Below are 72,089 nucleotides of genomic sequence, written 5' to 3' on the forward strand. Positions count from 1 at the left end.
CTCCTTGAATCGAACGCTACAGGTCTTGTAGCTACGGACGAAAACCGTCACTAAAGGCTTTACCTACAGTTGCAGAGCCTATAGCAACGGAGAGAGGAAGAAGATGAAGGCGTGGCAGGCTCTGGTTGGCCAGAATGCGCGCGCCAGCTTTTATTCAAATTCTTGGATCCTGTGTTGTGCTGTCTATGCTTTTGTCATGCTCCTCAAAATCTGAGCCCTCTGATTCACTTCCAATCAGATCCAACGTGCCAGATCTCTCACCACACCATGCTCCCTCACAAATTACCACACAGGATCAGTATCCCTTTTAATTTCTATTTTATTTTCTATTTTGTTTTAATTTTCTTTGCAAAATAATTTAAAAATAGTTTTAAAAATCCAAAAAATACACAAAAAATATTTTTAGACTTCTAAAATAATATATTATTTTCTGAAATAAAAATATTTTATTTTTCTTCAAAATTTCAATATTTTACATAATTAATTAGTATATATTTATATATTTGCTTTTTAATTATTCTAACCAATCAAAAAAAATCATAAAAAAAATTGTTCTTCATGTTAAATATTGTTTATATATTATAAACTAATTTTCTACATATTTTGAATAATTTTATCTTTAAGTTTTAATTATTTGTATAATTATTTGCATAATTATGTTTTAATTAACTTAAATCAATTTCAAATCAATTCCAAAAATTCCAAAAAAATTAGTTTTGTTTTAAAATTAATTGACAAATATTTTGTACATATTTTAAACTTAATTTCTAGGTTTAAATATATTTTCATCTTTTTTTCTCCATTTAAATTTAATTAATCATACATTAATTATAATTAAAAGAAACCATAAAAAACCAAAAAACATGCCTTTTATTTTTCTTGCAATTTAAAATTCCTAGATAAATGTATAGGATGTCAAATTCATGTAAATAGGCTAGTTTACATTTCCCGCACAATCGATGTAATAGCGTATATTTACTTTCCGCACTTTACATTTCCGCACTTTAATTTCCAGCACATATAAACTGCGTGTATGTCAAAGATAAAATTGAACCGTTAGATCACTAACTTCAAAGATAAATATCTGAATCCAATCACAATCACACTTGCACCTCTTCAGGTAATCCTTTTTCACAATCTTCCAAAATCAAAGTCAAAATTCTACTGTTTCGAGTACAAAATCGAACCTTGCTTTTATATCCGATGAAAGGATAGATTTTTAAAGGAAATAGGATAAAGACCTTACAACTCAGGGTAGACCTCCTAGTTTGCTTGCTCAAATCAAAACAAATAAAATTCTCATACACTGTTGATTTTTCAAAACTTTCAAAAAAGACAATACTTTGTATACATCCAAACACGGATCATTACAAAGTTAACGTTCTTTTCAAAACATCTTTCGAAAGATAAACAAGCATTTTGTATACATCCACACACGGATCATTACAAAATTCAATTTACGAAAGTATTTGAAACCACATATGAGCAATTTCAGAGCAATTGAAAAGTGATCGAAAAACAAGTGAGCTAAGCAAACTTAAGAGCCCATGGATAACCATGGATACAAAGGGTGCTAACACCTTCCCTTTGTATAACCTACCCCCTTACCCAGAATTTCTTAAAGGTCTTTTTTCTGTTTCTTTTATAAACCTTTCCTTAATTGGATAAAATAAAAGGTCGGTGGCGACTCTGTGATTTTCAAAAAATGCGAAAGCATTAAGCGACAAAAAAGAGTCAGTTCACGTATCTCTACAGATCAGAGGTATGGCCCGGTATTAAAAAAAATCGGAGGTCCACAGAACTGGCGACTCTGCTGGGGAGATACTTTCAAAAAACAAAATGTTTTCAAAAGGGGTTACCTTAAGAGAATAGATCACTTCGATGTTTTCAATTGATTGACTTGATTGCTTTATTTTTCAAAGGCTTGCTTGGGTATTTTGCTTGTGTGAAAGATTCTAACCCGAATCTCGAGATACCTTAAGTATATGACATTAGACCAAGGAAACTGTACGGCATGTACCGATACGGTTAATCTGGTAGTCATCGTTAGTGCGACACTTTGGTTTATACTGATGTCCCTTGAAAACGATCAAGGAGTATATTAGGCTTCCGAAATGTCATTAAACACTAATTTGTCTTAGAACCTTTTTAGTTGAACTTGACTTGTGGCCTATTAAGTGGCTAGCTTTGAAATTGATCGAAGTTAGTTATCCTCGAGGAATATTTTGATCGGCCGCTCGAGCGCCGTATTGAGATGTTACTTCCAAGGATCATAGAACCCGAATCCAATTCTAGGACAGGTTTTAACCAACTCAACTTCAGTGGGGAGGGTATCACCTATCAGCTTCATACAGGCCTTTAAACCTAAGGCTATTGTTTGATTTGTTTTTGTGTGCCACATGTTTGCATCATAAGCATATCATTTTTGCACTATACACTTCAAGGATCAAAGAGTTTACCTTTGTTTTTGCAGGTAATGGCTCCCGCCACCAAAGATTACATCCGAATCAACATCTCAACGGTACCGTCTGAACTAAAAGACTTAGTGTCAGAATTCCCCAGGAATGTTCAATTCACTGAAAGGCATGGTCACCTACTCCATTTGGTTACCTCAAAATTTGAAGAAGACATGATACGGGTCCTGTTCCAGTTCTTTGACCCTGAACATCATTGCTTTACCTTTCCTGATTACCAGTTGGTACCCACTTTGGAAGAATTCTCTGAACTAATGGGATTGCCTGTTCAAAATCAATTACCTTTCACTGGTTTAGAAAGGATTCCAAAACCTGAAGTCATTGCTGCTGCTTTACATCTGCGGAAATCAGAAATCAAGTCCAATTGGGAAACAAAGAGTGGAGTTAAGGGTTTACTTGCCAAATTCTTATTGGAAAAGGCTCGACTACTGCTAGAAAACAAAAGTTATCCAGCTTTTGAGGAAGTTATGGCACTTTTGATCTATGGGTTGGTTTTATTCCCTAATCCCGACCAGTTCATAAGTGTACACATCATCAACCTTTTCCTAATCCGTAACCCGGTACCAACATTGCTGGGAGACATTCTACATTCTCTACACACTCGTACCATGAAGAAACGAGGAACTCTCATGTGCTGTATACCACTACTGGCTAGGTGGTTTACATTTCATCTTCCCCGATCAGTGTTGAGAAATGAACAAAGAATGCATTGGTCTCGCAGGATTATGTCTTTGTCTCATTCAGATATCCGGTGGAACAACTTCTTTCAAAGAGACATTACTATCATTGATCATTGTGGAGAGTACCCTAATGTGCCACTCCTTGGCATCAAAGGAGGCATCACTTACAATCCCTCTTTAGCTCTACGCCAATTCGGATATGCAAGGAGCAACGGTCCTCATGACATGATTATCCATGGCATTGTGTTTGATTACGAGAATGATTCTCATAAATACCGACGAAGGTTCATACATGCATGGGGCAGTGTCTATAGAATAGAAAGCAAAACTCTGGGGCAATGAAACTCTATTCCTATGGAACCCTACCTCAGATGGGTCCTCACTCATGCTCAGAAACTCCTTATGCCATATCCTGCTGTTCTACCTGTGACTATTGAACCAGAGGTCGAAGGATATGAACCTCAAGTTATTCTACACCCGGACATGCCAACTGACCTAGAAGAGTTGCAAAAATCTTGGGTTCAACTCAAAGAGGAAAGAGACACCTTCAAATCATACTGTCAGGACTATGAGAGAAGGATATTGGAGCTCACCGGACAGCTTCAAGAAGAACAGCAGATCAACACATTCCTGGGGGCAAAGAGAAAGCGTCCACGAGAGACCTGAAGGATCATTTATTTTATTTCTGTCTTGTAAGCCCAAATGAGGCAAAGAAAAGAGAAAAAAGAAAAAGCAAAAAAAAAAGAAATAAATTGATTAACTAACGTTTGTTTCTTCTTTAACAAATCTAAACTCTAAGATCCTTGAAACATTGCACACACATTTCACTTCATGCATTGCATATACATTTCATACATTGCATTCATATACATTTGCATTTCATACATTGCATACACATGGCATCCAGTCATACACATTGCATAACAGGTTCACATGACGGATTTCTCATCTTCTCGCTGTTTATTTCAGTCAGAAGAGATGGAATCTGAAATGAGTATCAAGAATCTCGAAGCACAGAATGCCCAAGTTCAAGTGGCAATTCTGGAACTGGCAAAGGGGCAGCAAGAACTGAAAGCCCTGATAATCAAGAAGAAAAAGAAGCCCAAAGGATCTGTAGGTGTGAGTCACCTGAGAAGAAAGATCAAAATTCCAGTCAAAAAGTTCACAAAGCCACCGATCCCTGAAACAGTCGGTGATGATGAACAAGAAGACAATCAAAGCAACCAGGGTTCTGCTAAACCCTCTCTCTCTTCAAATGAAGAAAATGATCATTCTAGGGACGAACCGGATGATGAAAAATACCAACAGCTGGAAGACCGTATGAAAGCTATGGAGATACAAAAAATACCTGGCTTAGATTTCAATGATCTGGGGCTCATCTCGGATGTTGTTATCCCTCCAAAATTCAAAGTTCCTGTCTTTGCAAAATATGATGGAGTTTCTTGCCCGAAACTACATCTGAGATCCTATGTGAGGAAGATACAACCTCATACAACGGATAACAAATTGTGGATTCACTTCTTCCAAGAAAGTTTGTCGGGTACACAACTCGAGTGGTACTACCAGCTGGAAAATACCAAGGTTCATACTTGGGAAGAATTAGCTGCTGCTTTTTACAAACAGTACCAATACAATGCTGATCTTGCGCCAACCCGTACTCAACTAAGGGGCATGTCTATGGGACCAAAAGAAAGTTTTAAAGGATATGCACAAAAGTGGAGAGATATGGCTGGAAGGGTTCAACCACCCTTATCTGATCGCGAACTAGTTGACATGTTCATGGGCACTTTAACTGGCCCTTTCTATAGCCATTTGCTGGGAGGCTCATCATCAGGTTTCACTGACCTGATACTGACCGGAGAACGTGTCGAAAGTGGCATTCAAAATGGAAAAATTCAAATAGGTTCCACCTCTGGTACTACAAAAAGGCCCATCAGTGGGAGAAATGAGGTCAATGCAACTCAAATTCAAAAAAGTCGCAAAAGTGAGCAGCATCAATCTGTAGGGGCAGTTCTGATCTCCGCATCTGCACCTCCAAAAGATCAACAGCCAAAATACACGCATCGACCAGATGCACCAAGAAGAAATTTCACCAAAATCAACATGCCAATTTCTCAGGCATTGCAGCACTTGCTAAAAGCAGATCTGATCACCTTAAGAGGTCCTCCAAAGAATGTCAACACTTCCTCTCTGAATTATCGCCCTGATGCGACATGTGCCTATCACTCAAACTGTCCAGGACATGACGCAGATCACTGCTGGGCCCTGAAAAATAAAATACAAGATATGATAGATGCTGGTGAAATTGAGTTCGATCCTCCAGAAATTCCAAATGTCATCACAGCACCTATGCCAAAGCATGACAAAACTGTCAACGCTATCCTGGACACTGTTTACATCTATGATGTGAACGAATTATCAACTCCACTCTGCAAAGTCAAAGGAAAGCTAATCCGAGCTGGTTACTTCCCAGGATGTGACCCCGACTGCTTTTACTGCTCTTGCCTGCCCAATGGTTGTGAAAATCTGAGGATGGGAATTCAAAAATGGATGGATCGCCGTGTCATTATGTTTGAGAGGCTCCCTTCTATGGACGTGCTGTGCGAAGTCTTTACAAACGGGATGAGAATAGAGGATGTCTCAGTGATCTCCAGCTTACCATTCAAAATCTCTGCTAAGGTTCCATTCAAAATTTCTGCTACACTCAAAGTGGCATCAGTAGTTATTGCTAGTCCAACTCCATTTCCATACTCCTCAGACAAAGCTGTCCCATGGGGATACAACACTAATGTTTACATTCATGGAGTTAAGCAGAGTACCTCGACTGAAGAGACCGCAAAGTTAACTACTCCAACTGTGGGTAATATTGTGGGTACCAGCAAAATCACGAGAAGTGGAAGAATCTTTTCACCAGAAATTTCTCCAAATGTTGCTGCTGGTCCAGTCCGAGTCCCAGTTCCTAATCAAAATGTCAACGCTCGAGGCAAAGAGCCACAAGTTGAACAAATTCAAACCCCGGTGGAGATCACTACTGAGGATCCATCAAAGCAAGAAATGGAGGAAATATTAAAAATCATCTGCAAGAGTGATTACAATATTATTGAGCAACTGGGGCACACCGCTTCAAAAATCTCAATGCTATCTCTGCTAAAATATTCAGAAGCTCATGCCAAAGCCCTGATGAAGTTCCTTAAAGCTGCGCATGTGCCTCAAGAGATCTCAGTCGACCAATTTGAGAATTGTGTTGCCAATCTAACCGTGAGCAATGGTCTCGGTTTCTCTGATATGGATCTAACCCCTGCTGGAAAAAATCACAACAAAGCCTTACATATCTCCATTGAATGTAATGGCACCACTATATCTCATGTGCTAGTAGATAACGGTTCTTCTCTGAACGTGTTACCAAAAACAGTACTAGAAAAGCTTGACTTCGAAGGAATTGTGTTACAACCAAGCGATGTTGTGGTAAGAGCCTTTGACGGGTCAACCAGAACAGTATACGGAAAAGTGAATCTCCCAATCAGAGTGGGTTCTCAAATCTTCGATTCCATCTTTTACGTAATGGAAATTCACCCAGCCTACTCCTGTTTACTTGGACGCCCTTGGATACATGGGGCAAACGCTGTAACTTCTACCCTGCATCAGAAGTTAAAATATCCAGTAAAAGGAAAGATTGTCACAGTCTATGGCGAAGAGGAATATGTGGTTAGTCACCTAAGCAATTCCAAATATGTTGAGTTGGAGGACGAATTCATCGAAACTCCATGCCAATCATTTGAGGTGGTCTCTCCAGATGTCTCTACCACCAAGCATATTCCTGCTACTCCAACTACAACTATGGCTTCTCTCAAAGATGCCAAAGCCATGATTGAACAGGGTGATTGCACAGTATGGGGACAGCTTCCCGATATACCCTACAAGTCTGACAAACTAGGTCTGGGCTATAATAGTGAAGATCAAAAGAATGATCAAAGTCCTCGTTCTGGAGGATTAATGTCACACTTCGTCAGCCAAGAAGTAAACGCTATTGAAGATGAAGGAGTGTTCTTGAACCATATCATTCAGCCATATCCAGATGAAATTCCACCCATTTCCATGGGAATGTGGGATGCTGTGGGAGAACCAAACGGCGGGTATAATTATCAGTATGCCGAACCTCAGAATTCTTATATTGCTATGGAGGACCTTACCCCGACTGGATGGGGTGATGAAGTTGGAAATGATCAAATTTTCACAAATCCCGTCACTGAGCAATATCAAAATCCACCCAAAGAAGTATGGGACACGCTAGGAGAACCCAGCGGCAAATATGACTATATGGTGAAATATTCCGCTCCTCCAAGCTCACAAATTGCCATGGAGGACATTGTCCCAACTGGATGGGATGAACATTACGATGACAATTTCGCTCTTGAAAAAGCCAGGGAAATACCAAATAACGAGGGTTGCTTTCTGTCAGCATACACTCCTCACCAAGATGCACAAGTCTCTATTCAAGACATCATCCCGACTTCATGGGACGGCCTTATCGAGCATCTCGCTCAGCCAACAGAGATATCTCAGCCTGGGCTCTCGTATCCAGCAGAGTATATCCCTTATCCCGAAGGATCACCGGCTCATTTTCCCACTAATGAAATCAATGCTGTGGAAGATGAAAAAGACAATTGCAACTGGAACAGCTGGGTCCCCCCTGCTCACAACATTGGATTGAACAACTGGAAAGCTGAGGATGTGATCTCCTTTGACCAGGAGTAAATGCCATTTCCTGTTTTCTTTGTGTATAATGTGCAAAGATAAAAGTGGTTCCTGAACAATCGAACCATGAGCTTGAAAGCCGTGTGCCTTAGCACACTGGTCCTTCTATAAGGGCTTATCATATCATGATCATGTGCATTCAATAAAATCATGGGACGCTTGCATATTTAAATTTTGTGATCCTTTTTCCTTCTTTCTTCGCCTTCTAATAGCTATGTTTTTTCTTCACACATACTCACATAATTAACATGCAGATTCACATACACTCTGGATCCAGTCAACAACGATTCTGCTATTGCCCGTCATGACTTTGAAAATCCGATCTACCAAACTGAGGACGAAAGTGAGGAAGATTGTGAAGTGCCAAGAGAACTTGCAAGGCTGCTAGAACAAGAAGACAAGGCCATACAGCCTCACGAGGAGCCAATTGAGGTCATCAACTTGGGCAGCAACGAAGAAAAGAAAGAAGTCAAAATAGGGGCTAATTTAGAACACAGCGTCAAGCAAAGACTGATTCAAATACTGCGAGACTACGTCGAGATATTCGCCTGGTCCTATGAGGATATGCCAGGCCTTGACACGGACATCGTAGTTCATCGCCTACCAATCAAAGAAGGTAGCACTCCAGTCAAACAGAAACTACGAAGGAGTAGGCCTGATATGTCAAAAAAGATCAAAGACGAGGTTGAAAAACAATTCAATGCCGGATTCCTAAAAGTTGTAAGTTATCCTCCATGGATAGCTAACATCGTCCCTGTACCCAAAAAAGACGGGAAAGTCAGGATGTGCGTGGACTACAGAGATCTGAACCGGGCAAGTCCCAAAGATGATTTCCCTTTACCACACATCGATGTACTGGTTGACAATACCGCACAATGCAAGGTATTCTCCTTTATGGACGGATTCTCAGGGTACAATCAAATCAAGATGGCACCCGAAGACATGGAAAAAACAACCTTCACAACACCCTGGGGAACCTTTTGTTACAAAGTAATGCCCTTTGGTCTGAAAAACGCAGGAGCAACCTACCAACGTGCAATGGTAGCGCTATTTCATGATATGATTCATCAAGAAATAGAGGTGTATGTCGATGACATGATTGCAAAATCCAACACCGAGGAAGAACATTTGGGTCATTTACACAAGTTGTTTGACAGACTCAAGAAATACAAGTTGCGACTGAACCCAAATAAGTGTACCTTTGGAGTAAGATCCGGCAAACTCTTAGGTTTCATCGTCAGCAGCAAGGGTATTGAGGTTGATCCCGCCAAGGTTAAAGCCATTCAAGAAATGCCTATACCTCATACCGAGAAACAAGTCAGAGGATTCTTGGGACGTCTAAATTACATCGCCCGATTCATTGCCCACATGACTACTACTTGTGTGCCGATCTTCAAACTGTTGAAGAAAGATCAAGTGGAAAGGTGGAATGACAAATGCCAGTTAGCCTTTGACAAAATCAAAGAATATCTCCAAAAACCTCCAATCTTGTTGCCACCTGTGGAAGGCAGACCTCTGATAATGTACCTAACTGTGTTAGAAGACTCAATGGGGTGTGTGCTAGGACAACATGACGAATCCGGCCGAAAGGAGCACGCAATCTACTATCTTAGCAAAAAGTTTACCGATTGTGAAACAAGATACTCACTACTCGAAAAAACTTGTTGTGCCTTAGCTTGGGCAGCTCGCCGGCTAAGACAGTACATGCTAAATCACACCACTTTCCTAATCTCCAAGATGGATCCCATCAAATACGTGTTCGAAAAACCTGCTCTCTCCGGAAGAATAGCGAGATGGCAAATGATCTTAACAGAATATGACATTCAATACACTTCACAAAAAGCAATCAAAGGAAGTGTGGTAGCTGATCATCTGGCTCATCAAGCAGTGGATGATTATCAAGCATTGAACTTTGACTTCCCAGACGAAGACATTATGCTAGTCAATGACTACAAACAACCAGGACCAGAAGAAGGACCCGAGCCAGGATCCCGGTGGACTATGGTTTTTGACGGAGCTTCTAATGCACTTGGCAATGGCATCGGAGCTGTGATCATTTCCCCCGCAGGAAGTTACACACCGTTCACTGCCAGATTATGCTTCAATTGCACTAACAATATAGCCGAATACGAAGCATGTATTCTGGGTCTCAAAGCTGCAATTGATCTAAGAATCAAATTCCTAGAAGTCTACGGAGACTCGGCCTTGGTAATCTACCAAGTCAAAGGGGAATGGGACACAAAGCACCCAAATCTAATTCCTTACAAAGAATATGTGCTGAGTTTGATTCTTTACTTCGAAGAAATCACTTTCGAACACATCCCACGCGAGGAAAATCAACTAGCTGATGCTTTAGCTACCATGTCATCCATGTTCAAAGTCAGGTGGGACAACGAGGCGCCTATGATCACCATCTACAGGCAAGATGAACCATCCTATTGCAATGAGATCAATACCGAAGGAACCGAGGAAAAACCATGGTTCCATGAGGTAAAAAGATATCTCGAAGCTCAGGAGTACCCTGAAGGGGCATCCATTAACGACAGAAAGTTTCTAAGGAGATTTGCTGCCAAATTCTTTCTAAGCAATGGAACCCTATACAAACGCAACCATGACTCGACTTTACTTCGCTGTGTAAACAAGAAGGAAGCAGAACAGATCATGGAAGAAATACACAATGGTGCCTTCGGTACTCATTCCAGTGGACATACAATGGCTAAAAAGATCCTTAGAGCAGGTTATTACTGGTCTACCATGGAAACAGACTGCCATCATCACTCCCGAACATGTCACAAATGCCAGATATACGCTGACAAAGTACATGTACCTCCAGTTCCATTAAGCGTCCTGACGGCTCCTTGGCCTTTTGCAATGTGGGGTATTGATATGATTGGAGAAATCAAACCTACTGCCTCCAACGGACATCGCTTTATCTTGGTCGCTATTGACTACTTCACAAAGTGGGTAGAAGCAGCTTCATTTGCTTCTGTCACCAAAAATGTGGTAGCCCGGTTCATCAAATACAATCTCATTTGTCGATATGGCATCCCTGAACGGATTATCACGGACAATGGCACAAATCTGAACAACAGAATGATTACTGAACTTTGCACACAGTTCAAAATCAAGCATCATAATTCCTCTCCATATCGACCAAAGATGAACGGCGCGGTGGAAGCTGCCAACAAGAACATCAAGAAAATCATACAAAAAATGACAGTAACCTACAAAGACTGGCATGAGATGTTACCTTTTGCTCTTCATGGTTATCGCACATCTGCGCGTACTTCAACAGGGGCAACTCCATTTTCCTTAGTCTATGGTATGGAGGCAGTTCTTCCAATTGAAATTCAGATTCCTTCCCTAAGGATTATGAAAGAAGCCAATCTAGACGAAGACGATTGGATTCAAACACGGTTGGACCAAATAAACTTGATTGATGAGAAAAGGCTCGCAGCTATTTGTCATGGTCAGCTATACCAAAAGCGCATGATCAAAGCCTTCAACAAAAAAGTCAAAAGTCAAGCATACCAAACTGGTGGCTTGGTTGTCAAACGCATCATCTTACCACAAGGTGATCCCAGAGGCAAATGGACTCCCACCTACGAGGGACCATTCATAATCAAGAAAATATTCTCCGGCGGCGCCATGTTGCTTACCACCATGGATGGCGAGGACTTCCCACACCCTGTGAATGCTGACATAGTCAAAAAATACTTCTCTTAAAAAGAAAAAAAACAGCTCGCTAAGTTGAAAACCTGAAAGGGCAACTTAGGCAAAAATGAGCGTCTCGGTGGATTGAAAACCCGAAAGGGCGGTCCAGGCAAAAGTTAGAGACTAAACAAATACTATCCCGGTAGGCTGAAAACCTGAAAGGGCGGCCTAGGCAAAAGTTAGGGAATGAAGCATACAACTGTGTTCCGTTCAGCTGCCTACTCACCATCAAGATTCAACACCTCAAAGACACCGATCAGTCTAATCACTTTCTTCCAACAAGTGAGGGATGAGATGCTCGAAGACAGATTGGCAATAGCAGAGTTGAAACTTGACTGGATCATTTTCACATAGCTATTTATCTTCATAAATATTTTTCAAAACTTTCTGACAGTTTCCTACTTCTAGGTGTCATACCCCAAAATTTGCCCGGTCAATTCATGTCTTTTAATTCATCAAGGATCAAAATTAAGAATCATGGGATTTGACATCCCTATTGTCAAACCTGCGTTCTTATAAGATATCCTGAGTCAAAATGGGGGTTAAAATCAGAAAATGCTTGAGCTCAGTCATCTAGCTCATCTATTCCGTCTTCTTGAGGTTTTTTAGTCCTTTCTCACGAATTATCCATATGGTTTATTATTTATAATTGGCTTAATCATTTTGTTATTATAACTAACTATTATTATTTAGTAGTAGGTGTAATAATATTATTATTAAGATTATTATAATTGTTTTCAACTATTATTGTTATTATAATTACAATATACAATTAATCAATGGATTAGTAATTTGTTTGGGTTAAAATAATAAATAAAATTATAGGCCCATTAGGTGTAGGAGAAAAAAAACCTAAATTGATGGATATATAAAGAAAAAAGAGTTTTGTAGAAAGGGGATTTTTTTGGCCGAAAAAAGGACCTTTTGCTGAAGAGAAAAAAAAAACGGGGAAGGAATAAAATTGCAAAACGATTCAGGTCACTCCAAGCCTCCAAATCGAATCCTCGCGGGCTCCTGGATGTAAACCAATCCTTACCGTCTACCAAACCAATCCGTAGCGCGTTATCGTGTTCATGTTTCGTGTCAAATTCTTTTTAATCTGAATTCGTTCATAAAAACATTATTAATCGTGTTTAAATGCATAATTGTGTTTATAACATTGTTTGCAAGCTATATATGCCATTTAATTTGAGTTTGAGTGCAGGTATAATGTTCTGCCATTGTTAGGTTGTGGAAGCTTTGAATTGGGGGCGCTGAGGTTTAGAAGAAATTAGCCAAAATTAACGGTCCTATTGAATTCGGGGGATGATTTGCAGTTGAACCATGCCTTTCAATTTGATTTTACTGTTGTTTTGGTTGGATTTCGAAATCTGCAGGTTCAGGACCACACACCAAAAAACGTTACTATAAGTTTGTTTTTTCCAGAAAAGTTAAAACGAGGAAGAAGCTGTAATAGGTGCGTGTGTTGTTTTTAAAATACTTGTTTTCTTTCCATATATTATCGTTTTCGTCGATGCTACTAACACAATGATTGAAGCGACGTAGTGGCAAAGGGCGTCTTGAATTGTTCTTGTGCAAGGGCAGTGGTTCGATCCCTGCCTCTTGCATTATTATTTTGAGATATTTTCTTGTTCAACCATGCATGAAGATCCAACGCACATGACTGAAGGAGGACTACCATGCACCCTTGTATGACAATCTTTGGATCATGTTAAGATCTAATCTAACGCACAGATGGCGACACCATACCATGCGCCCTCAATAGCTCACCAACACAGGATCACAACCCAGGTTTTATTATATTTTCTATTTTGTTGTTTATTTATTTGAATTAAGTATTAGTTAATTAGGTTTAATTAAATTAACTTGCTGTAATTAGGGTTAGAATATAAATATAATTAGATTATAATTAAGACTTAAAATTATTTCCCCGATTATTCAACTATTTGCCCGATTAATCAATTTAATTAATTTTAATTACAACAAACTTATAGTTACCCACATATTAGGGTTCGCCCAATCCCATTGGCCACGTGGCCGAAGATATTAGGATTTAATTTATTATTCGTTCCGACTAAATCTATTGGTCGCAATGGTTAATAATCGATTAATTTAATTAATCAAATCCTATAAATTAAAATAAACTTATTTTGCTAAATGGTTTTAACCATCTTATTGGTTATGATGATTAGCATATTTCCCCTTATCAATTCGTTATTATTTGTAATCGAAACTATCGGTTATGAGGGGTAACGATAAATTAATAAATTAATAATTAAAATACTTCAATTTGCTAAAAGTGATAATCGAATCAATCGATTAGAATTGCCAGCAATCCTTTACCAATCTGTTAACTATGGTGATTGAATCTATTGATCATTGCGGTTAATGGTAACAAATTAAAATCAGGGTTGTACGCCCAAGCACTTAAAACACATCAAACCACAAACTACAGATTTTCATCTTTTCAAATACTGCGATGTTCATAACTACGATAAGGTAATTCAAAATACCTTCGAACTTCGCATTTCAAAACAACTTCAAACCATTCAAATCAAATTCTAAGGCGTACAACCCTGTGCCCGAACTACGTAGACTCTGATCCTCCCTAAGGAGGTACGTAGGCACTTGGCAACAAGGCGAGTCCCCCTCCCTAAAATCTCAATTTTTCCCCTATTCACTTCCTTAGCTATAAACCTCAATTTTAGCCATAAACCTTTATCTTTAAATGTTAGCCTTTAGGAAAGGGTTGAGGGTGCCTAACACCTTCCCTCGACCTGAATATAGTATCTTACCCTGATCTCTATACTGCGTAGGGTTTCCTATTCGCCCTTCAGAATAGGTGGCGACTCTAAAAAGTTAAATTTTTGGGCAGGTTGCTACAGCTGGCGACTCTGCTGGGGATAACCATAACGGTGAATACTATGCTCCTATAGGTTTTAGGTTTTGCAGGGTTTAGGTTTGGCGCATTTTAGGGTTTGGCAAATCTACCATTTTTTAGGGTTTGGAGGGAGGTTTATCTTTTTTTAAAAAAAATATAAATAAATAAAATTTAATTTTTTATTTATTTATTTATCTGTAATTTCAACTATTTATATCATTTAAAATATTTATCTGTTTATTTAAATATTTGCTGTGTATTGCATTCTTTTGTATCATAAGCAGCCGGATTTCGAGGTTAGTAAATATTTAAATTTTATTTATTTATTTTCCCTCTGCAATTTCACTACTGCAATTTAATTAAATATTTATTTAAATGAATATTTTTATTTCTATTGCATCTTTTGGGATATATAAAATTGTTGTTAAACCTAAGTGTGGGAGTTAACTTTGAGACCAAAAGGGGACATGAATCGCCTTACGAGTCTCACTGATAACTCCACTCGGAGTGGGTTGGGTATTTGGAAAGGTCCGAAACGAAGCTTGACTTTGTGGAGGGCTGGACTGGATACTTAGCTGATCTCTCCGAGAACCTACCCCTAAAACTCGAACCTCATGGATAAAATGAGTTGTTCTAAAATCCAAAGAGACAAAAAGTCTCGGCGGCTACGAACGACCCCATGAGACCTTCTAGAACACTCCCAAAAAAGGGTAGGCTCCCTAGAGCCGCTACGTCGAACCTATGAACCTAGGACTTTTGTGCTGCTGTTCTCTTCATATGTTTGCAATTTATATACTTCGAATATCCATGTGTTTCGATTTTGCAGGTATCCCCACGTGGTCCCTAGCCTGTAGGGACTCTAATTTCTAAAGATCATGTCTTTCCCACGAAGGACATCACCATCTATGCATCCCTTAGCCTGTAGGGATTTTATTTTATATCCTCGTATTCTTGCAAATACGTGTCCGTCCCACGAAGGACGTCTTCGCTTACGCACGTCGATTGGCTTCTCGATAGCCATGAGACTAAGTGACTGTCATGAACAGTCACTCCGCGCCCGCATCTACGCACTCCCTAACCTGTAGGGGTTTTACTTTTATATCCTTGTATCAACAACCGCGTGTCCTTCCCCGAAGGACATTTCCATTAACACACGTCAATTGGCCTTTCGATGGCCATGCGATTCAGTGACTGTCTTGAACGGTCACCCCATGCTTACTCCTACGTACTCCCTAGCCTATAGGGATTTTCTTTCACACTCGTGCGTTTTCACAACGACGCGTCCTTCCCCGAAGGACAACTTCATTAGCATGCGTTCGATTGGCCTCTCGATGGCTATGAAATCTAGTGACTGTCCTGAACGGTCACTCCATGCTTATTCCCGCGCACCCTCTAACTTGTAGGGTTTGGATCCCCATTTACACATCACATCCCTAGCCTGTAGGGATTTCTCTTCGTCCATATCGTCCTTAGATAGGTTGTGTTCCGCATAGAGAACCTTCCCACGAGGGACAAATTCATTGGTACACGTCAATTGGCTTCTCGATGGCCATGAGATTTAGTGATTGTCTTGAACGGTCACTAGCCGCTATCTTCTGCATACTCTCGAATCCAAAGGATTTCCATTGGCGTGTCATAACATTTACCCTGTAAAGATTCCAAGAGGGTCTAATGTCGCCTCTAAGGCTATCCCTAGGATCATATGTTACACGTCTGCATTGCATACACGGAGTTATAATATAAGGAGTCTCTCGCTTACGCGTGCATTTGCATTTTCATGCATTCATACATTCACATTTGCATTTCTACCTTCGCCCGCATCCATACCAACCATGTTAGCCGGGTTCCCGAAACTCCCAAAAAATCAAAGGATCGTAAACTATGGAGAAAGGAGAATAAAAGATCTTGGTCTTACTAAAAAAAAAAGAGGATGTCTTCCGCTATGCCAACCACGTGTCCATGCCTTGTCATAACAGAATTATAAATACAATAAAGGTTGTCATCGAGCAAGGATTAGTTCAACAAAGAGTTCCCTCATAGACACACTCAAGATGTATCTAATCATAAGGGGTTCATCTACGAACATAACAAACTTACACGGACGCTCTACGATAACCTGGGGTCAAGGATTAGTCCAACTGGGGCAATATCCTGAACAAAGAGGCATAACTACGATGGAGGGAATTCGACATATGTCAGCCCGACACCAAGAAAAAAGGGTCATAGGTGATACTATCCTTAGGAAAAGCAAAAGAGTTTCAGTCAAAGGAAACTCATGAAGTTCCGATACGACAAAAACCCACCGCTAACGATTTATTCCCGCCAGTATGACATGTCCGAAGAAAGTTCGAGGTTGCCCTCACTTCTGCAAGTTTAAGAATCTAAGGAGTGAAACAAGGTCAGTGGATCTACAAAGGAGATTATCCCTAGGATCAATAGGTGTTTACCGTGCTCACAATTTCAACTCTACAATCGCTAAGTGTCACTCAGGATAAAGGCTGTACCTTCGGATTAACAATTCTAATGGGATGACCATGCAGGTTTTGGAATCAACTCATTCACTTCATTCACTCACCACCACGACTTTCTAGTCACACACTCCTATCGTTAGGGTTATTAACAAACTTGAGGGAGAATGACGAATACAAAAACTAAGTCCAGCTAAACATATGCTTTCAAAGTAAGACCGAGCCGAGGATGTACAGGCATTGTTTCATTTCCCAAACAGTGGAGATATAAGGATGTTAATCCCTCGTTACCCCCTCGAGCCAGGAGTTGGAGTTTTGTTTCTACTTTTCAAAAAAAAAACCCTTGATTTTAACCAGGGGCAGGGTAGATGTCAACTAATTCAATGATGTATTTTGGTTGCCAAGAGAATCAGTCAATCCAAGCATAAGGTTCAAGCATATCTTCTTCCTCGCATTCATCCAAGATTGAGGAAGCAATGGAGGTAACATTTACAACACCTTCTTCCTCATTACATTATTCAAGATCGAGGAAGTATCAAAGGCGAAGCTTACAAATCAACATAGCAGTCACAATATTCATTATCCAAGGATCAATCTCAAAAGGAGTATTCAAAAGAAAAAGGAGAAAAGCGCCTGCTAAGTCAAAAAAATTCCATGAATAAAAAAAAACGACTTAGGCAAAATTTAAGGCATCCCGATGGATCAAATTCAAAAGAATTGGTTCATGCAAAAATAAGGGTAAAAACAAAGGCTAAATACAATGGATAATCTGGTGACTGCTAAATCATCAAAGCTTCGCATCCATGCTTGGATCTTCACAATATTTTCATCAATGCTTGGATCTCTACTAAGGCTTCTGCTCAACATCGAAACTGAAACGATTCTCTTACAAACAAAGCACATCCGTTGGATTAGTAGAATTTTTAGGATCTGGAGAACATCAAGGAGAAAGGGGTGGGATAAATAAAATTTTGAGCCTTATATCCATTGTTTCTTAAAACATGAACCAGGCCAAGTTACAACATTTAAAAGTCCTAATTGAGGCAAGGTTAACCATGAAAGCATATTAAGCAGGATTTGTTATACTGACTCCTATGTTTGTTAAAACTATCTCTAACCAATGTGCTTCTTCAAGCATTCTTTCCAAAACCATCCAGTCCTAATTCATAACAGACTTCGATTTCAAAACTTGCATACGCATTCCATTGGAGCTACTTCTCAAAGGGTACAACACCATCTACGAGTATACACTTAGCATCGAGGAAATCTCGAAATTGGTTTAATCAAAGGTGATCATTTCTAATAAAGACCCTGGAGTCGGGGGAACCACATCCAGAGGGTTCTCCTAAACAGGGGCAAAAATTTCAAGGAGCACAGGGGCATACAATCGAACATCCTATTAACTAGGGGCAGTCTTCCTAAGGTTCAATCGACTTGGGGCACATCTCAAAGCAATCTCAAACAGGGGCATGTCATACATGGGAAGAATTCAAAAGGATAGCATACTAAGGATAGTCCTCCGTATCATGGAGATCAAGGGCGTACCCTTCAACTCAAACGTCGAAGCATATGACAAGGTTATTTCTTGGGGCACTTCCCCCATAACTTGGAGATCATAGGCATATTTTCCACTAAACATTGGGGCACTGGATATCAAATCCATAAGGCAAACAATTCAAAGGTTAAAGGTGTGGAGAACCTCCAAAGGCTAAAGGTGTGGAGAACCTCCAAAGGTTAAAGGCGTGGGGTACTTCTAAAAAAAAATCAAACTGGGGCAAGGCGCACAACAAAAAAGAAAATGCGTTCTCGCACCATTGAACAAATCTTTTTCTCCTAACTACGATTTTCAAAGTTCGAACAAAACAGGTACCGGGGAATCGCGCTAGCATCACACCTCATCTTATCAAAGCAAACCTACAACTCAAGCAAGCTATATACATTTTGGTTATTAATAACCTACCATTGGAGCATCATGCAAATACATACAAATCACGCATTACATACATTGGTTGATACATTACACCGTAACTCTTTATGTGGTCTTCTTTAAGACGAATCTCATGATCCTTTCTAGGAGTTTCCTCAAGCTATCTTATGCAAGACAATTATCACCATTTCCAAGAACCTCTTTAGGTAGTCTTTTTTCAAGACATTTCTTTTGTAAGTTCCTTTTCAGGCAGTTTTCTTCAAGACATTCTTGTCCTAAGTACCTTTTCAGGTAGTCTCTTTCAAAAAAAAAAAAAAAAAAAAAAATTTGTCATCCCTCTCAGGAACCTCTCCAGGTAGTCTTCTTCAAGACATCTTTCAACCTTTTCAGGTAGTCGTCTTTAAAGACATTCTTCATTCCTTGCTAAGAACTTTTTCAGGCGATCTTCTTTAAGACAAATTTCTATCTACGCTAAGAGCCTTTACAGGTGGTATTCTCTAAGACAAATTGCTACCATGTCGAAAAATCATTTCAGAGAGTCTTCTTTAAGACAAACATTCACATCCATTCAAAAGACCTTTTCAGGTAATCTTACATAAGACATTACTTCGTTCCACTCATTACGTCAACCAAGCATACGCATAAGCATAAGCATACATAAACATTACAAAGCCAGCATAAGCATAGTCAGAGTATAGGTGCAAGCATGGAGTAAACAAGCTCAATGGGTTTAAGGAGATAAAGTCTCGGGATTGTATCATCATTAACATGCATACATACGCATGAGCATTAGCATATACATAAAAAGCCCAATTTTTATTGGCAATCCAAACCATTTCAAAGTTCAGTCCTCGTCCTGGCAAATCCTTGCAAAGTCCATTTCTCGCGTGGTAGACAGTCCCCGTCTGACTATTACATCAAAATTCAGATCACACTACAAAAAGCCTAGTCTCCAACCTTCGTGTTGTGAAAGGTGTATTTTCTCCGACCCTCGAGTTGTGAGTCTCCAAACAGGTGAATCTTTTTCATGCAGGTAAGTTTGCTAGAACTATAGCAAATGATTACTCTTATGCAGGTACGCTTGTCAGAACCATGGCAGGTAATTCCTTCGGTGCAGGTGAAATTTGTCCGAACCAGGGCAAATGATCCAAATTCTACATAGGTAAATTTCACGACGACACTCGTGAATAACCCTATTGGTGGTACAGGTAAATTCTGCGATAGCATTCGTAGATAACCCTGATAATATAGGTAAATTTCGCGACGACACTCGTGAATAACCCTATTGGTGGTACAGGTAAATTCTGCGATAGCATTCGTGGATAACCCTGATAATATAGGTAAATTTCGCGACGACGCTCGTGAATAACCCTATTGGTGGTACAGGTAAATTCTGCGATAGCATTCGTGGATAACCCTGATAATATAGGTAAATTTCGCGACGACACTCGTGAATAACCCTATTGGTAGTACAGGTAAATTCTGCGATAGCATTCGCAGATAACCCTGATAATATAGGTAAATTTCACGATAACACTCGTGAATAACCCTATTGGTGGTACAGGTAAATTCTGCGATGATATTCGTAGATAACCCTGATAATATAGGTAAATTTCACGATAACACTCGTGAATAACCCTATTGGTGGTACAGGTAAATTCTGCGATAGCATTCGTGGATAACCCTGATAATATAGGTAAATTTCGCGACGACACTCGTGAATAACCCTATTGGTAGTACAGGTAAATTCTGCGATAGCATTCGCAGATAACCCTGTCAATGCAGGTGAAATTGCTAGAATTATAGCAAACAATCCTATTGGGGGTCCACAAACTACAGAAACTTACTAGAACTATAGTAAGTGGGGGTTCACAAACTACGGAAACTTACTAGAACTATAGTAAGTGGGGGTTCACAAACTACGGAAACTTACTAGAACTATAGTAAATGGGGGTTCACAAACTACGGAAACTTACTATAACTATAGTAAGTGGGGGTTCACAAACTGCGGAAGCTTGCTGACCATAGCAAGCCAATTACACAACCAACAGAAGGTCCTCGCTATTCCTTTTCAGGAACCTTTCCAGGAAGTCTTCTTTAAAGCGTATTCCATCCTTTCTGGGAGCTCTTTCAGGCACACAAGATTTTTTAAACCGTTCTTCAATTGGGTTTATCACGTTAGTCCCTCGGCGGTGATATCTTCCAAAACATCATCAACAAACAATCAAAGGTGCTACCTTTTCTTTTCAGAATTACTAACATACTTCATTCATACATAATGCATATACATACATCGCTCTCATTTATTTTGAGAAGCTCACTGCATCATACATCGCATGCATCATAACATTGCATAAAATTCAGATTGCCTTTTCAGGCCGTGCTATAACCAAAACACAGTGGTCCATTTCAAAAGCGTTTGCTCCACACTCTGAAAAATGGTATTCACCTTAGGTGGCATCTATAAGCCCATCTCCCACAGAACTTTTCCCGACAAATGCAAATTTTAGGGCACTTCAGTGTTCAATCATCTTCTACCTTTAGATCACGATAGGCAGACGTGCCTATCCATCTCTTCAGGTTTAAGAAGATTGAACAGGGGCAGCTGTCATACCCCAAAATTTGCCCGGTCAATTCATGTCTTTTAATTCATCAAGGATCAAAATTAAGAATCATGGGATTTGACATCCCTATTGTCAAACCTGCGTTCTTATAAGATATCCTGAGTCAAAATGGGGGTTAAAATCAGAAAATGCTTGAGCTCAGTCATCTAGCTCATCTATTCCGTCTTCTTGAGGTTTTTTAGTCCTTTCTCACGAATTATCCATATGGTTTATTATTTATAATTGGCTTAATCATTTTGTTATTATAACTAACTATTATTATTTAGTAGTAGGTGTAATAATATTATTATTAAGATTATTATAATTGTTTTCAACTATTATTGTTATTATAATTACAATATACAATTAATCAATGGATTAGTAATTTGTTTGGGTTAAAATAATAAATAAAATTATAGGCCCATTAGGTGTAGGAGAAAAAAAACCTAAATTGATGGATATATAAAGAAAAAAGAGTTTTGTAGAAAGGGGATTTTTTTGGCCGAAAAAAGGACCTTTTGCTGAAGAGAAAAAAAAAACGGGGAAGGAATAAAATTGCAAAACGATTCAGGTCACTCCAAGCCTCCAAATCGAATCCTCGCGGGCTCCTGGATGTAAACCAATCCTTACCGTCTACCAAACCAATCCGTAGCGCGTTATCGTGTTCATGTTTCGTGTCAAATTCTTTTTAATCTGAATTCGTTCATAAAAACATTATTAATCGTGTTTAAATGCATAATTGTGTTTATAACATTGTTTGCAAGCTATATATGCCATTTAATTTGAGTTTGAGTGCAGGTATAATGTTCTGCCATTGTTAGGTTGTGGAAGCTTTGAATTGGGGGCGCTGAGGTTTAGAAGAAATTAGCCAAAATTAACGGTCCTATTGAATTCGGGGGATGATTTGCAGTTGAACCATGCCTTTCAATTTGATTTTACTGTTGTTTTGGTTGGATTTCGAAATCTGCAGGTTCAGGACCACACACCAAAAAACGTTACTATAAGTTTGTTTTTTCCAGAAAAGTTAAAACGAGGAAGAAGCTGTAATAGGTGCGTGTGTTGTTTTTAAAATACTTGTTTTCTTTCCATATATTATCGTTTTCGTCGATGCTACTAACACAATGATTGAAGCGACGTAGTGGCAAAGGGCGTCTTGAATTGTTCTTGTGCAAGGGCAGTGGTTCGATCCCTGCCTCTTGCATTATTATTTTGAGATATTTTCTTGTTCAACCATGCATGAAGATCCAACGCACATGACTGAAGGAGGACTACCATGCACCCTTGTATGACAATCTTTGGATCATGTTAAGATCTAATCTAACGCACAGATGGCGACACCATACCATGCGCCCTCAATAGCTCACCAACACAGGATCACAACCCAGGTTTTATTATATTTTCTATTTTGTTGTTTATTTATTTGAATTAAGTATTAGTTAATTAGGTTTAATTAAATTAACTTGCTGTAATTAGGGTTAGAATATAAATATAATTAGATTATAATTAAGACTTAAAATTATTTCCCCGATTATTCAACTATTTGCCCGATTAATCAATTTAATTAATTTTAATTACAACAAACTTATAGTTACCCACATATTAGGGTTCGCCCAATCCCATTGGCCACGTGGCCGAAGATATTAGGATTTAATTTATTATTCGTTCCGACTAAATCTATTGGTCGCAATGGTTAATAATCGATTAATTTAATTAATCAAATCCTATAAATTAAAATAAACTTATTTTGCTAAATGGTTTTAACCATCTTATTGGTTATGATGATTAGCATATTTCCCCTTATCAATTCGTTATTATTTGTAATCGAAACTATCGGTTATGAGGGGTAACGATAAATTAATAAATTAATAATTAAAATACTTCAATTTGCTAAAAGTGATAATCGAATCAATCGATTAGAATTGCCAGCAATCCTTTACCAATCTGTTAACTATGGTGATTGAATCTATTGATCATTGCGGTTAATGGTAACAAATTAAAATCAGGGTTGTACGCCCAAGCACTTAAAACACATCAAACCACAAACTACAGATTTTCATCTTTTCAAATACTGCGATGTTCATAACTACGATAAGGTAATTCAAAATACCTTCGAACTTCGCATTTCAAAACAACTTCAAACCATTCAAATCAAATTCTAAGGCGTACAACCCTGTGCCCGAACTACGTAGACTCTGATCCTCCCTAAGGAGGTACGTAGGCACTTGGCAACAAGGCGAGTCCCCCTCCCTAAAATCTCAATTTTTCCCCTATTCACTTCCTTAGCTATAAACCTCAATTTTAGCCATAAACCTTTATCTTTAAATGTTAGCCTTTAGGAAAGGGTTGAGGGTGCCTAACACCTTCCCTCGACCTGAATATAGTATCTTACCCTGATCTCTATACTGCGTAGGGTTTCCTATTCGCCCTTCAGAATAGGTGGCGACTCTAAAAAGTTAAATTTTTGGGCAGGTTGCTACACTAGGATTGTTGTCTCCCTGTGCTAACCCGCCTATCATGGCTCTTTTCAATGCAGCTCTTTCAAAAATCACTATGTTCTTTTTTTCTGTTTAAATACGTAAGCATCCCAATGATAACTTTGAATGAGCATGTGCATTTGAATATGATTGATGTTTACCAGGAAAAACAGGAATAGCATTCAGGAAATGTCCCGATCATCTGGACATCATTCCATCAAAAGGAAATCACCAAGAGAAACGCATTTCTCAGCAAATTCCTCAAAAAGATTTTCTCTTCAAAAGAAGTCTTATTCCCCAGCAGGTTTGTTCCAGATTACTATCTTCAGAAGGTGTGATCCCCGCACCCGGACTTGGTCAGATAGTGCATCGGAGGATTATGCATCTTCCTCATTCCCATTTGAAAGGGCATCAGAACTTCCAGTTACCTTTGGTTCCCCAAGCAGTAGTCAAAGATCCTTCAACGGGATACCCGGGTTCTCAAAGAATTTCCCCAGACGAGGGTACTCAAACAAGACAAAAGATCATCAACGATCACAATACATTCATGTCCAGCTGACTAGTGGGAATTTATTTTTCCAACTAGAAGCTTGACACGCATTACATTCACATTCACATACACATTCACATACATTCATGCATTCATACATTCATACATCATATTCATGCGCATATTCATACACAACATAACATGCATATTTCTCCGGGAATATCTCACATTTACATGCATCATAAACATTGCATATCACTAACTTGATTTTTCAGGTAGGCAGATATCTTCAACAAAGATGTTCTCAATCACATGCCGTGTTCACCTGAATTCCATGAACGGTTCTCTCAGATATAATCAAGTCGAAGATTCATTCTGATCACTTACCAATTCAAAAACAGACATCACAGATCAAAGTTGATACCTCAGACGGTTCCAGAACGATCTAGCATCACAGATCTAAAGTTGATACCTCAGACGGTTCCAGAACGATCTAGCATCACAGATCTAAAGTGATACCTCAGACGGTTCCAGAACGATCTAGCATCACAGATCTAAAGTTGATACCTCAGACGGTTCCAGAACGATCTAGCATCACAGATCTAAAGTGATACCTCAGACGGTTCCAGAACGATCTAGCATCACAGATCTAAAGTGATACCTCAGACGGTTCCAGAACGATCTAGCATCACAGATCTAAAGCGATACCTCAGACGGTTCCAGAACGATCTAGCATCAAAGATCTAAAGCGATACCTCAGACGGTTCCAGAACGATCTAACGTTGCAGATCTAAAGCGATACCTCAGACGGTTCCAGAACGATCTAACGTTGCAGGTCTAAAGCGATACCTCAGACGGTTCCAAAACGATCTAATATTGTAGATTTAAAGCGATACCTCAGACGGTTCAAGAACGATCTAAAATTGCAGATCTAAAGCGATACCTCAGACGGTTCCACAATGATCAACTTCCAAAATCTAAAGCGGAAAAACTTTGGACAAATTCCGTAGCAATCATCCTCCAAGACTTAAAGCGGTAACCTTGGACGGTTCCGAAACAGTCAACACAAAGACTTTCAAATCCTTCATCAAGATATAATCAATGGATTCATTCTGATGAACAAACCCTCAACCCATTCACCAGGTGGCATATGAAAGCCCATCTCAGGTAATGTTTCAATCTGCCAACAACATTTCGCAGACGACATTCAAATGCAACTTCCAACATCTCTTCTGATCAAGGTAAGTGCAAATTTTCAGGGCATCTAAATATTCAATCATCTTCTACCTTCAGATTTCATACAATCTCTTCAGGTTTAAGAAGATTGAATAGGGGCAACTGTTATACCCCAAAATTTGCCCACATATTTTTCAAGAAAACTCCAATCTGAAAATTAAAAGTCTCATATAATTATGGATTATTTCAACAAATATCCTAACATATGAAACACTTAGTTTTTAGAATTTTTCTTATACAGTAATTTGGCTTGCAGTTGAATTTATTCTTACGCAAACGCCAAATACTGTTTATTACTTCACACATGCTATTTATTTATTTACAGATAAATAGTACTGACACAATTGGTACAGAGTTAAAATCTTTTTGCAGGCGCAGAATCAGGAAACTCAGACTGTACCGCATACAGTAAATATTAGTTATTTATTATGTCTGTGTTTTTCTAACAAGTCATGTAAATAAACTTTCATTTTTTACATAAAACATAAAACAAAAACAACAGAAGAAAGAAAATTAACTTTGACTGTTGATTTTTCACTCTAACTGCTACATCAATACCTGAACAGTCAGTTGACAGCCAAACTGCTGGCAGTACAATTCTCAGTGTTTTGTACCATCAATCAAATCAATCTTTCACAATTCAAAATTCCAAGATCTTTTGTGCTGGAAGTCTTCTGAATATCACGCGATTAGCAGAGACTCAACACTGCACAAAAATCAGGTACGCTTAACTGTCTCCTACACAAACAGTCCCTAATCAGGGTTTTTCTTGTTTTTACAGGAGCAACAAGTTTTTGAGAGCTCAAATGGATTTCATACACATCCATATATCTCAAAGTACCATCATACAAATTTTCAAACTTCAATTCACTCAGACGCACCGTCAGCAGCTCAAACAGTCAACAGACGACCCGTTTGACCAAAAAAGTCAACAGACAGTCAAAAATGAAATTTTTTGTCAAAGTCCATATTTTGTCAAAGGATTCATCATTTGATCATTGGATGATCATAATTCATCAAGGAAAGATCAAAAATCAACAAAACCCTAAGATTCAAAATTAGGGTTTTTGCCTGAAAAGTCAACTCAACTTTGACTGATCATAACTCTCTCATCCTTCATCCAAAAAATTCAAACCAAAGCTTGTTTTGAAGGAAATTCAATTATCTTTCAAATGCCATTGATCCCATGGTCATTGGATTCACCATTTGAAAAATATGATCAAAGACATTACAGGTCATTTTCAAAGTCAACAAAAAGACACTTTTTTCAAAAGGACACACAAGGAGCTTCAAAAATCATTTTGACATGAGACCAAAGACATTGGTTAGAGGACTCTTTGAGGTTTCTAAAAAGTGCAAGATCTCCTTCATATGACAAAAATTGAAGGATTTACACCTTGTTGAAGTTGGCTAAATTTTGGGAAAATGCATGAAATCAACATTGCTCAAAAATGTATTTTTTCCAAATGGGGCCAAGTTTTCAGCATTCAAACATCTTTGCCATGTTATTATGGGCCTCCCACGACCAAGACTAAGCCCACACCATTTTTTATCCATTTTTGGCATAATTTTATCTTATTTTAAGATTAAAATTAAAAAAGAAAATGAAATGGATAAAGAATAGCTTGTAGTCCAAGCAAGACTCATTCAACTCTGTCCCAAAGCAAAGTACAGCAGAGGAGAAGAAGAAAATCAAGCCATGGTGGCTTAAAGACAAAGCTACCAATGTTGAAAAAGTCAAGATTCCAAAAAAACTCATCAATGCTTTTGGCTTAGTTTCTAAGCACTCTAATGCTTATAAATAGGCTATAGCACTTCAGTAACAAATAGAGACAGAAATAGAGAGCAAAACTCTTGCTTGTAACACACTTGTAATCTCTCAAAATATTCAAAGAATTTTGAAATTCGAATTCCAAATTTAAGTCACTTTCCATTCAAACTAAACACTCAAACACGTTCCTTGAGCTTCACTGAACATATCCAGATCATTTGCAAGCTCTGAAACTCCTTGAATCGAACGCTACAGGTCTTGTAGCTACGGACGAAAACCGTCACTAAAGGCTTTACCTACAGTTGCAGAGCCTATAGCAACGGAGAGAGGAAGAAGATGAAGGCGTGGCAGGCTCTGGTTGGCCAGAATGCGCGCGCCAGCTTTTATTCAAATTCTTGGATCCTGTGTTGCGCTGTCTATGCTTTTGTCATGCTCCTCAAAATCTGAGCCCTCTGATTCACTTCCAATCAGATCCAACGTGCCAGATCTCTCACCACACCATGCTCCCTCACAAATTACCACACAGGATCAGTATCCCTTTTAATTTCTATTTTATTTTCTATTTTGTTTTAATTTTCTTTGCAAAATAATTTAAAAATAGTTTTAAAAATCCAAAAAATACACAAAAAATATTTTTAGACTTCTAAAATAATATATTATTTTCTGAAATAAAAATATTTTATTTTTCTTCAAAATTTCAATATTTTACATAATTAATTAGTATATATTTATATATTTGCTTTTTAATTATTCTAACCAATCAAAAAAAATCATAAAAAAAATTGTTCTTCATGTTAAATATTGTTTATATATTATAAACTAATTTTCTACATATTTTGAATAATTTTATCTTTAAGTTTTAATTATTTGTATAATTATTTGCATAATTATGTTTTAATTAACTTAAATCAATTTCAAATCAATTCCAAAAATTCCAAAAAAATTAGTTTTGTTTTAAAATTAATTGACAAATATTTTGTACATATTTTAAACTTAATTTCTAGGTTTAAATATATTTTCATCTTTTTTTCTCCATTTTAATTTAATTAATCATACATTAATTATAATTAAAAGAAACCATAAAAAACCAAAAAACATGCCTTTTATTTTTCTTGCAATTTAAAATTCCTAGATAAATGTATAGGATGTCAAATTCATGTAAATAGGCTAGTTTACATTTCCCGCACAATCGATGTAATAGCGTAGATTTACTTTCCGCACTTTACATTTCCGCACTTTAATTTCCAGCACATATAAACTGCGTGTATGTCAAAGATAAAATTGAACCGTTAGATCACTAACTTCAAAGATAAATATCTGAATCCAATCACAATCACACTTGCACCTCTTCAGGTAATCCTTTTTCACAATCTTCCAAAATCAAAGTCAAAATTCTACTGTTTCGAGTACAAAATCGAACCTTGCTTTTATATCCGATGAAAGGATAGATTTTTAAAGGAAATAGGATAAAGACCTTACAACTCAGGGTAGACCTCCTAGTTTGCTTGCTCAAATCAAAACAAATAAAATTCTCATACACTGTTGATTTTTCAAAACTTTCAAAAAAGACAATACTTTGTATACATCCAAACACGGATCATTACAAAGTTAACGTTCTTTTCAAAACATCTTTCGAAAGATAAACAAGCATTTTGTATACATCCACACACGGATCATTACAAAATTCAATTTACGAAAGTATTTGAAACCACATATGAGCAATTTCAGAGCAATTGAAAAGTGATCGAAAAACAAGTGAGCTAAGCAAACTTAAGAGCCCATGGATAACCATGGATACAAAGGGTGCTAACACCTTCCCTTTGTATAACCTACCCCCTTACCCAGAATTTCTTAAAGGTCTTTTTTCTGTTTCTTTTATAAACCTTTCCTTAATTGGATAAAATAAAAGGTCGGTGGCGACTCTGTGATTTTCAAAAAATGCGAAAGCATTAAGCGACAAAAAAGAGTCAGTTCACGTATCTCTACAGATCAGAGGTATGGCCCGGTATTAAAAAAAATCGGAGGTCCACATAACCCACACGTGGTGTGTTGCACACTAAATAACCAAACACGACATATAATAAGCACTTTTGGCCTTAGGAAAAGAACATTTTATCATCAATGTTGGAACATGCGGTCTTATTGACGAGAAGCAATTGATCAAGTGTTTGATGGAAGGAGAAATCGAGGGTGATGGTTTGGATGTGTTTAAGAATGAGCCTTATGTTGATAAAAATCTTTTTGCAATGGATACTGTTGTTTTATCTCCATATTCAGCTTCTTAAGCTGGCAAAGCTACATTGAAATTGTGTCAACTTGTGGTAGATGATTTAGAAGCTTTCTTCTTAATTAAGCCTTTAATTGCTCCAATGATGTTGGGTTAGTAACTTATACTCTCATAGGATTAGGATAGTATGGTCCTTCTATCATTATTCATGTGCCTATTCCATTCACATCAGAGGTACTTTTATCGACATCATCTAGGCAGGGGGAGCCTCATCGCCTACTAGAAAACTGAATTCTACCATAAAATCCACCAGTACCCGTGATTTGTAGTTTTCTTTGGATATATATTTGACGAAGTACTTATAAAACTCGACAACCCAAGACACCATTCTTCCTACCAGATTTGGTTTCTTGAGGACTTGACAAATGAGATATTTTATCTTTACTGTTAGACAAAGGCAACTTATCTAGAGGGGGTAAATAGATCTCAAGTTAAAAATAAACTTGTAAATGTTTTGTTTTAAAAATTTGTGAGTTATGACAAGCGGAAAACACCCATATCAACTATTGTCTAATCCAAACCGTTATAAAAAATTTGTGCACTTACATTTACCATTATCCGATGTCCTTTAAAATAAGGCCTGAGCTTTCTTAAGGTTACTAACACTATCAATGAGAGCCTTTCAATATTCTAATATCGCACCTCAGTGCGCTTGATCACCTTGCTTATGAATAGACAATTTGCTCCACTCTATTTTTTCCTGGATGAGTACAGAGCTCATCGCCTGGTCAGTAACAAACAAATAAAGATACAAAGGAAAAGCTGCTATCACGTGTATCAATATAGGCAGCGACACTATGAATGCTTTTAATTTTAAGAACTCCTCTTCACACTCTCCCGTCCATTTAAATCTCTCCTTTTTCTTCAGTGTGACAAAGAAGTGGAAAGCCCTGTCACCTACAAAGGAAAGAAAATGAGATAGGATAGCTAGGCCCCATGTTAGTTCTTGAACCTCCTTAACGTTTGAGGGGCTCCTCATATCAATGATGGCTTTACACTTGTATTAGTTCACCTTTATGCTTCTCTTGGTCAACATGAACCCAAATAGTTTTCCCACTTACACGCCAAATGAGCACTTGGTAGAATTCAAACGCATGTTCCAATTCCTAATTGACCCTAGAATATCTTCCAAGTCTGTATCATGAGTTTCCCCTTATGAAGTATTAAATATCATATTGTCATGTAAACCTTTAGGTTATGCCCTATCTATTTTGAGAACACCACATCCATGAGTCTTTGATATGTGGCACATGATTTGGTTGTATCCATAGTAGGAATCCATTTAATGCTATTCAACGGTCACTTTTCTCACTGCCTATAAAAGAGAAGTTCTAGGTGCTGAAGAAATATAACACATGCCAAGAGACCTTACGCTACCAAATTGTTTTACAAGCTTTCACACAAACAACAAAGAAACTTCATCTTCAACCTCAAAAATCTTGTAATATCTTAGTGAGTGTTAGAACTTAATCTTGAGAGAAAAATCACTTGGTGATTATAGCTTATTAAGAAGCACATTAAACTCTTGTAATATTGTTTACTATTTTGTAAAAGGAATTCCTAGAGTGATCAAGTTGTGATCTGTATACTCTAGAAGACTTAGAAGTTGTCTAAGTGGAAAACCATTGTAATCAAGGTTGATTAGTGGATTAAATCCTCAGTGGAGGTAAATCACTCTATAAGGGGTGGACTGGAGTAGTTTGGTTAACAACGAACCAGGATAAAAATAACTGTGTGATTATTTTTTATCTACCATTTTTAGAAACAACCCTTATTCAATCCCCCCTTTCTAAGTATTTTTCACTCTTTCAGACAGCAGTATGCGTAGATGGAAAACTCCAAGTGAATATTTATGTGGGTAATTTGATTACACACATGAAAATTACTGGATGCCGGTTTAATTAAAAAAAATGCCAAGTCTTTGTCCACGTATGCGTCCGTTAATTGGAATTCACGGCAGAGATACATAATAGGGACGAAAAACTTTATAGGGACGATTATTTGAACACAAATATTAGAGGGGCTAAAACCAGATTTTGATATATTTACAAGGACCTATAACATATTTAACCTATAAATATATATATATATATATATATATATATATATATATATATGACTCAATATTTTTTTGTAAAAAGCTGAATCAGTCGAGCCAACCCAAACTGCATAAGTTTGTTTTGGTTTTGTTCAATTTTATTTTTGAGAGCGAATCGAGCCAAACCGAACCACACATTTTTTCTCTTGCGGTTCAGATGATTTTTAGTGTCCAAATCGCCCAAACCGCACCGCGAACACCCCTAGTCGTGACATGTTGCTACGACATTACAGACTGTGTTGTTTCTATTTCTGAAAGATATGTTTCTATTGTTCTAGAAGATTTGTGTTGTCATCTGTGGATCAAGCAGCGCATTGAAGATTGGATTCTCTGAAGATTTAATTCAAAGTTGTAGAGATAAGATAATATCTGATTTTGTTGATAGGATATCAAAATGTTTTGCCTTTTCATTTGAAGATTTGATTAGATATGATTGGATCTTATTTGATTTGCATAAGGTTATAGCCAGATTTAATATCCAAGCCCAAGCGTTGCGCTGGCATAAATTTTTGAGTGATTGTTTATTGTCTATTGTCAATCACTCATGAGCTTTTAAGCATAAAGTGTATTGTGTTTAACTGAAAGTGTATTCTCCTATTTTGGTCTGTTGTTATTATCACTGAGGTGATTGTGGAAGTGAGAGGAGGTTCTCATGTCTAGGAGCTTCCTCGGTAGAAATTGCATAAGGTTGTGATTAGGCGATAAGTTATAAGCTAAGGTTGTTTAGCTTTGAACTAATACTAGCATAGTGGATTTCCTTCTTGACTTGGATGCCCCCATAGTAGGTGAGTTTCACCAACCTGGGTTTGTTGAAGCAGTAAAGCGGTAGCAAAAAAACAAGTATTTATTTAGTTTTATCATATTGTCTCCATAGGTATTAGTGCTATTGAATTGTCGTTCGATAATTTCTCGTGTTAATGAGTTTGGGTTAAAATGGTAAATGCGGGGATTAAACTTATGAACATAAAAAAATTCATTCTTCAGAGAGTAGAGAACTCTCGGGTTTTCATTTCATCTACCCTATCAAATACTTAAACTTACTACCCAGTTGTAATCAACCTGAATCACTCGTCAATATTATCACGTGTCACTCACAGAGAGGTTATCTCTAACGCAAAGCGAGATTTCAACCGTATCACTCGTGGAGATCACAATGTCCACCCGCATGTTACAACATCATAGCATCCACCTTGAAACTCCAACTAAAGCCAAACCCTCAACTTGGAGATATCATTATTGGGGTGAGTATGGTCATATAAATCCTTTTTGTTACAAATTATATTGAGTCCAAAAACCTTCGACTCAGTTTAAGGCTAATCTAGTGAGTAAAAAGAGAAGTTCTAAAGATATGGATGTTAAGCGTATAGCTCATACTTCTTTGAGAGCTTCAACCAGAGAATATTGGTACTCTGAAATTGGATGCTCTAGACATATGACAGGGACTCAGAAGTTGGTGGTGGATAGAAAATCTAAGCCCACATGTTCTATCAGATTTGGTGATGGATCTAAAGGTGAAATTAAAAGAGTTGGAAAATTGGTGTGTGCTAGCTCTCCTAGCCTAGAAGATGTTCTTCTTGTGAAAGGACTAAATGCTAATCTCATCATCATTAGTATGTTATGTGACCAAGGACTGTTAGTTAATTTCTCAAAGTCATAATGTTTAGTCAAAGATGATAAATGAACTATTTTGATTAAGGGTATAAGGTCTAAAGACAACCGTTATCTATGGGAACCTCAAATAACTGCTTATTCTTCCACATGTTAAATAATCAAGGAGGACGAAGTGAAGCTATGACACCAGAAGCTTGGACATCTTCATATCAGAAGAATAAAGGAAATCATATCTGGAGGAGCCATTAAAGGAATGCCAAAATTTAAGATTGAGGAAAGGAAAGGCTACAGTGAGTGTGAGATTAGGAAGCAACCTAATATGTCACACCCAATGTTGCAACATCGGGCCACTTCCAAAGTGCTGGAATTTCTTCATATGGATTTAATGGGACAAATGCAGATAGAGAGATTGGGTGGAAAGAGGTATGTCAATGTGTCTATAAATGATTTTTCTAGGTTTACATGGGTGAACTTTCTTAGAGAAAAATCAGACACCTTTGAGGTCTTCAAAGATTTGTGTCAAAGTATTCAAAAGGAGCAAAATAGTGTGATTGTCAAGATTAGAAGTGACCATGAAAAGGAGTTTGAGAATTCAAAATTCTCTAAATTTTGTGCTTCTGAAGATATCAGTCTTGAATTTTGAGACTATCACCTTCAAATATAATTTTTTTATCATATTTGAACCATGTTAAATCACTTTTAAATATAATTTTTTTTATCATGTTTGAACCATGTTAAATCACTTTCAAATATAATCTATTGACTTGGATAAATTAATAGATGTTGCATTAGGTTGATTCAAATAATTAGACAAATTTTAAATATTTTCAAACATGTAGTTTTTGGTAAATTGTGGCATTTTGACCTGCCGTAACAGCACAAAAACCGCCACAATTTACAACGTTCTAAAACAGTATTTTTAAATTTGAAATTTGAAAAATGCTGCGAACTTTTTAAGTCAAGTCACCGTTTTAACTGACTTAAGAAGTACTGTACAAAATTTTAAATTATATTTTTTTCATGAACCATTGTTATTTTAAACTATTACAACCCTTCATGAAAATATATCAAACTTTACCATGTTTCGTAGAGGTGTTGTGCACTTATAAATACATGAAATTTTAAATTAAAGATTACCTCTTCCATTGCAATTTAACATTATATTTTTCACTCAAATTTTCAAACAAGTGTTCTTAATATTTCATAAAGGCTTTTTCTGCACGTATGTTCATAACATTCTAGAAAATTCATATCATTCTCATAAACACTTGAGCAATATATTATCATTATAAATTGCTTGTTTGGAAGAGAAGATCAATCCTAGTGATTGATATATATTCATCAATTTTATTTACTCAAACAATTTCCAGATTTGGTTGTAATTCCTTGTTGTCCAGGATTGTTGGTGTCATACCACAAAATTTACCCAATATAATTTCCCGTTTTAATTTACTAAGGGCGTTAAAAATTAGGAGCCATAGGGTTTAATATACCTATTATTAAACTCGCTCTCCTATAAAATTCCCTTATAGGTTGATTCAAAATAGGTAGAAGTGTAAATAACACATATTTGTGATCCAACTTGCTTTGGGCCCAATTATCTTTCATCATTTATTAATATTTGATTAGCAAGGTTTTTATATATGTATAATTATTTATTATTTATGGAGTTATTATTCTATTAGTATTGCTTAAGTAATTTAAATTATTATTAATAATTTAGATGTCATTAGTATTATCCTAGGTATTATTATCAATTAACATTATTATTAAGTTAACATAGTTGGTGATTCATTATTAGGTTTTAATTAAGAAAAATAGGTTAATTGGGTCATTATTGGTGTATTGCTGTTTTTGAAAAAAAAACGAGATAATGGTATTTAGGCCTAAAACGAATTTGGATAGGGGAACCGGGTCAAGCCCAATGGACCAGGGGTAGTGGACCGGGTCAAACCGACCCGACCACTATTCATCATCTTCCCCCAAGCGAAACCCTATGCGCAGCCGGCGGCCACCTTCAACACATAAACCCTAGATTTGAGTTCATGCCCAGGCCCACACGTGAGTCAAACAATCAAATCTTCAATCAGATACGAATAACAATCAAAACTCAAATCAAATAACTGAAACTAAATCAAATTTGAACAAACGAAGAATCGAATCTGAATCAATTAAATGAAAATAATATTACAACGCTAAGATGGGAATCAATCAACATTGAATCAAAGAACTTAAATCTAACAATCTAATCTTGCCTAAACTAAAACAAAACCCTAAGTCTATAAATCAACAAAAAGAAAACAGAAGAGGGGTCAGAAAGAAATTGGGAGAAACCCTAAATGCCGCTTGATCCTCAACCTTCGATTACCTGCAAACACGAAAGAAAGAGGTTAGAAGAGGGAGACCGGAATCTGGAGCTTACACGTTCCAGAAATTGAAGGTTTAAGGTAACGATCGCGAACACTTAGCTTAGGATCTTTGCGTTGGCATGTCTGTATGTTGTTTTTTGATCTGAATCGTTAACTGCATGCGAGAATTGACGAATATGGGTTGCGATTAGGGTAGGATTCATAGGTTTCTGGGTTAGGGCTCTTAGTTCTAAGGGTTTCTGGGCTAGGAACGATGAAGATCATGATGATCTTCATCGGAAAACTGGGTAAGGACGGTGGTGTATGGTGGTGCCGATGGCGGTTCACGGTGCCCTTTTGGTTTTTTCTTGGTTTCTCTCGGTGGTGTTGTTTGAGTGAAGAAAAGAGAGTGAGAGAACGAGGGAGAGAAAGAGCGAAGAGAGAGAGAGAGAGAAAGATCTGAAAAAATGAAGAGGAAAGTTGTTTTTTGGTGGTCAACTCTTTCCCCCAACCGTTGGATGATCAGCATGTGGCTTCTTGATAGCCACTTGTTGGCACCAGGACTTTGATCCGGTGCGTTCCTTACCATATACCCTCACCTCAGAGAAAAACATGCAGATCGTTGGATCTAAGCCAGCGGCCATGATCTAGTAATCTACACCATATCCCCGTACACCCTCGTAACACCGGATCTAACGGATCAAACCTTAATGGGCTCAACCTTTTTACTATTCTAACACCCCCTATATTACTATCTCTTAACAAAACACACCCCCTTTCAAAAAATAAAAAAAAAACTTAATAACTTTATGCTAATTGTTTAATTGTTTGTTATTCAATTTAATTTTCTCCCCGAACCGACTATACCTATTTGTCGCATTAGGCGAGAAATAATTTTGATTAACTTAATTTATTTGTTAATAATAATTTAATTGATCCTTTGTCTAATTTTCTCCCCGAACCGATTATACCTATTAGTCGCATTAGGCGAGAAATAATTTGGATCAATTTAATTTATTTATTAACAATGATTTAATTAATATGTTTATTAATAATCCAAATAACTCTAATGTAATTCCCTCCTCGACCCGACTAAATCTATTAGTCGCATTAGACGAGAGATAAAAAATACATAAATTTAAAACACACTTAATTTGCTGCCCGCGACGATCGAATCTATCGATCTGAGTAACCAGCAATGCCCCATTAATCCGTTAGCTATACTGACCAAATCTATTGGTCATCGCATCTAACGGTGACATATCAAATCAGGGTTGTACGCCCAAAACATCTAAAACCTTTTCAAAACTACGGATTTTCATCCCTTTCAATCAGGCAACTCAAAATGCCTTTCAAATCAAATTCAAAACTACGATAGGCCATTCAAAAAGCCTCCAAACCATATCAACTCTAATTCTAAGGCGTACAACCCTGGGCCCGAACTACGTTGGCTCTGATTCTCCCTAAGGAGATACGTAGGCACTTGGATAACCAAGGCGAGTCCCCCTCCCTAAAATCTCAATTTTTCCCCTATTCATTTCCTTAGCTATTAACTCTATAGTTTTGCCATAAGCTTTTACCTTAGCTCAAACCTTAGGAAAGGGTTGAGGGTGCCTAACACCTTCCCTCAACCTCATTATAATAACTTACCCCGATCTCTTAACTGCGTAGGGTTTCCTATTCGCCCTTCAGAATAGGTGGCGACTCTAAAAGTCTAATTTTTAGGGCAGGTTGCTACAGCTGGGAACAAGAGAGTAGAAAGGAAATAATTGTTTTCTTGTTCTACTTGTTTGGTTTGTTCCTTGCTATCCAGGATTGTTGGAAGAAAGAGAGTTGAATTGAAGAGGATCGTTTTCATTTCAACTTGGTTGTATCACAAGAGGATTGTTCTTGTTGATTGTGTTAGAGTCTTGTATAGAAAGACTAGGTGTGTCTTGTCTAAAGATCTAACAATAATAAAATCTCTTACATGTGGTAAGGAGACCGGAGTACTCTTCGATTGTGAGGGGAATCAGGATACATCACCGTGTTTTTTACTTTTCCGCATTTACCGCTTTCACAAATCATAACCAGAAAAGAAAGTAACACATTTCTAAACTCTTGCACCAAACCAGAAAAATAAGAAAACTTGTTTTTAAAAACCGATAAATTTTCAAAGTCCTAATTCACGCTCCCTCTTAGGCGCATTTTTGAACTTGCATATTTTTGTAAATGAGTCACCTTTAATTTGTTTAAAAATTAATCTGAAAATATATTTCCGAAATAAATCCAGAAACATATTATTTGACAAGTGCACAAGGGAATAAGCAGTGGCGGAGCCACGCTATGACTGGGGAAGGCCATGGCCACCTCCATCATATATTTTTCGTTTTAGAATTCATATACTAAAAGACTAGCAGTTGGACAGGATACTCTAAATGTTTATGACTTGCTATTATAATATTAAGTTAATTAACAAACATGCAATGTATAGTGGTTCTAAAAATTGGAAGAGTAGCAATAGCGTGTAGGACAATTAGAGTAGAGGTGTCAATTTAAGGGGCCAATTAATTTGGGCCCTAGCCCCTGTAATAAGAGGGCCTAAAATAATTTTAAAATAGTAAGTCCTCAAATACATAGGGCCCAATGTTAGAAGGCCCGTTGATCACGTTAAAGGGAGCATAAAAAGCTACAATTTGAGGTAAACATCTCTCATTTCATCCCCTATTTCATTATATTGTTGCTGATTTCTGTGATGAAAACTCCGTCAGTTCGGAAGTTCATTTCCGAAATAAGTCACCTAACAGATTTCAGAAATTTACTTCCGAAATAATGCTTGGCAGTATTAAAAAAAATAGTTTTGACCATTTTTGCTAATTTTTGCATATGTTAGGTATGGTGCATTCGACAATGGAAATAGTAGACATAAAGCTTTTGTCGTTTTGAATTGCGAGAGGGGTGTTAAAACACGAAGACACGGGATCGAGAAAGTGTGGGTGTTCGTTTAAGTTGTGCGTGACTCGGAGGATTGATGATTTGTGGCGTTTAAGCGTCATTTGTGGAATTCATAATCATGCCTTGGATGCCAAGCAACACGGGCATCCAACGGCGTGTCGGTTGTCCCGCGAAGAGAAGAATGTTATTTCGGATTTATCGATAATCAAAGTGGCGCCGAGAAACATACTTGCCGACTTGAAGCAAAAAAAACCAGATAGCGATTTTAGATCTAAGCGCCACCGATTGGTTCGGCGAATTTTAGTTTTAACCGGACCATTTTTTTTTGTAATGACCGGTGTGTGTCATTTTTTGTATGTATTGTTGTTTAACATGTAAAATCAAACCGATTCAATAAATATATAATATATTATGTGTATTTGTTATGGTTATCTCAAAACAGAATGCAATGCACAAAATTTATTTCGGAAGTTCATTTCCAAAACATCCACTGAATGCAAGATAAGGTTTGTTGGGTCATTATTACTTCAATAAGTCTATAAATACAACACAATCTTTTTCATCCTCATCACACCACAAAACACCAATGACACAAACCTACCCCCACCTAGCATTCGTCTACTTCACCAGTGGCTACCCGATGCTGTTCCAATTCCGCTTCTCGCGCGACACGCCGTTTGCGGAATTGATAACGTCGCTCAACATGCTATTGCAATATCCGGAAAATCGGAAGGTTGTCAAGCTTGAGTACCGCTCGCCATCGCTAAACGACGAGGGAGACGTTCAATTCACCCCATTTGAAGTCAAGAACGATGAAGATTTAGCGGTTTTATGGACAACTTTCGACCGATTTTCTTCGAAGGGTCCGATAGAGTTGGATGCGAAACTTCAAAGATCGGGGGCCGACGTTATCAAAATCTTGACTCATTCTCACCTACCCGTTTTGAGGATTTCTACCTCTTCAATGGGGAAAAAAATACATTATGCAAAGGGCCTAAAATTTGAGGGTCCAATATAAATCTCAATAATTAGGGATTCAATATAATAGAGCTTTAATGGAGTCAAATAATTAAGGCTTTTAATTATAGGGCTTGTTTGACAGCTCTAAATCATACTAACATGCATTCTAATGGTTCTAAAAATTGGAAGAGTAGCGTGTAGGACAATTAGAGTAGTATGTAGATTCAATCATTTCGTGAATAGTTACTACTTATAAAATTATAAAAGGAAAAATGGTATTTTTTTTAACAAACCTCACCATAAAAAGAAATTTAATTATAATACACCATTTTTTATATCTCAATTCCGTGATTGAAATTTACAAAAATATATATAACCATAATATAATACTAAAGTTCATTCTTAATAAATTAATAAGTGACACAATTTTAAAATTTTATTATATAGTAGGATTTAGATGTTATTATCTTAAAAAAATATGAGTAATGCTATTCATACACCACTTTCTACACCAAATACTTACACCCAACACTTTTCACTGTATTTATACGGTGAATAGTGTTTTTTAAATAAAAATATATATTTTATGAACAGTAAAATATTATTATAATAATAAATAATTTTTTATTTTTTTAAATTTGTCTCATTAACCAACTTTATAACTTCATTAACCAACAATTTACATTGCATTAACCAAATTTGGTGACTACTGTAAAGTACTGTTCATGGGTGTGAGAATAACATTATTCAAATTTGGTTAATGCAGTGTAAAAATTTGGTTAATACAATAATGAAGTTGGTTAATGCAACATCCAGGTATTAAAAATAATTTTTAGCAGTCATCAAACTTGGTTAATACAGTGTAAAAACTTGGTTAATACAGTAATGAAGTTGGTTAATGCAAAATCCAGGTATTAAAAATAATTTTTAACAGTCATCAAACTTGGTTAATACAGTGTAAAAATTTGGTTAATGCAATATTGAACTTGGTTAATGCACGTTTGTACATGAACAGTGTCGTCAGTAATTTTAAAAATAAAAAATATTTTTTATAAATATTATTATTTTATTTTAAAAACACTGTTCACCGTATAAATACGGTGAACAATGTTTGGTGTAAGTATTGGGTGTAGGAATTGAGTGTAAGAGTAGCATTACTCAAAAAATATATATTAAGTTACAACAGAACATTAGAAAAGTTAGAATAACATTAATTATTGAGCATGTTAACTTTTTTATGTTCATTATCTTTTAAGAATAATGTTATACTATAATTTCAGTGATCAAGGAGAAACATAATTAAAATTGGCTTAATTGCAATTTTAGTCTCCTATTTTATCTTTTTCTTGATTTTGATCTCTCTATTTTAAAAACCATTATTTTAGACTTCTTTTTAAGTTTTCTGTGCAATTTTCGTCCCCCTATTTTGCTTTTTTCTGCAAAATTAGTCCCTATTTCTGTCTCTTTTTCAACAGAAAATTCAGAAGGGGACCAAAATCGTGGTTTTAAAAATGAAGGGACCAAAATTGAAAAAAAGACAAAATGGAGGGACCAAAGTTGCAATTAAGCCATTAAAATTTTATTTATTAACTTTAACCTTATTATAACTTAAATATTTAACTTAATATTTTCTTTTGTCATATATGTTAGTTTTAAGTTCATTTTAATCTTTTAATTTTTTAAAATAGATTTTTGATTCAAAACTTTTAAGAGTTTTGAATAAACTAGGCTTAATTGCAATTTTAGTCCTTTAATTTTGTCTTTTTCTTGATTTTGATCTATCTATTTTAAAAACCACTATTTTAGTCCATTTTTTAAGTTTTCTGTGCAATTTTCGTCCCTCTATTTTGTTTTTTTCTGCAAAATTAGTCTCTATTTTGTCTTATTTCAACAGAAAATTCAAGAGGGAGACCAAAATCGTGGTTTTAAAAATGGGGGGACTAAAATAAAAAAAAAACACAAAATAGAGGGACCAAAATTGCAATTAAGCCTAAAAACTATTACATTGATATTTTAATTTTTCAAGACGTATCATCTTAATTTTTTTCGTCTATTTAACGACAAAAAAAAAAATTAAACATATTGAAAAGTGGACCAATACGAAATTCAAGAGTGGCTCTCTTTTGGATCATTTTATTCTTTTGTTGAAAAGGAGTGGAATGACATAAAGGTGGAAGGAAGAGGAAACTATGCTTTGAAAGAAAAACTTTTTCGCTTAAAAGGAAGACTAAAATGGTGGAATAAGGAGGTTTTTGGTAAGATTGATTTGGAGGTGGAGGAAGGAGTGAGAGACATTAATTATGGGGACGAAAGGTTGGAAGTTGAAGGGGAAGATCTTCATCCCGAAATTTTAAAGGATAGCACGGAAGCTACTAGTAGATTTTGGTCAAGGTTGAGAATTAAAGAGAACATGCTCGTTCAAAAATCTAGAATGAGATGGCTTAATGAGGGGGATTCTAATAGTGGTTTTTTTCATAAAGTTATGAAGGAGAAAAGAAGTCGTAATCACATAGGGCCTATCAACTCTAGTAGAGGAGTGTTGGATTCGGTGGAGGGAATAAAGGAGGTGGTGTTTCAACATTTTTCTAGAAAATTCGGTGGAATTAATGTTGGTTCCACTAGTCTTGAAGGGATTTCTTTTGATATGATTAGTGAGGATGAGAAAGATTGGCTTGAGAGACCTTTCCAAGAGGAAGAAATAATGGAATGTTAGAACAAGATTTGTTCTGATCAATTATCTTAGTTTTGATGATGACAATAATATGAATTTTGCTTAAGATAATATGGTACTCTAATCCAATGCAATTTCCCTTTCAGGAAATATATATAAAGAGTACGCATAATTCAGCGCTCAGAAGCTTTGTCTCAAAGGGTTCAGCATGCAACATCAGAACATGGTCTGGCAAGACATCAGAAGATGGTCGAAGCAGAATCAGAACATGGGTCTATGGAAGCATCAGAAGAACATGAGATCAGAAGCACTGAAGCTCAGAAGATGGTATCACGCTCAGAAGCACTTCAAGGTCAGAAGATCAGAAGATGCTATGCACCAAGCTGTTTGACTCTGATGATATTCAAACGTTGTATTCACAAACATCAGATCAGAAGAAAGTACAAGTGGCAAGCTACGCTGACTGACAAAAGGAACGTTAAAAGCTACTAAAGGCTACGTCAGTAGACACAGCGTGAACAAGGCTCGAGGTAGTTGACAAAAGCGTATAACATTAAATGCGATGCTGTACGGAACACGCAAAGCATTAAATGCATTCAACGGTCATCTTCTCCAACGCCTATAAATATGAAGTTCTGATGAGAAGCAAGGTTAACGATTCTGCACCAAAACAACTTATATCAAACTTGCTGAAACGCTGTTCAAATCTAAACTCAGAATCTTCATCTTCATCAAAGCTCACTACATTGCTGTTGTAATATTTTAGTGAGATTAAGCTTAAACGATTAAGAGAAATATCACAGTTGTGATTATCGCTTTTAAGAAGCATTTGTAATACTCTTGAATTGATTACATTAAGTTGTAAGGAACTAGAGTGATCGTGTTGATCAGAATACTCTAGGAAGTCTTAGGAGTGAACTAAGCAAGTTGTAACTAGAGTGATCGTGTTGATCAGTAGACTCTAGAAAAGTCTTAGAGGGTATTTAAGCAGTTGTTCCTGGAGTGATCAGTGTGTGATCAGAAGACTCTGGAAGACTTAGTTGCGGACTAAGTGGAAAACCATTGTAATCCGTGCGATTAGTGGATTAAATCCTCAGTTGAGGTAAATCATCTCTGCGGGGGTGGACTGGAGTAGTTTAGTTAACAACGAACCAGGATAAAAATAACTGTGCAATTTATTTTTATCTGTCAAGTTTTTAAAGCTACACTTATTCAAACCCCCCCTTTCTAAGTGTTTTTCTACCCTTCAATTGGTATCAGAGCCTGGTTCTAAGGTGCAAGCACTTAACCGTGTTTAGAAAAGATTCAGGAAGAGAAAAACGCTTCAGTAAAAGATGGTTGATGAAAGTGAAAAGACTACACCTACACCTGCATCTACATCTGGCTCTGCTGAGCAATACAACGGTAACAATGGTTATACTAGACCGCCGGTATTTGATGGTGAAAACTTTGAATACTGGAAAGATAAACTGGAAAGTTACTTTCTGGGTCTAGATGGTGATCTATGGGATCTTCTGATGGATGGTTACAAACATCCTGTAAATGCCAGAGGCGTAAAGCTAACAAGGCAAGAAATGGATGATGATCAGAAAAAGCTTTTCAGGAATCATCATAAATGCAGAACTGTTTTGCTTAATGCTATCTCTCATGCTGAGTATGAGAAGATATCTAACAGGGAAACGGCCTATGACATATATGAGTCCTTGAAAATGACTCATGAAGGAAATGCTCAAGTCAAGGAGACTAAAGCTCTAGCTTTAATCCAGAAGTATGAAGCCTTCAAGATGGAGGATGATGAAGACATTGAAAAGATGTTTTCAAGATTTCAAACTCTTACTGCTGGATTGAGAGTTCTTGACAAGGGATACACCAAGGCTGATCACGTAAAGAAGATCATCAGAAGCTTACCCAGAAGATGGGGTCCTATGGTGACTGCATTCAAGATCGCAAAGAATCTGAATGAAGTTTCTCTGGAAGAGCTTATCAGTGCCTTGAGAAGTCATGAAATAGAGCTGGACGCAAATGAGCCTCAAAAGAAAGGTAAGTCTATTGCATTAAAATCTAATATCAAGAAATGCTCTAACGCTTTTCAGGCCAGAGAAGAAGATCCTGAAGAATCAGAATCTGAAGAAGAAGATGAACTGTCCCTGATCTCCAGAAGGCTAAATCAACTCTGGAAGACCAAGCAAAGGAAGTTCAGAGGCTTCAGAAGTTCAAAGAAATTTGAACGTGGAGAATCTTCTGATGATAGAAGATTTGACAAGAAGAAGGTCATGTGCTATGAATGCAATGAGCCTGGACACTACAAGAATGAATGTCCAAATCTTCAGAAGGAAAATCCCAAGAAGAAGTTTCATAAGAAGAAAAGTCTTATGGCAACCTGGGATGAGTCAGAAGATGATTCTGAAGACGAGCAGGCCAACTGTGCGCTGATGGCGACAGAAGATGACGGATCAGAATCTACATCAGAATCAGATTCTGAAGAGGTATTTTCTGAACTTACTAGAGATGAGTTAGTTTCCGGTCTAACTGAACTTCTGGAACTCAAGTCTCAGATTAGTCTCAAATACAAAAAGCTGAAAAAGCAATTTGAATTTGAAACAAAGAAGCTTGAGTTGGAGAATTTTGAATTAAAAGAAAAACTTTTAAAATTATCCAATAATGTTGGATCTCCTTCTGATTCAGAACAATCCACTCCTAGTCTAAACCATATTCTGAAAGAATATGATTTAAGTTTCAGGAAGTTCTTATCTAGAAGTATTGGCAGAAGTCAGCTAGCTTCTATGATATATGCTGTGTCTGGAAACAAAAGAGTAGGCATTGGTTTTGAGGGTAAAACCCCATACAAACTTGAACCTGTTGATGAAATGAAAATCACATACAAGCCATTGTATGATCAGTTCAAGTATGGCCACTCCCATGATATTAGGCACACTTCACATGCTCAAAGTTTTCACATAACACACACCAAAAAGCATGTGACACAACCTAGGAAATATCATGAAACTCACATTAAGAATTATCATGCTGTTTCTCCTTCTGCTTACAATGTTAAACCTAAGTTCAATCAGAACTTGAGGAAGACTAACAAGAAAGGACCCAAGAAAATGTGGGTACCAAAGAAAAAGACTATTTCTTTTGCAGATTCTCTTGGTGACAAAGAAGATAAAAGTCAACATGACATGTCTCCTGGACTCAAGTTGATCTCAACACTTGAAGGGAAGAAAGATTGTCTTCCAAGTTCTGGTTCTTAAATCTGTTGAAGAAACTATGTTTGTAGGAATTCAGAAAAGAAGTTTATTAGTCTTGGAACCATCTGTTTTGGTTGCCTCTAAAGCATTGATGTTTCATTCTTGATTATTCTGAATGCTCTAAATGCTACAGAATATACAACATTGAAACATTGATTGTGGACGAATCAATAAACATCTGTTTTGATGATAAACTTGTTTCTGATGAAACAAAGAAGCTTAAGAATTTCTGCAGATACAGTTTTTGTCTTATCAGAAGCTGCAGAACAAAGAAGTGAACCTCCAGAAGCTGTGTATATCAGAAGTAATGGATCAGAAGATCATTCAGATTTATATCAGCACACTTCAGAAGGAGTGTTTCCAGAAGAGAAAGTAGATCAGATCAGAAGCAGTAATCAGAATCTGAAGACGTAAAGTCTATTCTGAAATTTACAGCTGTCATCTATTATCTGATGGTGAACACGTATCTGTACGGTTAGTACAAAGCGTGCAGTTGAAAAGACGCCGACCTAGGTAACTGTTTTAAATCATTTCATTTATCACGTTCTCTCTCCTCACGTCACTCATCATTTAATAAAATTGATTTCCTTTGATTCTGGAACTGTTCAATTTATATTTCTTATTGTTTTTTTTTTCTTTTCAAATCCGTCTCTATATATTCTTTTCAAATCGTATCTGACATCTTTTTCGCTCCCTTGTCTCTCTCTCTCCTTGCATTCCCTCGTTTGAAAAGTTCTTAGCCGTTTTCTAAAAACCCTAATCGAAAACCCAGTTCGCTTCTCTTGCTCGTTTTTGGTCATTCTGCTCCAATGGCTGCCTTCTCATCCCAAAATGCTGAGTTATCTGTTCCTCATCATCTCCAAGAAGAAACGTTGCAACTTACTCCTGTTGTTGCATGCTCTATTCCCAAGAACAAATTAGAAGTTCTATGTGAACTTATTGTTGACTTTGACAACCTTGAAGAACATGGATTTAATCTTAAAGAAGACATCATCTTTCAAGGATGGACCTCGTTGTTTGCTGAGTTCGTTGGCCCAGTTTATCCAGATCTTGTCAAGGAGTTCTGGGCACATGCTGTGGTTGCTCCAAAATCAATACTTTCCTTCGTCCATGGAAAGTTTGTTGTTATTACTGAAAACATCCTAAGAGTGATGTTTGATTTGAAGAACGCGGAAGGAGCTTTTGAAATCGATAAAAGGGAAGATTGGGAAGATGTTCTATCCACTCTCTATTCAAATATCAAGAAAACAAAACACGTCAAGGAGTTGAGAGATATCTACAAAATCTGGACAAAGATCATTCTTGGGTGCTTCTACCATAGGAAAGCGACACATGCCGCTGACTTCATAAATAATGAGCAAAAATATATTCTTTATTGCATTGCCACTCAGAAGAAGGTTGATGTGGTTTACATTATCTTCAACCATATGTGGAAAGCAGTAAAGGATTCCAGAAACGCTTTCAGAAAAGAAAATGGTGGAACAATCATTCCTTTTGGTAGAATCATTACAAACCTTCTGGTGCATTCCAAGATTGTTGAGAGTCTGGAATCTGAAGGTATTGTGAAAGACCTTGCTGTCACATCTGGGGCTTGTCTGAACGCATTCACTTTAAAGAGGATGAACGTGATTAAGGCTATCATTAAGACTCCTCAACCTCTTGCTGGAACAACAATCAGAAGAGAGCCAGTTCTAGCTGAATTCAAAACCTTCTTCAATAGTGAGGTACCACAAGTCAGAACTAAGTATCTGAAATCACAAAAAGAGGATAAGAGTCTTAAAGATCAAGACAAAGGTGCTCCTATTAAAGTGAATCGTAAGAAGGAGGAAAGGACCAAAAGAAAGTTTGATCATCCTGCTGCTATCACCAATAAAGAAGTAATCCCAGAAGAAGTCATTGCAAAGGTTGCTAAGGCTGTCTCTGCTGATTTTGAGAAGAAAAAGAAGGAAGCTGAGAAAAAGAAGAAGAAGTCAAATAACGATGCTGAGATTGTTGAAGTTGTTGAGAAGAAGAAAATCAGAAAAAGGAAGATGATCATTCAAAGCTCAGATGAAGAAAATGCTGCTCAAGAGGCTGAGAATCAACCAGAAGTTCTGGCTTATGTCAGAAGGAAAGAAATCGCTAGCGGCAAAGCAAAGGTTATTGAAGAGCGAAGAGTAAGAAGCAGAAAAAGACTGAGGATGTGACCAAAGCTTTTCTGAGAGGTTCCAAAGGTATATGCATTTCTGAACCTAATTCTGTTCCTGCTGTTTGTTCAGAAGCTGCACCAATAGAGATTGTCCCTACACCTGAACCAGAAAAAGCCACATCAGAATCACCTGTTTTTGTCCATGTTCTTAAACCTACATCTTCTCCTTTAACTATTCCTTCCTCTCCACCTACCATAAATCCTGTTCTGGATATACCACCCCTTCAAACTCTCCTTCCATCTCAACCTTCTCTCAACGCCACTCGTGAACATACTCCCTCCACCTCTCAAAACAATCCTTGTGATTCTCCTTTTCCAACCTCTGCATCACATGAGCAGCTGCTCCGTGATTGCAACTACACTCCCAAGCCTCGTCCTGAAGCTGAAGTGGTAGTGTTAGATTCTGATACTGAAGCAGAATCTTCTTATAGATTGGATAGAGAACCTCATCCGTACTTCACTTCCAAACCTGCCTTTTCAAAAACCCAAATAAAATCCCGCCCCGTATATCCTATTGGTGTAGTTTTTGAAAACATAAAGAGGAATCTCAGAAGTACCTTTGATACTCTCAGACTCGCTGAAAGTTCTGGATTGAATGATGTTGCTATGCGGAACTTCTGGAGGATCTTTCGCAGAGAATCAGATGCTCTGTTTTTAGAACTTCAGGAAGCCTGTGTAGCTGCTGCCCCACGGCCTCGTGGAATTCTGAGGAATTATGAAGACTTCTGGTTTGCTCGTCTCAAAGGAAGATATCTTTTGGAAGAGAAGCCCTTCTTGGATGAGATGGAACAATTAAGACTCGCTGCTGCATTGGAAGCAAATCCTTGCAGGGAGATTGTGGTTTGGATACCTCAATATCCTGTTCTGCTCGGAGATTTCAAGACTCTCTTTGACTATCTGAGGGAAAACCCGTCTGAGAAAGATCCAAACTTGGTCATTCCAGAAGTTGTTGACCCACCAGTAGTTGAAGGTCCTTCTGCTCCCAGGAATCTAGCTGCCATTCTTCAGGCACTTGAGAATGGAGACTCGGAAATTCCTGCTGCAGAATATGGAGATGCTTCTATGCAAGAAGCAGATGCTGAAGATCATGTTGCTAAAACTGTCCCTGTTGAGGAAATTCCTGCAAATGATCTATCTATGGAAGCTGCAGATCAACATGCCATTCCTGTGGTTGAAAGCGGTGAAGCTTCTTCTGGTGAATCTTCTCGTCTTGCAAGGACTCTAGAAGAAATTCAGAAGAGACAGGATGAGCAAAGCTCACTCAATGATCAGTATAGCGCTTTCATGGTGAGGCAAGAAGGACACAACAATATGGTTCAAGAGATGCTGACCAAGATCTTGTCAAGACTCGGGCCATCTTAGATTGAGTCTGTGTTGTTTCTTTCTTCTCGTTGCATCTGTCTTTGTGCATCTGATCTTTCTTATCTTCATGTACTTCTGTACCTGCTGGTTGAACTTCAATGAAATCATCTTCTTCCTTCGTGTGTTTCGTTTTGTTTGTCTCTGAATCTTTTTTGCTTTTTGATGATATGACAAAAAAGGGGGAGAAAGATAAATGATAAATGATTTGATTAAATCTATCAGTTGCTGGGTAAAGCTCCCACACATTCACTAACAAGAACTGCAAGTTCTATATGGTTTAAGTGTTTTGCAGGTATAAAGAAGTGAAGAGAATCTTCAAAGCAAACACAAGAAGCAAAACCATGGAAACTGAAGCAAGCTGAGTGCTGTCAAGCTTCAGAAATCAGAAGCAAGAAAGAAGAATGAATCAGAAGCACTGATAATAGAATTTGATCTATATTTGTCTATTTATTCTGACAAAATTCTATTTGCTCTGATACATATAATGTTATGGCTCTGATACATTATTTGCTCTGATACATTATTTCAGCCTATATGGCTCTGATTCATATAATGTGTTCAAACATACATTTTATGTTCTAACTCGTTCATGCTGACTTTTGTCGTTTAGTTTTTGTTCTGTAACATTTCAGGATGTAGAGATGCTCAGATGATGCTCTGGTACATTCAACAATGTTCTGATACAAATCTAGCATGAAGTGATGTTGGTAGAAATTCAAAGCTCTGAAGCTATCCGAGGGAAGCAGAAATCAGAAGCTGCGAATGTTCTAAAGATCCAGAAAACTCAAGTTCTGAAGCTGTCCTGAATGGAAGCAGAAATCAGAAGCTGTGAATGTTCAGAAGATCAAAGAAATTCAAGTTCTGAAGCTGTCCTGAATGGAAGCAGAAATCAGAAGCTGTGAATGTTCAGAAGATCAAAGAAATTCAAGTTCTGAAGCTGTCCTAGATGGAAGCAGGAATCAGAAGCTGTGAGTGTTCTAGGGATCTAAGGAAATTCTAGTTCTGAAGCTGTCCTATGGAAGCAGAAGTCAGAAGCTATGAATTCTCTGAAGACAAGAAGCTTATATGATCGTCTCTACCGAAATAATCAGGGAAGTCTTTTATTAAAGTTCTTCGAGTATTTATTTCAGGGGGAGATTATTTATCTCAGGGGGAGATTGTTAATCTCAGGGGGAGACATATTCATATGCTTATGCTATAGCTGTGTAATTTGTCTTTTGCCGTCTATTCTTTCTGATCGCAAATTCATATCATTTATATATGTTTTTGTCATCATCAAAAAGGGGGAGATTGTTAGAACAAGATTTGTTCTGATCAATTATCTTAGTTTTGATGATAACAATAATATGAATTTTGCTTAAGATAATATGGTACTCTAATCCAATGCAATTTCCCTTTCAGGAAATATATATAAAGAGTACGCATAATTCAGCGCTCAGAAGCTTTGTCTCAAAGGGTTCAGCATGCAACATCAGAACATGGTCTGGCAAGACATCAGAAGATGGTCGAAGCAGAATCAGAACATGGGTCTATGGAAGCATCAGAAGAACATGAGATCAGAAGCACTGAAGCTCAGAAGATGGTATCACGCTCAGAAGCACTTCAAGGTCAGAAGATCAGAAGATGCTATGCACCAAGCTGTTTGACTCTGATGATATTCAAACGTTGTATTCACAAACATCAGATCAGAAGAAAGTACAAGTGGCAAGCTACGCTGACTGACAAAAGGAACGTTAAAAGCTACTAAAGGCTACGTCAGTAGACACAGCGTGAACAAGGCTCGAGGTAGTTGACAAAAGCGTATAACATTAAATGCGATGCTGTACGGAACACGCAAAGCATTAAATGCATTCAACGGTCATCTTCTCCAACGCCTATAAATATGAAGTTCTGATGAGAAGCAAGGTTAACGATTCTGCACCAAAACAACTTATATCAAACTTGCTGAAACGCTGTTCAAATCTAAACTCAGAATCTTCATCTTCATCAAAGCTCACTACATTGCTGTTGTAATATTTTAGTGAGATTAAGCTTAAACGATTAAGAGAAATATCACAGTTGTGATTATCGCTTTTAAGAAGCATTTGTAATACTCTTGAATTGATTACATTAAGTTGTAAGGAACTAGAGTGATCGTGTTGATCAGAATACTCTAGGAAGTCTTAGGAGTGAACTAAGCAAGTTGTAACTAGAGTGATCGTGTTGATCAGTAGACTCTAGAAAAGTCTTAGAGGGTATCTAAGCAGTTGTTCCTGGAGTGATCAGTGTGTGATCAGAAGACTCTGGAAGACTTAGTTGCGGACTAAGTGGAAAACCATTGTAATCCGTGCGATTAGTGGATTAAATCCTCAGTTGAGGTAAATCATCTCTGCGGGGGTGGACTGGAGTAGTTTAGTTAACAACGAACCAGGATAAAAATAACTGTGCAATTTATTTTTATCTGTCAAGTTTTTAAAGCTACACTTATTCAAACCCCCCCTTTCTAAGTGTTTTTCTACCCTTCATGGAAGCGGTTGGGAATTGTGGCGGTTCCAAGAGTACGGGGCCGGACGGTTACTCTTTTCTTTTTATAAAAAAATGTTGGCCGATTTTGAGAAGCGATTTTTTGAAGTATTTTGACCACGTGTTCAAAGGAGGCGAATTGACTAAGGTAATTACTTCTTCTTTCTTAGCTTTGATTCCGAAGGGTTCTAATCCGTTATGTTTGGACGACTATAGGCCCATATGTTTAAGGGGTTGTATGTATAAAATCGTGTCCAAAATGTTAGCGTGTAGGTTGAAATTTTTTTTGAATTCGATAGTTTCGCATTGTCAAAGTGCTTTTGTTCCGGGTAGACAATTACTCGATGGAGTTTTAATGGCCAATGAAGTGGTAGATTATGCTAGAAAGGAGGGGGGCTCTTGTTTACTTTTTAAAGTAGACTTTGAAAAAGCTTACGATAAGGTATCATGGGACTTTCTTCGGTTTCTTTTAGTTAAGATGGGTTTTGGAGATAAATGGAGGAAGTGGATGGAGCTATTGGTGTTCAAAAGCGACATGTCGGTGATGGTTAATGGGAGTCCAACAAAGGAATTTGTTGTTAATAGAGGTTTAAGACAAGGTGATCCATTATCCCCTTTTCTTTTTGTCTTGGTGGCGGAGGCTCTCACGAGACTTGTTAGAAAATCTATTGAAATAGGTGAATTTGAGTTTTTTGATATTAATAGAAGGTGTGGGGTGGATATTCTTCAATTTGCGGACGACACTTTATTGGTTGGAAAGGGGTCTTGGAAACATGTCAAGGCCTTTAAGATTGTTTCGAGATCTTTCGAACTTGTAACGGGCCTTGGTATTAACTTTCACAAAAGCAAATTGATCGGTATTAATGTGTCTCCTCTTTTTTTGGAAGCCGCGGCTTACTTTCTTTCGTGCAAGATTGAAAGTAGTAACTTTCTTTTTCTTGGAATCCCGATCGGAAGCAATCCTAGGAAGGAAGCCACTTGGACATCTTTAGTGGAGAAAATGAAAAGGAGATTAGCGGGATGGAAGAATAGAATGCTTAATCTTGGAGGTAGGATTACTCTTTTAAAGTCTATTTTGAGTTCTTTAGCTATTTTCACTTTGTCTTTTTACAAGATGCCGGCAAGAGTAGTTAAAGTGGTAACGACAATTCAAAGCAATTTTTTATGGGGAGGAGGGGTGGATAAACGGAATATTCATTGGGTTGGTTGGAAAGGTGTGACTCTTCCTCAAGAGAAAGGCGGATTGGGAATAAAAAATATAGCCGAATTTAATTTGGCTCTCTTGAACAAGTGGAGATGGAGGATAGTTCAAGGTCATAAATCTTTATGGTGAGATGTGTTGAGGGCCCGCTATGGTGATTTGTGTTTGCAATTGTTTTGTGAGGGAGATTCTTACAAATGTGCTTCTTCTTCTCTTTGGTGGAGAGATATTTTGAAGGTTAGTATTGTTTCTTCTAATTCTTTGCATATTGATCCCATTGTAGCGAATTGTAAGTTCAAGGTGGGAAATGGTTTTAATACTCCTTTTTGGGAATCTTGTTGGTGGAATAATTGTTTTTTAAAGGAGGTTTTTCCGGATCTATTTTTGGCTTCTTCTTTAAAAAAGGTTTCGGTAGCGGTTATGGGAGGGTGGTTTGATGGGGTTTGGAAGTGGGGAGATCTTGGCATCTCGGTTGTTGGAAGGGATGCGGATTTCTTACACTCCCTCTCGGAGTTGAAGGAGATTTTGGTTAATTTCGGTAGCTTGAGTGATTCGAAGGATGAGGTAGATTGGCTGTTGGACTTGAATTATGGTTATTCAGTTTCCTCTTGTTATAGCTTTTATGCTTCTAGGCGTATTTCTTATGGTCCTCCGGTTAAGTGTGAAGAGGCTTTCAATTTGTTATGGAAAGCGGATGTCCCCTTTAAGATAAAGGCGTTTGGTTGGAGGCTTTTTTTGAATAGGTTACCGACTAAAGACCTATTGGTGGTTAGAGGCATTAATTTTAATCATGATAATTTAATGTGTGTTTTTTGTGATTCTCATGTCGAAGAGGCGGACCATTTATTTTCTAAATGTTATGTGATTAAATTGGTTTGGAAAGAAATTGCTTCGTGGGTGGATTTTTCGGGTTGGTCGGAGGAAGAGTGTATCCCGTTTTTTGTGGAATGACATTCTTTGAGCCGTAGTAAAAAGATTAAAAGCGGCAAATTGGGGGTGTTTTGGTTAGCCACAACTTGGATCATATGGATGACAAGGAATGGTTTTTGTTTTAGGAATGATGTGTGGAACATAAACAATATGGTTTGGAGCATCAAGTTTTTGGTTTGGAGGTGGTCCTCTTACGGCAATATTACTTATCCCAATTGTAGTTTTTACGATTTTTACAAAGACCCTTGGTCCTATTTATCGTAATTGTAATTGGTTGTAATATTGTTTTTTGTTGGCTTTGGGTCGTTTTTGTATACGGGTTGGAGAACCCCTAGTTCTCCCTTCAATATATCCCTTGCTAAAAAAAAAAACGAAATTTTATTAAATTATGATATCAAAATGAATAACGAGGTTAACCAGAGTATTAAAATTAAATATTTTGAATATTATAATTTATATATTTATTTGGCTTATTTTTCTATGGCCACCCCAAAAATATTTCTTTAGCTCCACCGCTGGAAATAAGTTGCTTTAGTTTTAACTTGGTAACATACCAATTGATATATGTTTTGGTAGAGATCCATTTTAAGGCATTACAGAGGTTACCAAACACATCATAATTGCGTGAATATGTTAACTTAAGCAACTACATTTGTTGTATTGCAATGACTATCTTAACTCACCTTCCATTATTGCTATCAGAGAAAAATTAACTTCATGCAGTTAAGGTTGCAATGCATTCATATAAGTGGGATATCAGGGACCAAATTGAAAGGTGTGAAGGGGTTGTCCATTTAGAAACAAGATTGCTTATGCCTAGTCTCTCCTCCGAAATTATACTTCTAGACTATTATTTTGACAAAATAAAGACGTGACTCACTAACGAATGTTGTGTATTTGACCATTTGTGATGCGTATGAAAATATACTTCCGATTTTTTAGAAGAACAGTTTCGATTTTCATTTGGATAACTCTTCACCATTAAGGGTGGAAAAGCAACCCCTAGAAGTCTTGGTCTCAAAGAACTTGTCCTCTCTGGCCCATTCAAAGCTTACATGCAAGAAGAATATACCTACAAATAAATCAAACAATGGGTAGAAATCCTCAAAACATAACTACTAATAAATGACTAAACTATGTCGATCAAACAACACACATCATAAAACACCATATTTTAGTCCAGAGCATCCTTATTTAAACAACTAGAGATTCAACTTTTTTTTGCTTTATTAAGACTTGGGTAAACGTAAAGCGCATGAAGCCAAACTCCAAACGATGATAACTACAAGTACAAATGTTGCGCAAGCCTTGGACGAGGATGGGCCAAAAGAGGCACTTCTCTTTGCAATGTTAGCCCATATGCTTCATCCATGTTGAGTTTTTCCGGCAATAACCCATTCTCTAACTCCCAATCATATGCTTGAACCAAAGTCGCTGTGAGAAGTTGAACCATCCTAAGTCCAAGACTCATACCAGCACATATTCTCCTTCCAGCACCAAAAGGTATCACCTCAAAATCAGTTCCCTTAATATCAACATCATACTTCTCCCCACCGGGGAGAAACCTTTCCGGCTTGAACTCCAATGGGTTGGACCATTCTTTAGGATCACGCGATATCGCCCAAACATTAACCAACAGAGTTGCACCTTTAGGGATATGATAGTTGAAGATTTCACAGCTCTCATTTGCAACGCGTGGGAGTGAAAGAGGCGTCGATGGATGAAGTCGAAATGTTTCCTTCACCACAGCCTCTAAGTAAGGAAGATGAGCCAAGTCCATTTCAGTGACCAACCTGTCTCGACCCACAACAGCGTCCAACTCCTTTTGAACAGAAACCATAAGTCTAGGATTTTTTATCAGCTCGGCAATAGCCCACTCTGTCGTGCTTGATGATGTGTCTGTTCCAGCTGCAAACATGTTCTATAGACCAGATATATTAATTATTAAATCCATATAATCGAAAGTATTGAAAACAATACATGAATCAATTGTCTACATACCAAGAGTAAAGCTTTGATTTCGGTATCATTAACTTTGTCTCCATCCTCATCATCTTTTTCTTTCAGTGACAGTAACGTACTCAACAAGTCATTATGCTTCTCACTCTTGGAAACCTTGTGATCCTCAATGATGCTGGTTAAAAATGTATCAAACCTTTTGTGTAATTTCTTCATCTTGCCTTGCACACCTTGAAGATCCAACCACTCTAAAGCAGGAACAAAATCACCAACATTGAAAACTCCAGCCAATACCATAAGCTCAACAACCATAGACTTAAACTCATCAGCCCTAGGATCACAACCACTATTGCCGTCGTTAAATACGCGTCGTCCTATCATTACTCTTGCCAATGCGTTGGTTGTGCATACATTTAGCAGTTGTCCTAAGTTTGCTGCTTTGGATCCAGAACTTGCCAAATTGCGGATTAATCTTGCTACCTCTTCCTGCATTTATGTGACAGAATTAATTAGTTCAAACTTAAGTTCATCATTTCTAGGGAGTTTAGTTCATTTTCACTACATTGATAAAAAAAAAAAATGCATTTTATTGTTTAACAATTATATTTAAATTTTTGTAACTGGAAATTTAAAGTGAATTTGAGGTTTAAATTTTTATTTTATAATTTAATTAATAATACTAAGTTTAATTCCGAAACGTCCAATTTGATTTTGATTGAACGTTTTTAATTTGATGAATGCATAGCAAGTTTTTTCTTATAAAAAAGCATTATTTGTTGTTTATCTTCAAGACAGAATATAATATTATTCATCTTTTAAAATAATGAAACGTGTATAGATAGTTTTCAAAACGATGACTTTTATTTGGACTTTTCGAAGATAATAGATTAAGGACTAAGACTTCTTCACTTGAAAGTAAATATTTTCATTTAAAACACACACTAAGAAAAAAATAATGGTTGGTGTCAAAAAGAAAATGAAAAATAATGGTTGGTGGAGGTTTTAAAAAAGAGTTAAGTAACATCTTGGAAGGGTAGTTAGCGTGGTCAGAGGTAAGAAAATAAATATTATAAAATTATTTTTTAAAATATTATAAGTTTTTTTATATTTTTTTTTTAAATTGAAACATTAGGTTTATTATCTTATACAATAAACAAACAGTATTCAAGACTAACATATTTAAAATTAATTTTTTTTAAAAAAATAGTATTTCAAAAATGATTTTTATGAAAATCTATTTGAAATAGTTTTAGAATTAAGTGATTTTTTTTGAAATTTTGATATCAAAAAAAGTTTCAATAAAAAGATGAAATACATAAATTAATATTTTAAAAATAAATATTTAAACAAAATTTTCATTTGAAACTTTAATAAAAAATTTCTTTATAATTTTTTTACACAAAATTATATAACACTATAAAAATCATTTTAAAAAATAAATCAAAACAAGCCCAATGTACAGCATATATTTTGGTTTATGTTAAGTTGAATTATTTCCAAAAATGTACCAGCAGTCAATAAATTTATGGATGTACATGTTTTTTTGCATTGGTTTAAAGTTTTTTTTAGTTGGAAATAATTACTATATACATAAAAATGAATGTAAAAGATATTCATTTTTATTCAGGCAGATACAAACTACATGGTGAAGAGGAATCCAACATTCCCTAAAAAAGCAAAGATGCCAGGAAAAGACAATCTGAGAATAAAAAAGAAAAACTGAACAAATATAGTCATAACTCAAAACAAACATAGAGGAGAGAAAAGTAAACTATCTCTACAAGCATAATAATTACCGAATTTAATGCATGTACATCTCATTTTTAAAAGTTTACCTACCATTTTCTGTGTTTCAATGTGCTTAAAGATAATATCAAAATGATTTTTTTTATAGTGTATTAAAAGATCTTTCGAAAAATCTGTATTAGAATGAAAAATTTGAAAATTATTCCAATTTTTTTAATCAGGTTTCCTTTCATATATTAATAATAAAATAATATATTAATAGAAAAGTGAAAACCACCAAAATAAACAAATTAGAAAGAATTCAACAAAATAAACAAATGGCAATATTGCTTCCAGCAGAACAACAAGACATACAAAAACAGACAGGAGAAGCATCCAAGCAGATCAACCCGCAATGATAATTGAACTTAATATACTTTATTTAGAGAGATTCATCTTATCTTATCAACTCTCTCAACGATAAGTTTTTTGATAATAACTGTAAGAAAAAGTATTGGTAATAAGGATCTCCCGTATATTACAATATTTAATAATATTTAATTATAAGTATTCTTCGGTATGAGCAATTTTTGTATGGACACGACCCTAAATTCACATTCTTAGGCACAACCAATAAAAAAGAGTCTTTTTTAAATTTATTTTAATTTTAATTTTGGTTTTAATTGGATTCATGGTGGTTAAAATTATGAAGGAATGAGAAAAATTCTGTAATTTATTTTTTTAATTAATTAAAATTCTGTCATTGGTTGTGTGTAAAACAATTTCCTACGTGTCAGAAGTACAAAAGTGGAGAGATAGAAATAAGTTTTTCACCGGTCTGTGCCATCTACGTACTGTTGGGGGTAAAGTGGTAGGTACCGGGGCTTTGAAAATAACGATATTGTTATAAAGACGACGAAAATAACTTCACGTGAAAACGAAAGGAAAAAAGATCCAAACCTGCCGAATGTGGCTAAAATCATCCAAAGCCTTAGAAGAAAACATGTGCACATACGATATTTTCCTCAACAAACGCCACCGTGGGCCATAGGGAGCAAAGACAAGATCTTGATAATTATACGCCATGTATTTAGCGCCGGAGTTAGGTGGCCGGCTAGAAAAATTAGCATCATGAACCTTTAAGAACTGCTCCGCCACGGAGGCGGAAGCGGCGACTATCACGTCGACGAATCCCAAACGGAGGTGCATGAGAGGGCCGTGTTTGAGAGCTAAGGCGGCAAGGGCGTGGTGGGGGACTGGGCCCATGTGAGGTAAGTTTCCGACGATCGGCCATGGTTTAGGCCCAGGTGGAAGACGTGAGGAAGGCTTTGAAATGAGGTTTAAGAGCTTGTAAATGAGAATCGATGCAGCAATTGTGACAAAGATAATGATCCATGGAGACATGCTTGTTTTGTGTTTGTGGTTTTGTCTATGTGAGTGCAATTTTGTCTAAAACATATTGTGGAATGGCATGGAGTTTAAAATGGCATGAATTTGCTAAATTGCTAATGCTATGAGATGAACCCTTGTGTGATGATTCTAGAGTGTATGCATTTTTATAGTGCCACACACAGCACAACCTAATTGTTAATATATAGAAAGAGAGGGATATAGGACGGGTTTGGCATGTGTTTACTTATGGTTATTATAATTCAATATATATGAATTGGACAGATATGCTATTTGATTTATTATATGGACAGCTAGTGTAAATATATAATTACTTTATTTAAACTTATTTTGGAAAATTTCACAAAATTCACAATATATTAATGATAAGAACATTGCACTAAAAACAAAAGTCCAATTAAGGGAAGGTCAACAAAACAAAACTAAAAAAGAAAAAGAAGGAAAAAACAAACCTAATCACACAAGGAGTCTAAATCATCTCCATTTTCTAAAAAAATTGACATCAACATTTCTTTGTCTAATTGAATGACAAGTGGCATAAAATAATATCAATGGTTAAGATTTTTATTAATATTTTATGTTTAATAAATAAAATCTATATCAATATTAGAGAGAAAAAAAACATTTTACATAATGCTGAAATAGTTTTGGTGAGAAATATTTTCGGAAATGTTAGAGGAACAAACTCACAACAATGACATCTTCTTCAAGCATATTAATCAAAATCACACCAGTCAGAAACCACTTATTATTGGTAGCATCTATTGGGTTATATCGTCGTCGCGGTCTCGTGTTGTGTAGATGTTTGAGTTTAATGCAAATGGAAGAGCGATAAATAACAGTGAACATGGCGCCTCATTCTCATTCTATAAAGTTATTTTTTTTAAATGTTCCTCTGTTAATTCATATACAAAAGTATATTGAATTTATATATTTAACACATTGAATCTATTTTTGTCATCAGAATCCCCTAATGAGTTATTAAATTCAACTCTTAACGGTGTGGTTCAATGGGTCAACAATATCCATGAAAGTATTTTGTCAAATAGTGAAGAGAATTTAGTTGATCATGCACCACACTTGGAAATGGAGTTTTAATCGGAGGCGGTCGCCTATGAATTTTATAATGAGTATAGTAGGAGAATTGGATTTGGTATTCGTCGAGAATATGGTAATAAAAGCAAAATAGATGGAATTCTAACTTCAATAAGGTTCTCGTGCTTTAAAGAGGGAAAATGGGACATTGACAAACGAGAGCACTCGACAAAACAAGCTAGAGCAGAAACTAGAACCAGATGTAAATCACATATGGTTATTTCACTTGATAGAAAATTTGGAAAATACAAGGTTGTTGACTTTGTATCTGAACATAATCACCCTTTTCAACCACCGGGATATGTTCATATGATTCTCTCTCCTCGACGCATTTATGAGATACAAGCATCACAAATTATGTTGGCTGATGCATCAGGACTAAAACCAAAAGATTTTCACGAGTATGTGTCAAAGCAAGTTGGAGGAATAAATATTGTTGGTAATACAATACAAGACCATAAGAATTACCTTCGAACTAAAAGAAATCATCCATTAAGATATGGTGAAGTGGGTGCATTGTTGATGTATTTCAAGGGACAAAGTGAAAATCATTCATTATGGAATCTATCATAATCTGGTTGTATCTAGAGTAGGAACCTATGAAACTCAGTATTTTGTGTCTGAAGATCCGTCAAATCTGGAAATCTACATTGGGTAAAGGTTATAGATCCTTAGGGCATGCATCGTTAAGGCCATTGAAGTGGATGCACATGTGCCATTTATTTGATGCCTTCCTTACTAAGACAATGTTAGCCATCCATGATGGATATTTTACCTCTATTATGGAACCTACCCTTTCCAGCTTCTGTATTTCCTCATCAATAATTGTTATTTTCCCCTCGCCAACCTTGTGCTTCCTTTGAGATCTTGGCTTCACAGTGGGATCATTAGTGAGACGATGACATACCACTATGATATATATTCCTAGCATATACGAAGGTGCCTATGCAAATAAGTCGATGTTCCTCTTAAGCATAGTGACCATATCATCTTCTTTCGATTCAGACAGGGAGATGCCCATTTTGGTGGTCCAAGGTGTAACACCTCAATTTAGAATTGTTTTAATTATGTGTTTATTTATGAATAATTATGTGATTTATTTTGTTGATGAGATTATTGGTGATGGTGTAAGACCTTGGGTTAGAAAATATATTAGAATATTTAAATAATAGTTTATGTTGTTAGTAATTAAAATAATAAGGAAAATAAAATAAATTAGGATGTGTAAAGATTTTAAGTGCATTGAGGTAATTGCATGAGAATAGGTGAAGAAAGATGAGGAAAAACATAGTAGGGGTCTAGTGATACTAGAAAAGAGGAAAAATAGGGGAAAAGGATCTTTTTTAGGGTACGTGAAAAGTTGAGAGCAGGGAGAAAGAGGCTAGGGCTAAAGGAATCAAGGGAGCATCCATCCATAGTGAGATTAGAAACAATTCCTATAGATAATCTAAGGTAAGTGTGGGTAATGGTTCTCAATTATGATTGATATGAGAGAAGGGTAGATGTAGGGTTTTAGTTCTTTTGATTGATATTTGTTTGTGATGAACATTGATGAACATACAAAATCATTAATCTTGATGTTGTGTGCATATGTGGTATTTATGAAATTTTTGATGAAGTTGCTGGTGTAAATTAGTTGTTGATTTATGTATTTCATGAACCATAATTGATTTGACATGAATGGATGAATTGGCGAATAAATTGATTTCACGACATGATGGATGAAATTAGGATGTTAAAATAGTAGAAAATTTGAGTTATTGTGATATGAATTTGTGGGATAAGTTAGTGGTATGTAAATTGGTGTTTAAATGATTAAAAACTGAGTTTTCATCCTAAAACAACCAGTGGCAGAGCCAGAAATTTTAGAGAGCCTGGGCTAAAATTTCACACCCTGTATTTATTAATTTTACACCTTGTTTCTACTATCTTTGTCTTTGATTTTGTCTGAAAATTTTGTTCAAAAATTTTACACTCTATTTTTATTAATTTTGTCTAAAATTACTAATTTTGCCTATAATATTGTCTAAAAATTGACTATTAGTATGGGGAGTATACGACGAAAGAAGGGGTTGAGCCCGGGCGCATGCCCGGGCTTGCTGGGCTATAGCTCCACCCATGAAAACAACAGTATATGTCGACCTGAACGAGATATGTGTCGACACATAGCCTTTAGAAAAAGTTATTTTGAAAACATTGACTCATGTGTTGATACATTAAGGCTAGATGTGTCGACACATGTAAACAAACGCTACATGCTTCAAAAAATTTACATTCCATTTTTATTAATTTTGCCCTTAATTTTGTCTAAAAATTACTAATTTTGCCTATAATATTGTCTAAAAATTGACTATTAGTGTGGGGAGTATACAACGAAAGAAGGGGTTGAGCCCGGGCGCATGCCCGGGCTTGCTGGGCTATAGCTCCGCCCATGAAAACAACAGTATATGTCGACCTGAACGGGATATGTGTCGACACAAAGCCTTTAGAAAAAGTTATTTTGAAAACATTGACTCATGTGTTTATACATTAAGGCTAGATGTGTCGACACATGCAAACAAATGCTACATGCTTTAAAACGAGAGTACATGTGTTGACCTGTAACATGTATGTGTCGACACATTGATAACGCAAAATTATATCATTTATTCGACTTGACTCGCGTGTATTTTAGTATCGTTTTTATTTATTTATGTCATATTATGCTGGTATTTTATTGTATTTCAGGTATATGCTAGAAAAGAAGCTAAATGTGAAAAAGAACAAGAAACTTGCAAGAAATGAGAAGAATAAAGAAAAAAAATAGAAAAACCTACTTTTGGCCTATGGCCCCCACCATAAAAGGTGTTGGCAGTAAATTAAAAGTGTGGCCCTTGCCACGGTAGTGTGACCCTTGCCACAGAAGTGTGGCCCCCGCCACAAAAATGAAATTTAGCAGTTTCAAATTCAAATTCAGTTTCTGATTTCTCTCCACGCCGGGTCTTCCGCTTTTGGCTCCACCAAGTCCACCTTCTCCTGATTTTTCTCCACGATGAATTAGATAATTAGGTCTTCAAAAGAGGTTATATAAAGGATTTTTAGGAGACACATTGGGGGGAGATTTGTCCACAAAAGTATTGCTCATAGTTTTAGGCAGAAATCACTTTGAAAAAGTGGTAGTTTCTCACATCGGGGAACTACCGCACCATTATTTTTAGGCCTACAATATATGGAATTTTGGATCGCAATCTTGCCGACATTATTTCAAACTTTTTTCAAGTTTCAAGATTTATTTCGTTCGTAGTTTATTTCGTCTGCTTTACTTCCAGGTTTATTTATTTGCAATTATTTCAGTTTCTTGTTCTTATAATATTGTTTTATCATTACAAATCTAATTATGCCTATGTTCATGGTTAATAATTATAATTTCATGTTTGTTTCCGTAAGTATGTCCGGTTAAATTATTTTGAGTCCAGTATGTGAGGATCGTCGTTTCCGATGGAACTTGGTAACACAGTTGACTTAAATCTTTATTTGAGAATTATGTTTTGGTCTTTGTTTTTAAACTAAATTTAAATAGCCTTGTCACGAGAGTGAAAGGTTAGATAACATGATTTTGCCACGAGAGTGGGAAATTACCTAAGGTTTGAGCCGATACTGCAAGAGCGTGGGGGTCGAACCGGATACTAAAAATAGGACATTGATTGCTAAACACAGCAAGAGCTCTTTAGGGATCAATTAGAACTTGTTTAGTTTTCAAAACGTGTTCCTTGATTTAAGTGGGCGAGCAAGAGCAAAATCCTATATTAAGGAGCGTGACTTTATTCAAAACCACGAGAGTGTGAAATTTAGTCTTTAAGCTAATGTTTTCTACTAAATATATTTTCTACACGTAATACACATTCTGGTCTCTCTTTTCTTATATTCATCTTAATCTTTATTTTATTTCAGTTTTAGTTATTAGTTTCCCTTTAATCCAATTATTCATTAGCCTTGACATTGTCTCTATGGGTTCAACAATCTTTTATATTACTTCGATATTTCCGTGCACTTGTAGACGCATCATACATGCACCTAGAATTTGCCCAGAAATACTATTTTTCCAACATGGTTTTGATCACAACTTTTTAACCGTATATCCAAATGACGTGCCGTTTGAAGCCTTAGAAAGCTAATACACAAATATATAACATGATATAGATAGGTGTATTATTTGAGTATTATTTCTATGTATAATTTGTTTGTGAAGTTGATTTTTATATGTTCCATTAATGAGTTATAGCCCTCTTGAGATAAGGTTGTGTTATAATGACTGGTTATGATGATAAAGTTTGATGTTGTTGTTTTGGTGCTAATGTTGATTTGGTTTGTTGGCTGCATTTTGGTAAAATAATAAGTTCAACAAGATGTTCGACAAGATGTCGTGACATGTTGCTACAACAGTACAACCTGTGTTGTTTCTATTTCTAGAAGATTTGTTTCTATTGTTCCAGAAGATTTGTTTTGTCATCTGTGGGTCAAGCAGCACATTGAAGATTGGATTCATTAAAGATTTGTTTCAAGCTGAAGAGATAACATAATATCTGATTTGTTGATTGGATGTCAAAACCTTTTGCCTTGTATTTGAAAATTTGATTAGATATGATTGGATCTTATTTGATTTGCATAAGGTTATAGCTAGATTTAATATCCAAGCCCAAGTGTTGCACTGGCATATAAAAGGAGGAGTCTAAACCTAAAAATATTACGAAGCGGGGAATAAGGATTAGTATCTTTTAGAGTTTCGTGTGCTCTTTGTATTTGTGTATGTCACTCATGTTGTTGTTATCACTGAGGTGATTGTGGAAGTAAGAGAGGGTTCTCATATCTAGGACCTAGGTATAAATTGCATAAGGTTTTGATTATGCGATAAGTTGTAAACTAAGGTTGTTTAACTTTGAACTAATATTATGATAGTGGATTTTCTTCCTGGCTTGGATGCCCCCATAGTAAGCGAGTTTCACCAAACTGGGTTAACAATTGATTATGTCTTTTACCTTCTCCAATTTACTCATGCATAATTCATAATTGTTGTAAATTACTGTGTCAGTATATGATGTCTTAACATCTGTCTTGACATTCTGTTTTGGTGTTGGGACATCAGTATTGACATCTATTTTAAAGTGTCAGAATTACGTGATTATATGTGATCCTTGTCACCGAAGTTGTATATGAGTTACTTATGATGTTTGGGGGTGTGAGTTTATGATGTGTTGACGTTGTTGACTTGTTACTTATAATTGTTGCAACTATTCTATCTTATGTCCTTTATAATTTATTATGATTATTCACCCCTTTTGTTTGAATGTTGCCTCTATGTGGATAACGCGCAGATACTCAGGAGTAGATTTTGTGGAAGTAAGTGGAAGCTAACCGTTTGAGCTCGCCTTTAGTTTATCATTTTATTTAGTGGAATTATGCTCTGATCATGTAACATCGGGTTGGTGCGAACATTCAGTTTCCAAAACTATTATGTTATTATGTTAGATGTCAAATCCTATTTAATTTTTCAAGACAATCTAAGATGTTTGCTGGAAAGATGCAAACCTTTTAATTATGTTATAAAAGAGGTTATTATGAGACTAAAAGTCTTGAGTCAATCTATGTTATTTAAAGTATGATTCTGCTGCAATATTTTCAGATGTGTTTTGATGTCGTGTAAACATCATAAAAGTGAAGGTTTGAAATTAATAACATGTTTTGTTGTAACCAGAGATATGGAGCAGGATATATGTTTTTTTGACGTGTGACACCCTTGTGGTTGTGATTATTAGTTAAAATAATTGCTAATAACACGTGAGGTATAGAAGGGTGTTACACAAGAGGCTAATTTGGACCTCTTTCAAGTATTCTATTGGGGGTAAGCTTTTCATTCCATGTTCCCAATCTAGGGACCCAACTTCTACATCACGTCACGTGGGTCTAGATGAGGGGCGGCGCCCAGGGCGACATTTTCCCTCCTTGTTTCCATATTTCTTTGATAGCATTCTGGGAGATTTCCTGGTTCCCCTTGACTGCACCGAACCACCCATCAAGTAATGGATATTTGAGACTTAAAAGAAGGATGGATAGGACTGCCCCTAATAAGCTTATGGTTGGTCTTCACAGGATGACGTTGTAAGGAGACAAGGCATTTACCACTAGATATTTCACTTCAAATCGTCATGGCGCTTACCTCTAAGTCGAGCATCGTTTTCAGTGTTATGTGGCTCTTTACCTGTACCTATTCGGCTGAAAGGCCAACCATAGAACCTTGGAAGGCTCTGGTGTTATTAGGGTTGAGTTTGAGCCTCTAGAAGGCGCTTTAAAACAAGAGATTTGGTAAGCTACCAGGTCGATCAACACCTACTTCACATCCCAATTGTCATACTGAACTGTGACGACATGGGGTCATTGTTGTGGAGAAGAATGGTAACACCTTCTTCATTCGAGAAGGTGATTTTGGATTCTCGTTCTTTTCCCAAGATTCTGACAACATTAACAGGTATAACGTTTGGTGTAAAAACTTGCCGGGTGTACTTTCTCTAGGAGGAACTAAATTTTTCTCCACCAACGAAACCTCCAGCGATAGTGTCGACGATAATATATTGGAGCTTTACTTAAGCATCCTCATGAAAAATTGGTGAAAACAACAATGAGTAAGGAGGAGTTTAACCCATGTTAGTTTTATCGAGCCCCGTGATAAACGTCAATTGTACTTGCTAAAAGTACATTACGTGGAAACCTCTAGTGATTGAGGGGTGTCAGAGGTTTTAAGGTACATTGTAGGTTTGAGAGCTAGCTCACGTAGGAGGTGAGAAACACTATATACGTGGTTTTCTATGTGAGAATCAGACTGGCCCTCTCAACTTCAATGTTGAGGTATTTATAATGGTGCAAAGTCTGTATCCCAGACCCCTTGAAAATAGTAACCATCATTGAGGGGATGCTGGAGTTGACAATTACTCCCCTGTTATTTTAGAAAACGTGGTTGAATGACTCCTTCCATACCATGACTGAATAAGGACATGTCATTTTCTAACTTTCCCACCACAAGAGATCCTTCCTAGAAGTCGACGACATATTTAATAAAGAGGCGACACATCTAGAAAACAGACGCTCGAATTAGGAAATAGGTGACCAGAAAGGCATTATGGTTGAGATGTTGAGTCTCTTGCCTCTACTCCGCCCATGGGTTAGGATCACGTGACACCAAATTGTCAAAGTTAAGAATATGATATATATGATAATAAGTTGGGTTAATACCTATTTTCCTCTGCCATATAGGCGTCTTTTGAAAAATCCCCCTACAAAAAAAAAGAATTGCATGAATTACCCCAACTTTTAAAAATATTTGTCTTTGACCCTTAGTCAGGACACATCACTTAAAATGATGATGTGTCATCTTTTTATTATTATTTTTAATTCAGAAAATATGTCACATGTATTAATGGCCTCTTGGAATGTCCATATTGCCCTTCTAAATAAAATAACACAAACCCAATTTCTGTTTATTCACTTTCGTGTTTATTTTAGACCCTAACTATTAGGGTTCTTCATTACCGTTTGAAATATCCCAATCCATATTGCTCTTTTGTCTTCGCTTTACTTTTCGTTTCGACCTGCGACGAGTTTTAGCTTCTATTGTTTCAAAAGGTAAGATTTGTATAATTATCTATGATGTTTTTCATTTCGTACGAGTTGAATGTTGCATGTTTATTTTTTGCGATAATGAATGTCTTACAATATGTGTATTTGCAGAAATGGGGGTTTTTACAGTCATATTTCACCGTGGGGGAAACATTGTGTAAGACAATCACACATTTTACAGTGGAGATAGTGAAACCATTGTACAAGGGAAAGACTCTGATAAGTGGAGTTTTTTTAAGCTGTTAGTTTGGTTAAAGATTGGGGTTATGAAAGCTTTAGGCTTTGGAGGAAGATTCCACTATGGGCGAAGTGTTTACCCATTTTGTTAATGATGAACAAGCTGTAGAAATTGCTAATCACAATATGTCTAACAATGTTGATGGCCATATATGGGTAGAACATGGTGTTCAAGACATGATGACCAAGGTATTGAACCCTGATTTTGATAAATTTAGTGACTTTAGTGAAATTGATAGTGCTGATGATGATTATGATGGAGGCATGATATTCGATGATAGTGAAGAAGAAAGGGCAGTTGAAGTAGAAGAGGAATAATTTGAGGAAGTGGAAGTAGAAATACCACTTAATGGTAATAGGGTTGAGGTTAATGGTAAGTCTATGAAATACAAGGTTATAGCATCCAAGAATCCCAATAAGAACAAGACTGTAATCAAGGGGTCCAAAGTGAAAGTTTTGGTTCCTAAAAGTGTGTTGGGATCTAGTTCACAGAGGAATGCAAATAAATTTGAAAGCAGAGATGTGGACTATGATAGTGAGGAAATGGTTAGCTTAGATCATGATGAAAGTGGGAATCCATTGCAAGGATAATGACTCAGTAGTTAGAAGTATTAATGAGATTGACTCTGTTATTTTGTTAATCACATAATGTGCCATATTTTGTTAAGCACGTAATTTTCCATCTTTTGTTATGACATTAGTTGTCATATTTTGTTAAGCACTTAATGTGTCATTTTGTAACCTGTTATGTAAGGCCAACTTTATTAGCTTCTAAGTTTGGATGTGATGGAATTCAAATCTCTATTTACCTTTGTTATGGCCAAGGTTTATTTGTAATATTAGTTCAAATTCTAATATGTTAAGCAAAAGATTTATGACAGTCTACAATTGCTTTATGACAAATACATGTTGCATTATGATATTGTTTATGACAATCTACAATTGGTTTGGTTTAAATCAAAGCTTATTCTTTATGATCTTATGGAAGACACATAATGCACAATTTGGTGTAGTTATATAACACAATTTATAAAACATTTCCAAACATGCTAACCTTATTACAACAAACTCAAAAGCTTCATTAATTCAACAAGAAATGCATTACACTTGTATAACAAACACAATGACGAGATCCATTAAAATAGTAGTTGATACATTGAACATATAAAATTGTGTGTTACATGAAACTATGCTCTATCTGTTACATGAACCAAGAAGAAAGAAAAGGCATGTAGCAATAACTACAACAATCATAAAATCCATCTTCTTCCTTAAGTCGTCAACATTTTTCTTCATTTCTTCCATCTTCTTGGTAAAATCTTTCTCCAATTTACCCATCAAATCTACGACTTCTTCGTCCAAGTCTATTAGGACTCTTTCACCGAAAAGCTCGTCATCCCAATGGAATAAGTTACTATCATCTTCTTTACCCTAAAACCTACACTTCTAGTACTTTCTCCCAGGATTTTCCATAGATTTTGACATATTATGACCACATTTAGGAGTTATTTGGCCGTTCGAAGAAATACTTGAATTAGAACACACTGGGAAATTACTTATTATGAGTAATAGTTTATGACTTTATATATATATATATATATATATATATATATATATATATATATATGGGACGTATCAAATGAGAACTTTAGCTATTATGAGAACTGAAAACTTTTAATAATAATGGTACGATTTAAAATCAATGCTCAGATTTGCATTAATGTGATATGTATTTAAATCAGAATCTATCTATTAATTATTGTCTCTTAAATTTTAAGTGAAATCCGAGACATTAATTTTAAATCGTACGATCATTATTAAAAGTTCTCAGTACTCATAATAACTAAAGTTCTCATTTGATACGTCCCATATATATATATATATATATATATATATATATATATATATATATATATATATATATATATATATATATATATATATATAGGGGACGTATCAAATGAGAACTTTAGCTATAATGAGAACTGAGAACTTTTAATAATAACCATACGATTTAAAATCAATGCTCAAATATTCATTTATGTGATATGTATTTAAACCAGAATCTATCTATTACTCCCTCCGTTCCTTTTTAAGTGTCGTTTTAGGAAAAAACTCTTCAACCAAGATAGTGGATTATTAGAGTTACTTTTTCTATTATACCCTTATTTATTTTTCTCTTTCCAACTAAATTCAATCATACACTCTCTTTTTCCAATAACTAATTGAAAATTTTGAGGTGGAGTTATTGAGAAAATAAGGGTATAAATGACAAATTATAACATTAAATTATAAAACGGCACTTAAATAGGAACAAAAAAATTCTTCTAAAACGACACTTAAAAAGGAACGGAGGGAGTAATTATTATCTCTCAAAATATGAATGAAATCTAAGACATTAATTTTAAATCGTATGGTTATTATTAAAAGTTCTCAGTTCTCATTTGATACGTCCTCTATACATACATATATATATATATATATATATATATATACTAGTGAATATACCCGTGCGAGGCACGGTATAAAAATCTTATGCTAAAAAATATTTTATAACTTCTTATAATCTATAAATAAACTATGATAACATTAAAAATTGTCTTTGCTAATAGTAGTACACATAAAAATTGTATTAAAACTTATATAAGATTCATTTGGTATCATTCTATCACTATTAAATTATTTGGGTCAAAAAATCCTAGACATTTTAAAGTGTATTCAGAGTCTTATATTAAATTAAATATATAAGTGTGGTAATCACCATTTAAAAAACTTATAGAAATCAAGTGAAAACAGTTTATAGAAATAAGTTATTTCAGTAAACTATTTTGAACTGTCTTATATGTTTGCTTATAAGTCATATAAGTTTTGAATTTAGTTAGCCCAACCAAAATATTTAACATTTAAATTGGACACTATATATGGACAAAAGTTACTTTAAATGTAATAATTTAGCTATTTATAAAAGAAACTATATATGCAACATACTTGTTAAAAAAACTCTAGCGGATAGTAGTCAATCTCAAGTTAATGAAAGATGTGTAAATATTGATAGTTACATAGACTTATAGCTTAAAGGAATACCAACTAAAAAATGTATTTGTTTCAGTTTTATATCAACACAATATTTAACCTCAACCAAATAATAAAAATAGAAATGATTCTGTAAATTTTTAGGGTTATGGATAGTTGTAAGCCCTTAATGAGTTCCAATGTTTTCCTTCCCCAATCTCTTCTAAACCCCTCATGAAATCCACCACGTACACATATTAAAGTCAATTCTCATCCTTTGATGCATGTAACTAAGAGGATAGTTGAAATGGTGTTTTGATCTTGTTTGGACTACTTCAAAACCTGCAAGTGATGTTGACATTTGAAAGAAAAATGCAAAATATTAAGGAAACAAATTTTAAATTCATGAAAGTCATTTTTTAAGCAATCTGTATAGTACATGACATCAATATTTGATTACAAATAATTGGTTGGAATACTATATAACCAAATGACATTGCTTGCAACCTAACATAAATTAAAATTCAAATCTTGTTTATTGTAGAATTAATTGGATGAGCAAATAGTATTTTTTTCTGCTAAATATTTTTGGTGTAGAAGCACCAATGTAAAATCAACTTTGAGGGGCTAAAAAAATTTATTCCGTTCAGTTCAAAAGCATTTGAAAATGTAATGCAAATAACACAAATATAAAAGCATTTAAATGCATCTAGAAACCAGAATTTCTCTTAAATGTAGAGACATGAAGAAACTTTTTCTTAAGCATCTTAGTCATGAAAATTGGAAAAAGCCAGACTTTAACTCAAGTAATGTAATAAGGACAAAATAAACTCACAAATCACTCATTCAAAAATCTCTTCATTCAGTTTTTCTAACTCACACAAAGGTCTTTAACTCAGTACAAAAAAAATGAAAATATTGTTTAACTAATTTTTAAGCAAAACAAAGTTAAAAATTCATTCCTGAACTTTTTCTAACACACACAATCAGTCATAAACTCATAAAAACTTCAAAAACAAACTCAAACTGAAAGAAAGAAGGATAAGTTATTTGGACGATGAAGCATTCAGTCAGCAATCAAGTCACGCAAACTTAACAACTCATGTGAACTAAAAAAAGAATTACTTATGCATACTACACACTACGGCTTATTGACACACACAAAATGACTTAAAACATATATTACAT

General features: G+C 36.2%; 1 protein-coding gene across 1 annotated transcript; it reads right to left on the reverse strand.

Annotated features, from left to right (window-relative positions):
* Positions 1–54,911: 54,911 nt before the first annotated feature.
* Positions 54,912–59,120, reverse strand: LOC131627768 (flavonoid 3'-monooxygenase-like). Its single transcript, XM_058898626.1, has 3 exons — positions 58,461–59,120; positions 55,818–56,261; positions 54,912–55,737 (listed from the first exon to the last, which is right to left on the reverse strand). The coding sequence occupies exons 1-3, from the start codon at positions 58,902–58,904 to the stop codon at positions 55,099–55,101; spliced, it is 1,527 nt and encodes a 508-aa protein (XP_058754609.1). The 5' UTR covers positions 58,905–59,120; the 3' UTR covers positions 54,912–55,098.
* Between the last annotated feature and the right edge of the window lie 12,969 nt (positions 59,121–72,089).

This window comes from Vicia villosa, unplaced genomic scaffold, assembly GCF_029867415.1.
Source record: "Vicia villosa cultivar HV-30 ecotype Madison, WI unplaced genomic scaffold, Vvil1.0 ctg.000400F_1_1, whole genome shotgun sequence".
Lineage (NCBI taxonomy): Eukaryota > Viridiplantae > Streptophyta > Magnoliopsida > Fabales > Fabaceae > Vicia > Vicia villosa.

Coding starts and splice junctions, on each gene's coding strand:
- LOC131627768 (XM_058898626.1), bottom strand. CDS start 58,904: ATGTCTCCATGGATCATTATCTTTGTCACAATTGCTGCATCGATTCTC. Junction 56,262..58,460: donor ATTTTAGCCACATTCGGCAG/GTTTGGATCTTT, acceptor ACATAAATGCAG/GAAGAGGTAGCAAGATTAAT. Junction 55,738..55,817: donor AAATCAAAGCTTTACTCTTG/GTATGTAGACAA, acceptor TCTGGTCTATAG/AACATGTTTGCAGCTGGAAC.